General features: G+C 35.6%; 1 long non-coding RNA gene across 2 annotated transcripts; it reads left to right on the top strand.

Annotated features, from left to right (window-relative positions):
- The first annotated feature begins 14,007 nt into the window (after positions 1-14,007).
- Positions 14,008-52,006, top strand: LOC129532065 (uncharacterized). Of its 2 annotated transcripts, none has more exons than XR_008677665.1 (6): positions 14,008-14,217; positions 15,272-15,325; positions 17,616-17,678; positions 43,813-43,917; positions 46,666-46,826; positions 51,447-52,006. It is a non-coding gene; the product is annotated as an uncharacterized lncRNA (long non-coding RNA). The 2 variants fall into 2 exon arrangements; XR_008677664.1 differs by having other exon boundaries at positions 14,008-14,262.
- Positions 52,007-72,089: the final 20,083 nt, after the last annotated feature.

The raw sequence follows: 72,089 nt of genomic DNA, 5'->3' as shown, positions 1-72,089 counted from the left end.
CTCTGTGGAGGACTTTGATACAAATGGATTGATTTTTCAGTCTAGTGATCTCTGTTCAGGTAAACTGGTTGTTTTTACTTAGACCTTGAGGCCATTGTGTCAGAGATAAAAATAATCCTAGATACTTGACATTTTTATGTTTGAGTGATTTTGAGTATTTTTACACTTTATTTTATAAATGATCTATTTAAGAGCTTAATGCCTAGTTGAAAATGATTTAATTAAAACTAACATTGAAACATCTTTTTCAGCACAGAAGCAACACATTTATAATAGAAAGTGAAAAAATAAAAAGTGCATAATACAAAAAAGAAAAAAATCTGCCATTAGCTGTGTCACTAACTTTGAACAGATTACTGAGACTTTTGTCAGGGTGTCAGGGAGATTTATTTATTTTCTTCTCTTTTTTATTTTTTATTTTTTAAAGTGTTTTAGTTAGAGTAAAATGATCCCAAAACCTCTTTAGCCCTTCAGAGAGATATTTAGCTAACTATATACGTCTATGTAATTTTGCATATGAAGTATATTTTAGATGTCTAGCACTGCATATAAAAGATAAATCTGGGCCGCGTGCCGTGGTTCATGCCTGTAATCTAAGCACTTTGGGAGGCCGAGACGGGTGGATCATTTGAGGTCAGGAGTTCAAGGCCAGCCTGACCAACGTGACGAAACCCCATCTCTACTAAATACAAAAAAAATTAGCCGGGTGTGGTGGCACATGCCTGTAATCCCAGCTACTTGGGAGGCTGAGGGAGGACAATTGCTTGAACCTGGGAGGCAGAGGTTGCAGTGAGTCAAGATTGTACCACTGCACTCCAGCCTGGGCAACAGAGTGAAACTCCATCTCAAAAAAAAAAAAAAAGAAAAAAAAAAGAAAGAAAAGGTAAATCTATATCACCATTTTAAATTAATAAATTAAATGATTTTAAGATAAAATAATTCATTTGAAGTGAATAAATTATATAGCATTTTATGAATTTAGCATAATATTTAATTAAACAAAAATTTGTTTCCAATTTTCTATAGAACAGTAATTAGATGATGTCCAATCAGTTCCAAGCTGTTGAATTTATAGATTAAAATAAATTTTGATATTGATTACCTCATTTCTCTTCAGAAATGTTGCATCAATTTTCCTTCCTACTGACTGTGTATAAGAAGCTTTTTTTTAGCACTGTTGAGTAGCATCATTGTTTTTACTGCTATCAACAGAAAGATAAAAAAATGGCACTTCACTGGCTTAATGTTTACTACTCTGATAGGAAAATATAGTAAAGTATTTTATTAGCATGACCCATTGCATCTCTTCTAAAATATTTCTTTTAATATTTTTTGTCCATTTACAAAAATTAGGATGTCTGTCTTTATCTTAAAAATCTGTATATTCATGGCAGGGCGCGGTGGCTCACGCCAGCACTTTGGGAGGCCGAGGTGGGCGGATCACGAGGTCAGGAGATCGAGACCATCCTGGCCAACACGGTGAAACCTTGCCTCTACCAAAAATACAAAAATTAGCTGAGCGTGGTAGCGTGTGCCTATAGTCCCAGCTACTTGGGAGGCTGAGGCAGGAGAATTCGCTTGATCCCGGGAGGCAGAGGTTGCAGTGAGCCAAGACTGTGCCACTGCACTCCAGCCTGGCAACAGAGTGACACTCTGTCAAAAAACAAAACAAAATAAAAATCTGTATATTCTAATTGTATATAATTATTTTAAAATCATATCTATTAAAAGTTTGCAGTTTGTCTCTTTTTAAAAAACAACCATTTTAATAATGTTTTCTAGTCTATAGAAATTTTATTATGTAGTCAAATCTTGTACTCTTATTCTTTATGATTCCTGAATTTGGCATCATTCTTAGATATGCTTCCTCAATCCACAAGGTTTAATATATTTGTGCATACACATGTATGTGCATATGCACTTTACATATCTTTGCTTTATTTATATCTTTACATTTCACCTGATATCTCAGCTGCATTTCATTCTGGTGCTCCATTATAAGGTAGACATAAAAATATATTTTTCCCCTGAATGTATGACTTTTTTTTTTAGAGACCTTTAAATCATATATTTATATGTGCAGCACTATAGAATATTTCCCCTCTTTCAAGGTTCACTATAAGCATGGAAAAAGCACAGTGAAAAAGTCAGAGAAGGTGTCTAATCTAATGATGACTAGATTCTAAACAGGAATAAGAGAAAATAAATAGATTATACAATTAAATTTTAAAAGATACTGATGTGAAAACTATTTTAAGTTAAGAATTTAACAGTGATTTTACTTCTGCAAAGCGAAAGAAACTATCAACAGAGTAAATAGAACAGACAACCTGCAGAATAGGAGAATATATTTGCAAACTATGTATCTGACAAAGTCTCCTATCCAGAATCTATAAGGAATTCAATCAAACAAATCAACAAGCAAAAAACAAACAATCCCATTAAAAAATGAGCAAACAACATGAACAGACACTTCTCAAAAGAAGACTTACATGAGACCAACAAACATATAAAACCGTGCTCAATATCACTAATCATTAGGGAAATGCAAATCAAAACCACAATGAGATATCATCTCTCATCAGTCAGAATGGCTATTATTACAAAGTCAAAAGCTAACAGATGCTGGCGAGGTTGCAGAGAAAAAGGAATGTCTATACACTGCTGATGGAAATACACATTAGTTCAGCCATAGTGAAGAGCAGTCTGGAGGTTTCTCAAAGAACTTAAAACAGAACTACCAGTCAACCCATCAATACCATCCTTGGGCATACCCAAAAGAATATAAACCATTCTACCACAAAGACACATGCATGCATATGTAACTCTCAGCACTATTCACAATAACAAAGACATGGAACTAAACTAGATGCCCATCAATGCTGGATTGGATAAAGAAAATGTGGTACATATACCGTATGGAACACTACACAACTATACAAAATGAGATAATGGCCTTGCAGCAACACAAATTGAGCTGGAGGCCATTTTCCTAAGCGAATTAATGCAGAAACAGAAAACCAAGTACCACATGTTCTCCCTTATAAGTAGGAGCTAAACATTAAGTACACAAGGACAAAGAAAAGAACAATAGACAATGGGGCCTATTTGAGGACGGAAGACGGGAGGAAGGTGAGGATGGAAAAACTACCCATTGAGTACTATGATTATTACCTGGGTGACAAAATAATCTGTACATTAAACCCCTGTGACATGTAATTTAACTATGTAACAACTGCACATTTATTCCTCAACCTAAAATAAAAGTCAGAAAGAAAACATAAATAAATACCTAAAATAGATAGGGCTTAAAATGAAATTCTAAGATGACCCCCAAAACTCCCACCCTATGGCACACAGGCCTGTATAATTGCAAAGCTTTGAGTGTGGGCAAAGTTTTAAGTGTGAATATGATTGGATACTTGCTTCCTTGGTTACATTTGGTTTTATAAGCCTCCGTCTTAGCCAACTGGAGAGAGAGGCTCCTAATGCCTTTGAAGAAGGACTCTTTCATGTTGTACAAGAGGCACATGGCTAGCATCAGAGGGCAATCTTTGGTTGCTGAGAGAACCTTCCAGCCATAGTCTTTCAGCAAAAAGGAACCTCAGTCCTATAACAGCAACTCAGAAGATGACCTTGGCTGGGCGCGGTGGGTCATGCCTTTAATCACAGCACTTTGGGAGGCCGAGGTGGACGAATCACTTGAAGTCAGGAGTTTGAGACCAACCTGGCCAACATGGTGAAACCCCGTCTCTACTAAAAATACAAAAATTAGCCAGGTGTGATGGCGTGTGCCTGTAATCTCAGCTACTCGGGAGGCTGAGGCAGGAGAATTGCTAGAACCCAGGTGGCAGAGGCTGCAGTAAGCCAAGATCACGCCATTGCACTCCAGACTGGGCAACAAGAGTGAGACTCCATCTCAAAAGAAAAAAAAAAAAAAAGATGACCTGGAAGTACTATAACTCCTATAAGTTATTGATTTAAGCTAATACATTTTGTTCCCAAAGTAGGAAATACTTTGGGCTTGGCAACAAGGTACATTAATATTTAGTCTGTTCTTTTTTTCTGAAGTTATTGATTGAAGCTAATACATTTTTTTCAAGTATTGCTTTAGTTATATTACCTGAGATTTGATATGCAATTCCTAAATAAAACTGTATGTCTATTATGAGTTTTCCTTTGTCTGTCCTGAGTTGAGTTGTGTTTTAAAACCCATAAAGCTTTCACATTTTTTAGTGTTCTTTTTGCTCTTGATTTCTAGCAGTCACAATGTAGTCAGGGAATTTGTCTTGCATGAGAGAAAATTATTTGAAATGTGTTGGAGCTGGCTTTCTAGCTTTGTGTCTGGGAATAGAATAAATGCTTCATACTATTCTTTCATTGAGTGAACTATTAGATAAATGGCATTTAAATTAAACTTGCTAGTGTCTTAATCAAATCTTACAGATGCTTACAGACGTCTTTGCCTGTCAGATGTCTCAATTACTAAATAGATGTGTTAATAATCTCTAACCATGGTAACGAACTTATTAGTTTCTACTTTAACTCTGTCAATATTTGCTTTATGTATTTTAAGTTTATTTCTGGGAACATAAATTGAGAAACATTATTTTATTGCTGAACTAAACTTTTAACCTTATTTCTGGTAAGTCTTTTTATATTTAGACTATTATATTTGATATAGCAAGATGAGCTTTCTGTTGGTAAATATTTACCTAGTATATGTTGTTCTAGAATTTTATTGCAAAAGCTTTTGTGTCCCCTTATTTTGTATTTTATGACTTTTGCAAATTGTACATAGATAGAATTGTTTTTAATTGATTCCGGTAATTATTGCTTTTTGAATTGGAGAGATTACTCTTTTTATATTAGTTGTGATTACTGATATATTTGGTGTTTTTTATTATAATAATTCCAAACTGTACAATGATAGGTTAGTAAAATGAACTTACCTACTGGGATCCAATTCTTCATGAGTCTTTTGCGTTTCTGCCAATTGTCCAAGCAAAGGCACTAAACAAAGAGGTCTTTTAAAAGTTGTTTCTATAGTAAACAGCTTTGGAAGCTAGAGATAGTGTCTCCCTCTGGAGCAAAGAGAAAATGTATTTAGTGTTTAGTATAATGAAGATATTTCCCTCTCAGGCAAAGGTAAGGTAAGCAAACAGTTGATCATGAAAGGTTCAGTTCCCTAAGCTCAAGATTCTTCTTCTGTAACACAATCTATTTTTTTGGTGTAACCTGGCCCTTTTCATGTTGCGTTGTGGAAATTGTGGCTCAGGGAACTAGCACTGATACCCTGTTGCAATTACAGTGAATTATAAAGTATTGTCTCTAATCATGAAATTTTGTGGTCTTTTGTCAGCATTCATGAAACTATGGCAAGCTAAATTGTTAGCTTGGAAGTAGGATAAAATCTGAGAAACTTTGTGTTCTTGGCCTCCCCTATCCCTGTAACAAGGCTTCAACAGTGGTCACCTTATGACACAGCGTTTCCTATATACATCTATATCCATCTACCCCTCATCCCAAGATCATAACATATATCATTTTACACATAAGCATTTCGGTATGAGTCTTTAACAACTAAGCACCCCTTAAAGATTAAATATCATGATTTCATCTAAAGCAATTTGTTTTTATTACCAAATATCCAGTCAGAGTCTACATTTCACAAATTGGTTAATATTTGTTATTTCTTATATTTGACGTTTGAAACAGGATCTGATGGAAGTCTACACACTGCAACACTGTTCGGTAGTTCTCTTGAGTCTCTTTTAATCTATACATCATTGTTACCCTACCCTCCTACTTTGCTGCCCTTTGAAATCACCTAAGAATCTTCAAAAAATACAAATGCCTGGTTTTCATCCCCATAAATTTAAATTCATTTGGTATGGGCTGCGATCTGAGTGTCAATCTTTTTAATAGAAAACCACTGCTATTGATAATGCTTCTCTCTTCCATGCACCCACCTCTGCATCGCCCCCCCAACTACTACCCTCTCTTTGTCCCTCTTTATTTCTGTCTTGTCTGGCAATTTAGTTTTTGTCTGTAGAACTTTATCATTTTTTAGATTTTGCTGATTGCATCCCTAATCGTCATATAGTATGTTTCCCCAACATCTGAATTTAATGTAAATTGGTAGTTAAATCTAGGGGTTTTATTAGAGTTAGATTTGACTGTTTGGTAAAGCATTTTAAACATGCCATTCTGTATTATTATTATTATTATTAGGATTTCTGTACTATTTGATTATCTCTATTTATGTGATACTAGTAGCCATTGGTGAATATTGCCTACATCTTATTTTATCGTTCTTTCTTCATTTATTATCTGAAAGGCATGTATAAAGAAGTTGAATTTTTTCTCTATATACCAGTTTTCAAAATACTAAGTTCCCTAGCATCCTCCAAAAATTTTAGATAGATTCTAAAGACATAGATACACACACATAAACACACCTAAATACATTTCATTTTTAAGTAGTGTTAACTCATGGATATAACAAAGTTTTGTCTTCCAGGAAACTATCCAAGTTGGCTTAGGTAACTATTTTATATGATCCTTGTTGTCGGTGGTAGCTTTTCTGCTTTATATATTACAAGTTGATGCAGACTTGCCTTGTGCATTTCCTACCCTAAATTTGGAATCAGCCATTTCACTAGAAGCCTTGGTTCCTTTTTAAAGCCTTTTAAAGAAAATGGTAAGGTATTAGAGAGCACAGCATGGTGTCCCATTTGCTTGACTCTGGACTTTTTCAGTGGCTATGAGAGGCTACTTCTAATTTTGTTTTTAGGGCTAAAGCATATCTTCTCCTTTCTTCTATATTAAAAATATTGGCCTTTAACATTACCAATACAATTTTGTATTTGTTCTATCCTAAAATACATATATAAAGTAGTCACAAACAGCAATACCAAGACTCCTTCAAAAGTATGGTTATAAAAACATGGCTGGGCGGGGTGGCTCAAGCCTGTAATCCCAGCACTTTGGGAGGCTGAGGCGTGTGGATCTCCTGAGGCCAGGAGTTTGAGAACAGCCTGGCCGACAAACAGAAACCGCATCTCTACTAAAAATACAAAAATTAGCCAAGTGTGGTGGCACATGCCTGTAATCCCAGCTACTCTGGTGGCTGAGGCAGGAGAGCAGCTTGAACCCAGGAGGGAGAGGTTGCAGTCACCTGAGATCGGGCCACTGCATTCTAGCTTGGGTGACAGAGCAAGACTCTGTCTCAAAAAAACAAACCAACCAACCAGCCAAACAAACAAACAAAAAATGGAAAAAAACAAAAACATGCAGCTTAAGCTTTGTTTTTTTCAGTTCCTTTTACCCTTAGACTATATCCCACTAAACATATACAAATTGAGCATTTTGATGTAACTTAAAGTAGTTCCTCCTGTGTAGTTATATCTAATAACTGGATAGACATTTATTCATTGGTTTATTTGTCTCATTTTGAATCAAATTTTCTGAGGGTTGCAACTGAGTTAATTTTGTTTTATAATTATGCAAAATAATTTCATGGTTTCAAAATTATGTGTTAAGCAGGTATCTTCGGAAAATCAGCTTCTGTCTTTCTCATTTTCAATTTGTTTTCATCCTCACTTATACATAACTGTCTTAGGCCACGTTCCATACAAGTAGCTCCTAAGATGGAAATTTATGTGCTTGTAATTTAAGGGATTATTTTACGAGAAAGTGAGTGTGACATACAGAACACGGGAAAGGAAGGCAAAAATATGGTTTCACCTAGAATATAATATAGATGTTATCTTGATGGTGTAGGGAGCTCTCGAGAGAGAAATGTGTCGTAATTAGCAACACCTTGAAACAAGGGTGGTAGCTCTTATGCTCCAGAATCATTTATGGTGAGGTGCTTACTAAGGGGACAAAATTTCCCAGGCAGGAGGCTCCCATTTCACTCGGGCCTACTCTGTGGAAAAGAGAACTATAAACTCAGCAGCCACAATTACAGCATCTGGATACACCAGCCTTATAAATGGAATCTGGTGCATCATGACAGAATTCACTGCAGTAATTTATTAAAGTGTATCATTCGATTGTAAAGGCAAACCTCCTTTTATTCACTTTACTTTATTTTTCTTTTTTACAAATTGAAGACTTGTGGTAACCCCGAGTCTGACAAGTCTATTGGGGCCATTTCTGCAAAAACACATGCTTACTTCATCTCTGTGTGACATTTTGGCAATTCATACAATATTTCAAACTTTTTCATTATTACAATATCTGTTATGGTGTGGTCTTTTATGTTGTTATTGTAATTGTTTGGGGGGCACCATGAACCACACCCATATATGAACTGGCTACTCCCTGTCTCTCTCTTTTTGCTGGGCCACTCTATTTGTTGAGGCATAACAATATTAAAATTAGGCCAATTAAGTGTTCTAGACAAAAATAGGGTCACACTTTGCCATTTTAAGTCAAAAGCTAGAAATGATAAAGCTTAATGAGGAAGGCATAGTGAAAGCTGAGATAGGTCAAAAGGTAGAGCTCTTGAACTAAACAGTTTGCCAAGCTGTGAAGGCAAAGGAAAAGTTCTTGAAGAAAATTAAAAGTGCTACTCCAGTGAACACATGAATGATAACAAAGTGAAACAGCCTTCTTGCCAATATAGAGAAAGTTGGACTGGTATAGATGGAAAATCAAACCAGCCACAATATTCTTTTAAGCCAAAGCCTAATGCAGACTAAGGAACTAATTCTCTTCAATTCTATGAAAGCTGAGAAGGGTAAGAAAGCTGCAGTAGAAATGTTAATAGCTAGCAGAGGTTGTTCATAAGGTTTAAGAAAAGAAGTCATCCCCATAATATAAAAATGCAGGGTGAAACAGTAAATGCTGATGGAGAAGCTGTAGCGAGTTATCCAGGGGGTCTAGCTGAGACAACTGCAGAAAGTGGCTACACTAAACAAGAGCTTTTCAATGTAGACAAAACAGCCTTATCTCGGAAGAGCATAACAGGTAGAACTTTCATAGCTAGATTGTTGAAATGACAATAAAAGATTTAGAATATTCCATAAACTTAATTGATCAAGCAGTGGCAGGGCTTGAGGGTATTGACTCCGATTTTAAAGAGTTCTGTGAGTCAAATGCTATCAAGTAGCATAGCATGGTACAGGAAAATCTTTTGTGGAAGAATCAACTGATGCAGCAAACTTGACCCTTGTTTTATTATAAGAAATTGCGACAGCCACCCAACTTCAGTCGTCACCACTCTGATCAGTCACATCAAGATGAAGGTAAGACCCTCTACCACCAAAAAGAGTATGATTTGTTAAAGGCTCAGATGATTGTTAACATTTTTTAGCAATAAAATATTTTAACTAATGTAAGTATATTTTTAGACAAAATGCTATTGCATACTTAATACACTACAGCCTTGTGTAAGTGAAATGGGATAGTTGCCTTGACCCCTTTGCAGGACTCATGAAAGGGTGACTTACTCATGCCATAGCTCTTACTCATCCCATAGCTCTCAACCCCTTGCTGGAGGGAGAGCACACAGATGAGCGGGTGCAGAGGCCAGGATGTGTGCTTCTAGGAAACTGGCAGGAACAGAACTCTACGGGCCTGCAGCAGCATCTACGGGTTGCCAGTTACTCCCAGAGTCCCAGAGGGCGTGTGTTACAGTGCACTCTTTTAGCTTTGCCATCCGTGAATGGCTTAAGAATTAAACAGCTCAGCAGAGGGTCAGTGTGACAGTCTTTTGCACCTGAAACTGGGTCCTTGTCGGCACCCAGGAGGAGTGAGGGTGCATGGACAAATAGGAGGGTGGTGAATGCAGAAGATTTTATTGCCTATAGAAGTTGTTTCCAGCAGGAAGGAGGCACTGGGAAGCGGATGGAGCGGGAAGGTAATCTTCGCCTGAGTTTCGACCATCCCCAACCGAACTCCTCTCCGATCATTGTCTCCGATGTCCAGCTGCTGCTTCTCTGGACTTTCAGGTGCTTCTTCTCTTCTCTCCTTCTCTGCTGCTCCACTGCTCTGCCGCTTTGCTGCCTGTGGAACCTGGGGTTTCCATGGGTACAGGTTGGGGGACTTGGCAGCCCAGGGTGGTTTTGGAAAAGGCAACATTCTGTGGGAAAACAGGAATTCATGCTTTCACTTTGGGCTGGGGGTCCAGGCTTGAGTGTGAGGCTTCACCAGGGACCCCTCTTTTTTTCTGCCTAGTTATTTCCCTGCCTCCTATACAAATTATTTGCATAACTTTTAAATGTACTAGGAAACAAAAATTTGTGTGTGAATTTCTACTGCAATATTCATTTCATTGCAGTAGTCTGTGACTGAACCAGCAGTATCTTCAAGGTATTCCTGTAGCTTTCAAAGTAAATGTTTTATAGTCACTCTGTAGAGGATGGGAAGGACACATTCCCAATGGAATAGTTTGGATGTCATGAAGACTGATGACACCACATCCACTAACAGCATAGGGAAATATTTGTTACTCATGCCATAGGGTTTTCTAGAGTGAGCAGAGTAGGTGCAGGCTGGTCCAGGTGGCAAGAGTAAATAAAGCAAGACTGGAAATAAGAATGTGGTTGGAAGGTGGGCCAGGGTGCACATTTCCACTTGAGGGATGGGGTTTGCATAGTTAAAACTTCCCACTGACCTTAAGGTAAGGTCATGCATGTTTATTTTATTTTAAATCAGATTCCCAAATGTGATGAAAAAGAGGGAGAGGTATTAGTTTGAAAGCTATCTTTACTCAAACATTGAAACTGAAGTCTTCCTCTTTATTGCAAGGATTTGTGGCCAATACAGGTGATTTTAAATTAGTCTTGTGAAAGTTGTCAAAATTAAAATGGAGTCACTTGAGTTAAAAACCCTGACAAATCAAGCCTAGGAATGCCATGAAGAGAAGGGTCTCATGCACAAATTCTCGATAACAAGAACTATCGCAAAAGACTGAAAAACCACAGCCTTGCACAAAGACCATCACAACCTTACACAAAAGAATACTTCTGCAAAGACATCTGCTCAGCAACTGTCTGTCCAGCTTCAGACTGGCATCACCCTTGTTATTGATCCTTGTAGCCAAGGATAGTTATCTCAAAACAATTATGTAATCCTCTCTATGTTTCCTCTAAAAACCTTTGTCTTCCTTTACCTTCTTGAATATGCACATAGTTTATTACGGCACACATATTTCCCTTGCAATACCTCTTCCCTAATAAATGTTATTTTCTTTTAGAGAGTCTTCCTCTCTGTTGTTTAGGCTGAAAGCCTGTAAACCTACTTGAAGACAGGCTTATAATTATAAATTCCGAGGATAGACATTTTTGCTCTTCATTCAGTACCAAAGTTGAAAGAAGTGAGTTTCTTTGGTGTCCCCTCTACATGATATATTTCTTTCTTTCTGCCTTACACAGAAGGTATGACCCTTTGGGATTCCATCTTTATGCATACATCTTTTATAACACTGGTTTCCTAATGTGGGCCCTAAACTTTAACGCTGATGGCCCATTTGTACTCTGGGAAGCCAACAAAATATAAGCTCCAAGCCATCACTGGTATATAGATACCTTCACTTCTACCCCAGGATTCCTACTTTCAGTTTATTTTGGCCTCTAAAGGTTCTGTATTTCCTTGTAGCTCTACTATGGATATGTGATGTGTATGTCTGTGTGCTTGTGTGTTTGTGTGAGTTTGAACACTTTAAAGGTTTTCATTTTGTTTGTTTTGTTTTTAGCAAAAGGACCATTCAGGGTGTCTTGATGGTCATTCTCAAACAACAAAGCTTTGTCATCTTTTTGTACACTCTAAACTAATTTAAATGAAATGAAAATACATAAGTTCCTGATAAAATGAAAGTAGAAGTCACCAATTAAACCATGTGAACAATGTGGTTTTTGGTAATAGGTCCCAACTTAGTTCAATTTCTCCTTGCTCCAATTTGGTAGTTAGCATTTTCCAAGACATTTTTTATTTAATTGTTGTTTTCCAGTTTTTAAAATAATATATATATAGTATTAAAATGTTAATATTCTGTATTTCTATTTAATTTATTTTAATTCCTGAAACTATGTGTACCTGTATATTTTTATCCTGATTATATTTGCAAAAGCATTTTTTTATTATTTTTATTTCATTACATTCTCCTTATACATAATTATACATTTCTCATATTTTAATGTAAAATGAAAAATCCCTATGAAGTAACCTTGTTAGTTTTCTTAATATCTAGCACTAGATTTCTGTTGCTTTTATACCCAAAGTATATTTTGACAGGATATAGAAGATTTAAGACACAATCTTCACAATCACTCTCAAAACTGTAAAATTCTCAACCTTTTTTTTTTTTTCAGCATTTTGTATATTTGAGGAAGAAGACATTTTGGAGACATTCTATCCTAAAAGGATAAAGAAGTAATTGACCTGTTCTAGTTGGTTAATTTCTTTTTTACTCAACATAAACTAGGTGGAATGTGTTATCATAACAATAGACATATAGATTGAAAAGAAAGAAAAAGGTCAGCAAACTTCCCAGCAGGCATTGAGTAAACTGCCTAAGGTAACACTGCAATTTCTATTGCCTTCTAAACTACTGGATCACCCACTATTTTTCAAACATAATACTATATTTGGTAAAGATCAAAATGAGATATGATATTTGCCCTTAATCAACTTGTATTTCAATTGCAATGCCAATTCATGTGAATATGAAGACATAAGTGAGTAAGAATGTAAAATAAACCACCAAATGATTTGCTAATGAATGTGAGAAGATGTCAATTCATGGCTGAAAATATTCATGTTTAGGATAAATCACTATTTCTCCTTGACAGAAAGGTTACTAACACCTAGTAAAGTTGATTCTAATCTCATTCAGGGCTATGTTCATTTTTCTGCTCTGTTCCTCTTTTGAGGTCCGCATCTCTTGTCCATATGTGACTCTTAGAAAATGCATTTATAAAATATTTCCAGGCCCACTTGGAAAGCCAAGAGAGCTTTGCCTTTTTTATAAATATGTGATTAAATTTACTTCATATTAATAAAATGCCATTTTCAGAGCTGAGATGTTCCCTGAGCTTCACAGAGTCAATGGATATACTTATAAGAGAAGATATCATCTTTATGAATTAAATTAAGTGATGAAAGACAGTTGCCTGTCCTGTTTTATTTTTAAATTCTTTTCCTACTATTCAATTTCTTTTTTTGAATTATTTTTATACTATTAGCCTGGAAAACCATCATCCACTCACTGCATACATTTCTGTGTAATTGTTATTATTAAAGATCATGTATTTACTTTTTGATTCACTTTTCTTCCACAAAATGTATTAAAAGCCGAATGAAAAGAAACCGTTAACAAGTAAGATAAATGAATTGAAAGGCTTTTGACTAAATTGAATAGAAAATCTTTTTTCTGTCATTCTTGCCAAGAGAATTCTTATATGCTGCTGTTGAAACCAAAGACTGAGGTGTGACTTTTGTTTTCAGAGAATATTTTATCAATGCCAAGTTATGATTACATTTAAAAGATTATTGCACATTGCATAGTACCTTCCTTGTCAGAGGAAATTCAGTCTGTTGAAATCTAATGACATAAAAACTAAGATGATTAATTTCTACCAACTCATCTTACTCAATTGGTAGAAGAATTAAAAAACTCAAGTTTTACCCTCTACCCAATCTGATCAAATACTTTGCCATTTATAAGTCTTCTGTTAAATCCAGCAAACTATCAAAGATGAACATCATCATTCAGTACTTTTTCAATCGTCTTTTTTTTTCACTAGTACATGTAGATTACTATCTTTCTGTTTTGAAATAAGAAATTGATCTGATGAAAATTTCATTTGTAAGTACTGGCTGTTCTTTGAAGAGGTTTGGACCATATTTATATAAGTGTGTAAAACATTACTTGATGAGGAGTGAAATAACAGATTTTATTGTGCAAGTAGAACTCAATGACAAAGAAGGATAATAAAATGTCTCTGGGAATAGAATTCTGCTATATGTTCTATTCTGTGCTTACTGTATTTCTCCAGTCATTACTATAGGTGAAATAGATCAACCTGGGGAAGTTCTCAGCTTGTCAAATGATCTCGGAGACTACAGCAAGGTTAAACTGAAGATCTGCTTAACTGATTCCCTGGCTTAGTTCCAGCATGTGCAATGATGCAGTTCTGAAGTGCAAAGTGCTTAATCATTAAGCTTGCTCTGGGACGAAAACATTTTACAAGTTCCACTACACAAGTATGTTGTTGAATTCTCTTTGAATGCAAGGCTTTTCAAGTTAAGGTGAATTTCCACTCTGTATTACTTTCTGGATGCTGCCTTTTGTAATTTTGCTGCCCATGTTATTAAACGTCCTTGAGGGATTTTGATGCACTTCTGAGCACCCACTATATGCACTAAGAAACATACAGATAAGTAAGAGATTTCCAAAAGTCAAGGAGGAATGAGAGAATGTCAAAATCACATAAACAGCATATGAAAAATTCCATGTAAATTGTACAAAGAAAAAAAACACACAAAAAGTTTTAACAGAGAAATTTTATTATCAAGAGGCACCAGAAATTCCTTTATAGATGATATGAAATTTAAGATAATGATAGAAAATGGGGATAAGGAAGCAAAAAAGGTAAAAAGTAGGATATGTTCCTTGGAGAGATAAGACTAAGGAAAAATCAGGCAGGCAGAAAGCTTTAGAGCACATGTGACAAACTACAAGTAGTCCAATATGGTTAGATCATAGAGGACTTGTGGAATTAAATTAAAAAATATTTATAAGTAATTCATAAGTGATGTTGGATGTTAGAGTTTTGGTCGATATGTGATAGCCATTAAAGCTTTTCGAACAGGGAGTATCACAGCCAGAATGTGGGTAAGCATTTACTTAGCTGAGTAGTTAGGATGAACTGAGTTGGGAAGAGTTAGAAACCAGATTTATTTGTGGTTTCTAGCAATAGTAGTAACCCAAATTTGTCTAATAGTGAAAAATGAATTAAAATTTTTGGCTTTCTAAGACAATGCAGAAATTGAAATGGCACAAATATGGGAGAGGGACCAACAAAGAAGAGAAGATGATTTGTAGGATGCTGTGGTTTGAATGTTTGTTCTCTCAAAAACTCATGTTGAAATTTAATCATCATTGTAGCAATATTAAGAGGTGTGACATTTAAGGGGTAATTAGGCCATGAGGACTCCAGCCTCATGGGTGCATTCAATGCCTTAATAAGAGAGTTTTTAGTCATGGGCTCTCTTTCTTTTTTCCCTCTTTTCTTCTGTCATGTTACGACATAACAAGAAGGCCCTTGCAAGACACCAGCACCTTGATATTTGACTTCCAGTCTCCAGAACTGTGAGTTAATAAGTTTCTTTTTAATATAAACTATCCAGTTTGTAGTATTCTATTATAGCAGTAACAAAAGGACTAAAATATATGGGAAGGGGATAAGATTTTTGAACATGTTAAATTTTAGATAAAAGCAGGTGAAGATACCCAGGAAATAAGAGAGAGACAAAGTTTAGTTCATAAGGAAGTTGTCAGAGCAAGTAATAAATATTGAGGAGCCATTGACTGAGGACTAGCCATTGAAGCCTACAAGAGATTTTGCATCAAAATGTGTTCTGCCCCTCCCATGACCTAAAGTAGATCCCCTTCTTAGTTTTTTTTTTTTTTAGTTATTTTCTTTTCTGTTTTATTTTTTAAAATGTATGATTACGTTTATTTTGGTGTCTATTTGTTTGACATCGGTCTCCACAAGGAGACTATGTACCAGTTAAAAAACATGAACCTGCCAGGTGCAGTGGCTCATGTCTTTAATTCCAGCACTTTAGGAGGCTGAGGCAGGCAGATCACTTGTGGTCAGGAATTCAAGACCAGACTGGCCAACATAGTGCAACCCTATCTCTACTAAAAATACAAAACAAAACAAAAAATAGCCTGGCATGGTGCCAGGCACCTGTAATCCCAGCTACTCAGGAGGCTGAGGGAGGAGAAGGTTGAACCTGGGAGGCAGTAGTTTCAATGAGCTGAGTTTGTGACACTGCACGCCAGCCTGGGTAACAGAGACTCCGTCTCAAACAAACAAAAAACATGAACCACAGTTGATGCCTCAAATGAAAAAGATTTAATACAATAATTTGTATTTGGGGGTGGGGTAAGCAATAATGAAGTGGCAACTTTATTCTAGCTGTCTTGTTCCCTCTCATAACACCAGGAGACCACTGTCTCAGCTTCATTTTTTTTTTTTTTTGAGATGCTCAATGAACACTCCATAGACTTTTTCAGTGTCTTCAAAAAACTTGCCGGCTTTGTCTTATTTTCTCACTCTCTCCTCATCTCTCACATCCCAATGCCCTTCAACTAAACTTGACTCTCCAGAGTGCCCAACACATGCCCTTCCTCACTGTCAGTTACCTTTCCCTAATGAAGTAATTTAATTAGTCTCCATCATCTTTTTCCAGTGAATTGCAAATTTAACATAAAGGACTAATGAAAGGGGTGTGTGTTGGCATCTGGAGCATATTGGTGTGTAGAGGTGAATGGCTAGATAGTGGACATGGCTTACATCATCTTTTGAGCTTGGGGAATAAGATCCATTAATCAAGCCTCAGTTTTTATAAAAGCAACAAAGTATTAGAAAAAGTTCCAAGAGAAGAAGTGTTCCCAGGCTGGTGGGACTGAGAAGTAAGGCAGTTTTTCCTTGCCCAGCCATGCCTCTTGCTTTCCATGTGGGAGAGATGGGCTCCAGCTCCTTTTCTGCTGCTCCTGACTCCAGCAATCTCTGTGGCTATCCATGAATGATCCAGGGAAAAAAGATGAGCCTTTCTGCTCTGGGTGCTCTCCCTCTTTGAGTATTTAAATCTGTAATATTGTATTATATTTATGCTGAAATTTATTAGAGATATTACCATACATAAAAATGGTGACTATGGGCTGAGCACAGTGACTCATGCCTGTAATTCCAGCACTTTGGGAGGCTAAAGTGGGACGATAGCGTAAGGCCAGGAGTTCAAGACCAGCCTGGGCAACAAAATGAGATCCATCTCTACAAAGAATAAATTTAAAAATTAGCCAGGTGTGGTGGCATGTGCCTGTAGTCTTAGTTACTTGGGAGCCTGAGGCTGGAGGAGCTCTTGAGCTTAGGAGTTTGAGATGGCGTCAAGCTATGATTACATCACCCCACTCCAGCCTGGGCAACAGAGAAACTCTGCCTCTAAAACAAAAATGGTAACTATGGAAAGTGATGGATCTGTTAATTTGTTTGACTGTAGTAATTATTTGCACTATGTATATGTCTACTGAAATAGCATTTTGTACACCTTAAATACAGACAGTTAAAAAATCTGAATCAGATTTTTTTACTCTTTAAAGACTAATTTTATTTATGGAAAATCTGCCCCCCTCATCTTTTGACCTAAATGAGAAGCTCATATTTCTCTTTAAAAAATTAGTTCTATCTTGGTTTTGTATATACCAATCTCTTACCTTAACATGCTAAGAGAGCAGCATTTCCTTTACCCTACCCACATGGACTTATATTATAAATCATTTTATTTTGATTCTGCAAGCTCAAGTTGCTGTCAAAATATAAGAGTGGTCCAAAGCCTCAGTATTTTTTCTTTCATTTTTTTTTTTCCACAAGTGGAACCTGAACAGTCTGCTGAAGCACCTGATGTTTCGCCTTCCTGAATGTCATGTAATACGTGTAAGTATATTTCTTTTTTTTTTTTTTGGAGACAGAGTTTTGCTCGTTACCCAGGCTGGAGTGCAATGGTGCAATCTTGGTTCATTGCAACCTCTGCCTCCCAGGTTCAAGCAATTTTCCTGCCTCAACCTCACAAGTAGCTGGGATTACAAGCATGTGCCACCATGCCCAGCTATGTTTTTGGATTTAACAGAGATGGGGTTTTACCATGTTGGTCAGGCTGGTCTCAAACTCCTGACCTCAGGTGATCCATCCGCCTCGGCCTCCCAAAGTGCTGGGATTACAGGCGTGAGCACAGTGTCTGGCCCTTGTAAGTGTATTTCTAAACAATAGTTACATTAGAGAAAAACACACTTGCAAAGTCTATGTGATATAAAATGATCTTAATTTTTGTAATTTGATGCAATATTTGAATAGGATTACTGCAGGTTAAGGAATACGGGTAAAGAAAAAAAAAACAGGGAGAATGAAGTGTGAAGTGAATAAATATGTAAGGAAAAAATTAGAAGAAAGAAGGGAGGTTTCAAAGGGAAGGCAACCAACACGTCAGGGGAGAAGAGTAAAGCAAAAAAAAAAAAAAGAGTAAAATAAATTTTATTCAAAACCTATATGAGCTCAGGCTTTTGTCAGGCTTTTGGGGCTCATTTACAAATTCTAACTGTAGGCAAAACTTGCCTGATTCTCATGCCCTTCAAAACTCTGAATGCCATTTCTCAAGATTGTATCAATACTCAAAGCCAAACAGAGTAGGCGAGGGGGTAAATACAAGAAACTAGCACATAACATGTCTCCCAGGAGGTACAAGGCAGAATGGTGAGCCTGATTGAAAAGAAAATTGGCATCACATAAAAAAGAAAATAAAAAGTAGCAGCATCTCAGTGTGTACAAATAATCCATGCAAAGCTGTGTGTGTCTGTGTAAATCAAAGCTGTATATTTTTGTCATAAATTAAATCATACTATGCCTACTATTTGTCACTAATTTTTATACTTAAAAATATGTTATGAGTAAAAAAATGAATAAAAAAGAAATATATATATATATATACTGATAGATAGATAGATAGACAGATAGATAAATACAGATATATAATGAGTACCTTTCCATGCCAATAGATGTAGGATAGCATTAATTCATTAGTACCTTGTCTGATTTAGGAAAATTTCAATAGATATTTGTTGAATACATTAATTTTAATAACCACTAAGAATTCCTTAAACAATATTATTTAATAAATTAATCGTTGTTAGAAATTTCAGTTTAATTTTTATTACTCATATCCCCTCTTATCTTCTTCCCCACCCTCCTTCCTTCTCTCCCTGTTTTTCTCTTTCTTTCTTTTTCTCTTTCACTTTTTCTTTCTTTCTTTCTCTCTCTCTCTTTCCTTCCTTTCTCTTTCTCTTTTTCTTTCTTTCCTTCCAGTTTTTAAATAATTCCATTTTAATTCTATACTAGAAATAATATCGTTGAATAAGATAGTATGCACATTTAAATTTACTTAGATTGGACTTAAAAAGTTTTTAGTATTTTATATTCCATGTACAATTTAAGAGAGCACCCATTTGTTGCCCTGGGAAGTATTTTTAATATTTTCTATATGTTACAATTTCAAGTATCAAAAATATTGTGTTGAAATTCTTTATTTCTTTGAGCCAAGTACTGGAACATTTTTTGTTACTTTATTGGCTCCTTGCATTTATTCCTTCATGAAATGTTTGTGTCCTTGGCAGAAAACTTGTAACTTTTGGTTGCCTGGCATTAATTTCTGTTTCCGGTCATCTTCCTGATTAACCTCTGGCGATTAGTCCTTTTTCTTACCAGGTAATAGTTTAATCAGCTGCTGAGCCCATTCCTATTCAAGGCTTAGACAAGTGAGCCAATCATAAACTCCTCGACTAAAATGTGAATCTGGAGCACACTAAAAAAGAGACTAACAAAATCATTGCAATTCATTCATTCTAGTTATGTCCTGCCCTCACTCTTTCTCTACCTCTTTCTCTTATTTCCACATCTCTGGAGCTCCCAGGTATCTCCATTTCAAACCTAGGTTCCTGGCATTCCCTTAGATTACATGACCACTCACAGTTTCTAGTGGTTGCCATCAGAGATTAATGGTTCAAAATTCTATCTTTTTTTTTTTTTTCTTTTTTGACGGTGTCTTGCTCTGTTGCCCAGGCTGGAGTGCAGTGGGGCGATCTCGGGTCACTGCAAGCTCCACCTCCCGGTTTCACGCCATTCTCCTGCCTCAGCCTCCCGAGTAGCTGGGACTACAGGCACCCGCCACCATGCCCGGCTAATTTTTTTTTGTATTTTTAGTAGAGATGGGATTTCACCATGTTGGCCAGGCTGGTCTCGAACTCCTGACCTAGTGATCCGCCCACCTCGGCCTCCCAAAGTGCTGGGATTACAGGCGTGAGCCACCGCACCCAGCCAAAATTCTCTCTTTTATCCTATTGGGCTGTAGACCTTTTAAAATTATTAACTTATAAAGTCAATAATTTTATATTTCAACTTTTAAAGGTCTGGCACACATTATGAATATTGTTTTGCAATTTTTAATTTGTCCTTTATATTTTTAACTTTTCTGTCAAAAGAAAGTTATACAGCTTATATGTTTAAATATGTTAATCTTTTAAAATAGGAAGCATTCGCTCCCAAAGATTATAAAATATGTTAAAATAAATCTTTAAAGTCTATTTTCGTGATTGCTGTAGAGTACTTATTGTTAGATATCCAAAGTAAAAAGACTGAAGTAATCTCTTGAAATACGGGTGATCCTGTGGGGCTTAGAATGTAAATTTTTAGGGACATTGATCGATGCTATTATGCTGTTTTCTTTAGTGTGTAAACATAGGAATGGAATTACTAATATTTTCTGAAATCCGTTATAATAATCCCTCTGAGTGATTTTTTTATGTAGTCCAAATTGGGCTTGAAATAAGCCTTCTCTGCTGGATGTTATCTTATTTTTCATACTTGAAAGTCAGTTTTTAAAATCTCTTCTAAAATATACATGTAGAGTAGAATATTCCAAATGGAAGAAAAGAATCATCTGAATTTCTTATTAAATATAAAGACTAGCCTCCCTCTTTTCTGAATATTATAATAATGTAATTCTTAGTTGTCCTGGGATCAGCATATTTTTAAAAACTCTTTAGGAAAGTATTGGTTTCATTATTCATCTGTCATCACTACCACAGCCCCTGTGGTAGGAGTCAGGTAGTTTGGTGGAGAGGAGGAATGTGGCTTTCAAGATATTTTTTAACTTTCCAGAGTAAGACCCAGTATTGGCCCTTTTTCTAGCATTTTTAGGTTGAAAGCTGCAAATCACGGTCTCCAGTTTTTTGTTTTTGTTTTTATTTTTTAGTAGCTTTGAGGATATTCACAAACACAGTCTTAAAGGGCAACAAGGGGGAAAGTTTTCTACTGGCCAAGTGTGAAGCAAGATATTAAAATATTACCTGCTGGAATTTTTCTCTTTACTCTGCAATGGACCCTCCTTCCTGCCAGTGGCAACTCTGAAAGACATTATTCTTTGCCAAAGAGAAAGACTTAGAAGAACATAATAACATCCTTGACTTTTGTTTTTCTTGACCTTAAAACCTGGGGTTACACGTTGATGGAGAACAGGCTGTAATCTCTCAGACATGGAGCTTCTTCTCCCACTACCGTAACTAGTTGAAATTAGCATAGCCTGGGGGAAGATAAAGAGTATTAATAGAACCCAGAGTATTACATATTGGTTGATGACTCTGAAAATAAACGATGTGCTCTCCTCCCCACTAACATTCTGCTGGAAAGTGGTAGAAAACAGATTTCCTCAATGTGTCTTACTTTTCTAAGCAATAGAAAGATTAGCTCCTCATCATATGTGTGAAGGCCCTAGAAACCACTGAATGGGAAAGGTGGCAATGATGGCCGGTGGGCTTGGCATAGCCTCAGAATTCCAGTGTAGTTATATGCTTCCTGTGGCATACAAACAGCAATGAGGAGCTAAAAGACACTGAAATCTGGTGTTGTATATATATATATTTTGGTCAGGACAAATAATACACTGTAATTACCTACATGGAACCACAATGATCGGATGGATGAAACTGAGTCTGTCCTAATGTGCACATCTTTGAGGATGATCATGAATGAAACCAGGAACTTCCTCCCTCCAAAACCCACCAGATCAATACTTAAACCAATACATCCCAGGAAATGTAGTCACATCCTTGAGCAGAAAGAAGAGCCTTTAAATGAATGAAATTTCCCTGAATAGTCTCAAGTGAATTTTGCCCAATGGGTGGAATAAGAGACTTAAATAGAATTTTTTTTCAATTATAGAGACATCCGAGAAAGTTATATTTCACCGAACTGCTAAAACTATAGTTAATTATAATATTAAATTTTCTTGGGTGGAAAACAGATGTCCTTATATGCTAAAGAAATTTGAAAGGAGAGTGAAGGAGAGGATAGCATATTAGAATAAATATGTTATGTTTTGAATCTGGCCAAGATTTTCTGTAGAGTTTGCCACTCCACATTTTAAAACTCAAAAAGCAAAAGTTTTGGTGTAATGTGGCATCCAGGTAATTCTGGGCTTCTAGAATATCTTCCTTAAGTAGCCATTCTGCCAACTCCTGGAGCTAAAGCAGTACTTAAATAAGCATCAAAGAATAAATAAATGTAGGGTGTTATATGCACTACATTCTGCTGGATGCATATTAGTTATTTTGTTTTACTTATTTACACAATGTGACTAAGAACTTACCAAACACTATGCAGTCAACCAATATAGAATCCTGCCAGCATAAGAGAGTCTGATGCAAGTTTAGCTTCCCCTAATGCTGCTTGTGCCCTTGCCCCTGGATGATGGGTTAAGGATGAAAAGGGTCTTTACAATGAAAATATGGTCTCAGAAAGGGAATCTTCTTGTGCTATAATTAGTTCAAGTTGAACTGATTCTAGATAATTACAAGGTAATTTTCTAGAAATGCCTTACATTGCTTGTTTACATTAGAAAAAAAGGCAACTTTTTAGAGCACTTGATATTTTCAGGTGGAACAAATCCAGGTTAAATAACGTGGTGAAAGATTCTGCCAAGTTGGCAAATTCCCCTGGGATTCCTTGGCGGGTGGGGAGGGGGAGAGGAAGACTGGAATACACAGTGTGATCCAGACAGAAGGAGGGTATGAGTCAGCAAAGGTCGAGAAGTAAAGACAACAAGAAGAGGTTCAATCTGGCTAAAATAGAAATGAATGCTTTACATGTCTATCAAAATTATATCTGTATGAATTTGCGAATATTCTTGTAGCATAATATGTTTTCAGTTTGATGCTCTCCTATCTGTCTACATATCTATCTACGTACATTTTAATTTGTTTGCAGTTGTCATTGTTTATAGTTATTCTATTTCTATTTCTATTTACATCTTTACTGACTTTATCCCTATCTTAAGGGGTGTTTATGGTCAATTAATATATGTATGTATGTGCATGTGTGTGTGTTTACATACATAACCTCATACCTCAGAAATATTGCAGGTTTGTTTCTAGAGCGTGCAATAAAGTAAGTATCTCTATAAAGTAGTCACTCAAATTTTTATTTTATAGTATATATTAATGTTGTATTTATACTATATCGTAGTATATTTAGTGTACAATAGCATTGTGTCTAAAAACACTGTACATATCTTAATTAAAAAGAATTTATTGCTAAGAGATGCTAACAATCTGAGCCTTCAGATAGTTGTAATCTTCTTGTTTGTGGAGGGTCTTGCTTCCATGCTGATGGCTGCTGACAGATCAGGGTGGTACCTGCTGAAGTTAATGGTACCTGTAATAATTTCTTAAAATACAACAACAGTGGAGTTTTGTTATGTTGATTGATTCTTCCTTTCACAGAAAATTTTTCTGTAGCATGCGATGCTGTTTGTTTTCATGCTTGCATTTATCCCATTGTAGAACTTCTTTCTAAATTGAAGACAACCCTTTCACACCATGCAGCTGCTTAACTACATTTATAGAATATTCTAAATACTTTGCTGTCATTTCAACCATGTTTACGGCATCTTCACTTGGAGTAGATTCCATCTCAGAAGCCACTTTTTTTGTTGTTGTTGTTTGTTTTTTGAGATAAAGTCTCACTCTATCGCCCAGGCTGGAGTGCAGTGGCACGATCTCGGCTCACTGTAACCTCTGCCTCTCATGTTCAAGCAATTCTCCTGCCTCAGCCTCTTGAGTGGCTGGGATTACAGGTGTGTGCCACCATGCCCACCTAGGTTTTGTATTTTTAGTAGACATGGAGTTTCACCATGTTGGCCAGGCTGCTCTCGAACTTCTGGCCTCAAGTGATCTGCCCACCTCGGCCTCCCAAAGTGCTGGGATTACAGGCTTGAGCCACCGCGCCTGGCCGTGAAGCCACTTTCCATGCCCATACATAAGAAGCAACTCCTTATCTCTTCAAATTTTATCATGAAATTGCAAAAAATCAGTCCCATATTCAGATTCCACTTGTAATTCTAGTTCTCTTGCTATTTCTACCACATCCACAGTTATTTCCTCCACTGAGGTTTTGTACCCCTTATGAGGGTTGGAATCAACCTCTTCCAAATTCCTGTTAATGTTGGTATTTTGACTTCCTCCCATGAGTCATGAATGTTCCTAATGGCATCTAGAATGGTATCCTTTCCAGAAGGTTTTCAACTTACTTAGCCAAGGTCTATCAGAGGTTTCACTCTTTATGGCAGCTCTAGCCTTACAAAATGTATTTCTTAAATAATGAGACTTCAAAGTTAAAATAACTCCTTGATCTATGGGCTGCAGAATGAATGTTGTGTTAGCAGGCAGAAAACATTAATCTCTTTGTACATCTTCATCAGAGCTCTTGGGTGACTAGATGCATTATCAGTGACCAGTAATACTTTGAAAGACATAATTGTTCTGAGAAGTAGTTCCCAAGAGTGGGCTTAAAATACTCAATAGGTTTACTGCAAACTGATGTGCCATTATCCAGGATTTATTATTCCATTTATACAACACAGGCAGCATAAATTTAACATAATTCTTAAGGGCTCTAGAGTCTTTGGAATGGTACAGGAGCACTGGCTTCAACTTCAGGTCACCAGATGCATTAGCCTCTAGCAAAAGAGTCAGCCTGTTTTTTGTTTGTTTGTTTGTTTTGTTTTTCCTTGAAGACAGGTATTGACTTTTCCTCTCTTGCTATGAAAGTTCTACATGATATCATCTTCCAATATAAGGCTGTTTGTTTGTCTGTATTGAAAATCTGTTGTTCAGTGTAGCCACTTTCCTCAATTATCTTAGCTAGATCTTCTGGATGACTTGCTGCAGCTTCTACATCAGCACTTGCTGCTTCACCTTACACCTTTATGTTACGGAAATGACTTCTTTCCTTAAAACTCATGAACCAAACTCTGCAAGCTATCAATTTTTCTTCTGAAGCTTTCTTACCTTTCTCAGAGTTCACAGCATTGAAAAGTTAATGCCTTGGTCTGGATTAGGTTTTGACTCAAGAAACCGTTATAGCTGGTTTTATCTTCCATTCAGGTGACTCAAACTTTCTCCATATCAGCAAGAAGACTGTTTTTTTTATTATTATTATTATTCTGTGTGCACTGGAGTAGCACTTTTAATTTCCTTCAAGAACTTTGCCTTTGCATTCACATTTTGGCTCCCTATTTAATGCAAGAGGCCTATCATGACTTGACATAACTTCCTCACTAAGCTCAGTCATTTCTAGCTTTTGATTTAAAACAAGAGACATGTGAGTCTTTCTTTCACTTGAACATTCAGAGGCCATTTTAAGGTTATTACTTGGCCTAATTTCGATATTGTTGTAACTCAGAGAACACAGAGGCCATAGGAGAGGGAGGTTAAGTGGGAGAACAGCCAGCTAATGCATTGGCACAGTTCATGGAACCCAAAAACAATTACAATAGTAACACCGAAGATCACTGATGACACATCACCATAACAGATATAATATTGTGAGAATTACCAAAATGTGACAGAGACCTGAAGGGAGCACATACTGTTGGAAAAATTATGTCGATAGATTTGCTTCATGCAGTGTGGCCAGAAACCTTCAATTTGTAAAAAATGTGTTGCTTCTCAGCCTTTTGGCTAAGATAAAGTGTAAAAAAATGCAATATCTGCAAAGCACAATGAAGAAGATGCAAGAAAATGAGATACGCTTTTATCTACATATGTGCATTACATATATATGTATGTGTGTGTAGGGGAGTTTTTATATATAGCTTTCCACTTTCCATATTGAAGGCTATTTGCAGTTTGTACTTTTTAGCTATAAAAATTGTTTTACATACATTCTTGTGTACAAGTGAGAATATTTATTTAAGCTAAATTCCTAACACAAGAAAGATTTCCAAGGGAAAATACAGTTTGTTTGCTTATAGATATGCCAGATTATGGCCATAAACAATTTATACTCTTACCAAAACTTCATGCCGCATGAAGCTACAAATTGGCATGAGATTCCAGAAAACAAGCAGGATGAGAAGGACTTCCACAAAGTTTAGGGGCTTAAAACAAGGTATCAGAGCTTGATCAAAGAGATGATGGTGTCTACCCCAGAAAAAGGATAGCAGGGCAGATGCACATTCATTACGTACAAAGAAGTTAAAATTAATAAAGTAAATATTAAATTTCCATAAAAAAGAGTTACTTAAAATAAATAAGGTAAATATTAAAGATATGTTTCTCACTGCCAAAGTTGGTAGTTATAAATATGGAAAGGAAGAAAATTAGAATAAACCTTTAGTGTTGGATTGAGATTTGAAGTATTGGTGTTGATGCATGGTTGTTAATGTAGAGAGAGGGATGGTTGGATAGATGGACAGATAGATGAATGGACACATAGAAATATGGATAGAAGGATGATAGAGAGATAGATAGATAGATAATAAACTAATATATATGTAAATAAATACATGTATTCTTATGTTCTATTCACTGGTGGTCTTTGGAAACAATTGCTTACCCAACAGCAATGAACCCACCCAGTATTTAGATATTATTTCTAAATACTCTTTTTTCATTAAGAAATGATCAAAAAGAATTGTAGAAATGGCTGGTTTCAAGGCTTGTGAAGGTAAAGCATAAAATGAATCTAGAATTCTTGTGACATTAGGCAAGAAAGTGCTCAAAGGAAGTATACAAAAGAATACAAAAGCCAGTTTAAATGAGCCTCCACTGGCCAAATCTGACATACCTTGAGAATTAGATAAATAATGATAGTAACACATTATAATCCAATAAATAAAATAGGAAACCATAGTATAATAGAGATTAAAAATTAATTTAAAATTTTGACGAAGAATAAGATATTTACAGCATTCTGAAATACCTTCTCACAAAATATCCATAATTAAATGGGGGAAAGAATTACCTTATAATAGAGAAGACTAGGATACATCATTTTAAACAAGTGATAAACATCATCAATAATGAGAGAATTGGAAAGAGTATGTCATTGGATAGGATGTAATGAGAGGAATACAGCATCAATTTTGTGATGTTTCTGACAAAGATGCAGCTCTGAAACTAATCATAAGGCAACATCAGACAAATATTCTAAAAAAAAACTATCCTGTAGTCTGAAAAAGTGTCAAACTCATGAAATTTAAGGAACTGTTCCAGATTAAAAGAGATTGGAGACATTACAACTAAATGTAACAGGAAATTCTGAATTGGATTAGACATTATTGGGGCAACAGGAAACACCCAAATAGACTGGGCTAATTAGATAATGGTAACATAGCAAAGATAATATTCTGATATTGACAGTTGTCTTGTTTGTGTAGGAGAATAGCCTTACCCATAGAAAATACTCAGTAAAATATCTGGGAACGATGGACCAGCTAGTGCCAAAAAGTATTATTTGCTCTGTATTTCCAACGAGAGAGAGAGAGATAAACTACTTCTTATGTATTTTGTAATTAAACATACTTGTTAAAAGAATACCAACAAAAATATACTATGCAATAGAAGAAATAAACAAAAAATTCATGATGTTTGATAGTTTCACATTATTTCTATACATTTCTGCAGTATTCAATATTCACTGCAAATTATTTTTCTGTTCTCACCTTAATCCAGAAAAGGCATGATGATATCATGGTTATCTTCTCACAGCTTTCTGAAATCTTGTTCTCATCTTCTTTCCCAGATTCATTTTTTCCAGCTGAAAATAAATAGAATTGGAAAAAAAAAGAAATTATGTAACATGAGAGGAAAAAGCCTTTGAAGTGATCTCTTCTGGAAGTTTTATGTTCATTGCTATCCTTTAGCTTTCCCAAAATGCCCATAAGCCAAAGATTTCATGTGTTATTTCTGTAATTTGGTAGTTCTCATTTAAATTACGCATTAAAAATGAATATCCATTCTAAAACAATTGGAATGATTAATTATCTACTAAATTTTTCATCTCACAGAAGGCAGTGTTTTATGCCAACACTTACATGGTTAAGAGGCTTTTAAGTTTCTTAGTTTTTAAAGTTCCTTACTTTTAAGTCAGAAAGACACATTTATGTTGTCAGGAATCAAGCTAAATTCCTTTAGTCCACGTTTCTAGTTTAGATTTTCTACTTCTTTCTAGATTTTATTTTAAAACCTGCATTTCATTCACAACTATATTTTCAAGAAATTAATTATAGAAAACTAATACTATTTACAATGAGAAATGTATGTGGAAAAATTAATGGCATAAAAAATCAAGACTTGCTTTGGTTAACAGGTACAAAATTATAGTTAGATAGAAGAAATAAGTTCTAGCATTTGATAGTACCGTAGAGAAATTATAGTTAACAATGATTTTTTGTATATTTTTAAATGCCTACAGGAGAAGAATTCTAGTATTCCCAATACTAAGAAAAAAATGAATGTGTGAGGTAATGACCATCCCACTTATTCTGATTTGATATTATACATTGTATACAGGTATCAAAGTATCACATGTAACCTGAAATATGTACAACTATTATATATCAATTTTAAAAGCAATACATAAATAAAGAGAATTAATGGCACCAAAAATTAAGACCTGCTTATTAAATCTAAATGCATATTTTAAAGTACAAACTGCTTTACTATTTTTAAGAAATTTTAAAACAACTGTTAAAATCTTATGAACTGAAATTTATGATGACTATATTACTGCAGCTTTTTATTATAGAAGCCAATTTCAAAAATATTTTATAGAAAAATAATGAATAAATACAATAATAATGCAGATTTTTCTATCATAAAAGGCAATATTTTTATTTTAGATTATTCAAATGTGTATATATTTATATATAATTATAGAAATAATACACATATATACACACATACATTAATCTCTCTACGTGTATAAGTTATCATTAGATGGTCTATTTGTTTTCTGGAGTCACTGTAACAAAATACCACCAATTAAATGGCTTAAAACAACAGAAATGTATTCTCTGAAAGTTCTGCAGCCTGGAAGTCTGAAATCCAGGTGGTGGCAGGACCATGCTGTCTCTGAAATCTCTAGCGGGCATCCTCCCTGGCCTCTTTCTATCTTCTGGTGGGTGCCAACAATTGTTGGTGTTCTTTGTCTTGCAGATACATCACTCCAATTTCTGCTTCTGCTGTCACATGTCATCTCCCATGTATATCTGTCTTCCCTCTGTGCCTGTCCCTGTGTTCAAGCTTTCCTCCTTTTATAAAGACATCAGTCATTGGATTAGGTTCCATTCTAATGCAGACCTCATGTTAACCTAATTATGTCTTTCCAAATAAGGTCTGATTTACAAATAACATCATGTTTTGAGGGTCCAGTTTCCTGACATGAGACAGGAATTTTGGGAAACACTATTTAACCCAATACTGATGATAACCATTTCTTCCACAGTTTAGTTATGATTATTGTGTAATGAAAATTTTATATGGGAGGGATATATATACATAATGAAAACAATTATAAAATTATGTTTTAAGGTCCTATTTTCTGAATCCCTCTGTAAGAGTGGAATAGAATTTGTGATGAGGCTATAGGCTTTGTGATTAGACCTAAAGTCTCCAAATTCTTAGCTCTGAGATCTCAGGAAAGTAACTAAACATCTCCCACTGTTTGAATATCTGTTTATATGGTATACAAAGCAACTGGACAAAATAATAAATAAACTTCTGGGCCTGTAATCCCGGCACTTTGGGAGGCTGATGCAGGAGGATCCCTTAAGCCCAGGAATTCAAGACTGCAGTGAGCAGTGATTAGGCCACTGCACTCCAGCCTGGGCAACAGAGTGAGACCCTGTCTCAACAAAATTAAACAATAACAGAAGCAAATGAGTAAACCTAAGTAGGCCATCAATTTTTTAATTGTCAGTTCCGGTTTAATTTTTTTTTTTTTTGAGACTGAATCTCACTTTATCACTCTGTCACCCAGGCTGGAGTGCAGTGGCACGATCTCGGCTTACTGCAACCTCTGCCCCCTGGGTTCAAGCGATTCTCCTGCCTCAGCCTCCTGAGTAGCTGGGACTACATGCACCTGTACCAGGCCCAGCTAATTTTTGTATGTTTAGTCGAGACGAGGTTTCACTATGTTGACCAGGCTGGTCTAGAACTCCTGACCTCAGGTCATCCATCCACCTGGGCCTCCCAAAGTGCTGGAATTACAGGCATGAGCCACTGTACCTGGTGGAGTTTCTATTTGTTACCAATTTTGTGAATTAGATACACAATATATACTTCTCATGTGTTTGTTACTGCTTTCCCCCTACCTCCCTCTCCCTATAAAAATATGAGTATATTTATTTCACATACTAATTGATGACTGTGCTCATTATAAAAACTACAATTTTACAAATGACCCTACTAGTCTGCCACAATATAAAAAACATTTGAATTTAGGACTAATTTAGAAACAACAACCACAAATTTAATATAGAGTTCAGATATAATATGCTCTGAAGAGCATTAGGAATTGAGTAAGCTTTGCTAGTCTTATGATATTAACAAGTCATTTCCCCTATATAAGCCCTAGTTTCTTCCTGTATAAATGATAATAACTGTCTTTCAGGCTTGTGAGATGCCAGGAATTAAAGACAGGCGCGTAAGGTAGACAGAACAACTTCCAGTGTAACAAACATGGGGAATTGTTGCTCAGTGTCATTAGGGACTCTTTAAAGTGTGTCTTCCTGTACAGAAAAGGTAAAAATAATAACATCACTTACATTTGTTATATACAATGTTTTATAAGATAATAACATCTCAGACTTCCGTGCAGCTAGAGTTCCATTTGTTTTTTAAATTCAGTCAACCAGGAACATTTATTTGTAATTTGAAAGATACATTTGAGGTGAATATCATACTTTTACGATTTCTTCTGACAAGTGTGATATTAACATCGTGTGTGTTTGTGTGGTTGAATTATTAGGATCACTACCTTTGTTGTTTGAGTGCTGTGTTAGTCTGTTTTCTGTTGCTTGTAACAGAATTTCTGAAGCTGGGAAATTTATAAGAAAATGAATTTATTTCTTAAGTTCTAGAAGCTGAGAAGGTTGAGAAGCCATATCTGTTGAGTGTCTTCTTGCTGGTGGAGACTCTCTGAAGAGCTCTGAAATGGCACAGCACATCACATAGCGAGGGGGCTGAGCATCCTAGCTTGGATATCTCTTCCTCTTCTTATAAAGCTACCTGCCCCACTCCCATGATAATCCATTGATCCATTAGCCCGTGAATCCCTTAATCCCTCAATGGATGAATCCAGGCTCTGTCCTCGTGACCTGATCACCTCTTAAAGGTGATTAATAGCACCTCTCAATACCAGCACATTGGGGATTACATTGGGAATCAACATGAATTTTGGAGGGGACAAATATTCAAACCATAGCAAGTTCTTATTGTGAGCTATTTCCCTGGCTTTAGTGCTAGGTGTTAGACGTTGGTTCATATCTCCTGTATACTGGCAAGTAACTTAAAACTTAGGGTGACAACTGATGAGACAGAGAAGTATACAGTTTTTTGTGAGCACAGAGGAAAAATAGCACATTTTTAAAATTCCAATAAAAATAGAGAAAAAACCGTATCCTTAAAATCAAATAAAGCAATTTTGGGACAATAACAAAAATAAAGTAACATGAAGGTGTTATAGTTTTAAACTAAACTAAACAGACTAAACAATTAAAAATTAATTCTAAAACCTTATGAAGCCAATAAAATCATGGTCTGATTCATTTCCATGACTTCCAGATCCTGTAATTAAGGTTTTCTCTGATTTATTCTGGCGATATCAGTCATTTTGGGGTAGTTCGACTTATTGTCACATACTCAGTCAAAAATCTAATTCTCCCTTGTCTCATATATTTGTGGTAAGATACTTAAATCTTACTCAGTTCAGAATTTTAGTCATATTAATTTTGTTCCCAAATTATAATAATAGTTTTCTGAAATTATTTAAATATGTGAGTCTCAAAATGAACTATAAAATTTATTTTCAAAGCATGATCTGCTGAGGCCCATCAGCAGGCACAAGCTATAAAGGTTATCCTCAGCAAAGAGTTTAAAAAGGCAAATCCTTTCTTCATCTCTCAAGGGTTAATGCCACACAATCTTTTTTATGCCTGTGTTAATTTCTAGTAATCTACCAAGTGAAATTTTTTTGTTTCTATACTGTGGTGTTTGTAAATTGCTTTTTAAAACTCTGTAGCCTATAGAAAAGGCTGATTGCTGTACAGTATTTAGCAACTTTGTAAACATTTAACATAACACAAAGGATCAGTTTGTCCAGTCAGTCACATGAGAGATCTTAGTCATTTTAAACTTTCACTAACAATTTCAAAGTTTGGGGTAATTTTGAGGAATAAATAAGAGCAATGGAGCCATTCTGGAATTCCAACCTACCTCATCAGCTCTTCTGCTTCTTTCATGACTTGTTCTGGCCCCCCAGTTAAGAGATAAAGTTTACAAATGAGAAGTGTAGCCTTATCGCATAGATGAAATGAGCTACTTACATCATGAACACCTTCATTTTATCCTCTAATGGCGGCTTGGAGTATGGGGCATTTTCCAGAGAACCATACCTCATAAATTCAGAGATTTAGATTGTTTTAACACAAGCAATCCTAAACAACCCAGATATGTTATGCTAGAAACATTCCATAGATAAATTTCCACTTGATACTGTTGGGTTTTTTTTTGTTTTGTTTTGTTTTTTTTAGTTTTTTAATTCTAGAAGGTCTATCACTAGCATATTACAAGGAGATTAGACTGAGCCTCTTACCTTCTTTTTTTCCTGGGAGAATATTTTACCTGCATTTGGGTTAACTTTTCAATGTTTAGAGATGTATATGTTTAAAGTTTTGGCCAATAATTGCTCAGTAACTGAATTTTAACATATGTGCATCACGTATGCCACTCTTTAAATATAAATGATTTATATCACTCTTGCTAAAACAGATATAAACTTGATTTCCCAAAATTAACTTACAGATCCTTTCTTATGGGGCGTACATTAAAAAAAAAAGTATTTAAATTGCTTTGTATGTTCTATCAAAATTGGTAAAATTAAAATATCTGTTGTGTTTTTTAGTCATAAGTCATGTAATTTCTTATGAAATGATCAGTAAATGTTTTATGTCTGGTCCTTCCCAATTCTTTGTTATTACATCTTATTTTTTCCACTTGGTCATAAGAGAAGGTGAATAAACCTTATTTAAAAATATTTAAAAATCATTGGACTAAAGTCTCATTTGCATTGTAACTTACATTAGCCAAAGCTAATTTTAACAATGTCATCTTTTGGTAGGTCACAGAAAAATAAAAAATTAGAAATAAAGCATTCTAGTTCAGCTTTCTTGAGGGTATGGTTTTTCTATAAAAATCTGCTGAAAGATGCTGTTTTAGCAGGAAAGCAGTGCTCAAGTATTACTTTCAAAGAAATAAATCTAGGACTTATTAATGCTATTTCCTCAAGCAATAATTGACTGCTGGCAAAGATAACCTGAGTCTCTCATTGAGTTTAATTTGTTTTATTTATTTATTTATTATTTAAAAATGCATTTTTTAATGAGGTCAGTGTGAATTCGTACCAAATGAACTCCTTTAACTCTCGACTTCAAAAAAGTTGCCTAAATTCCTTTTGGCTAGATCTGATGGTGTATTAGTAAATAAAAAATTCCAAGTCATTTGGACAACTGTCCACTTCTAATCTGCTTTTTAAAAATAAAAATAAACAAATAAACACATACATAGATACAGCTAAATGATAGGTGGACCTTTAATGTGTTTTGCGTTCTTTTTGTTTTCAGTTGCAAATGGTTGACCAGTAGCATTTCATTTGAGAGTTAAGTTTTTTCCTAGTTTTGTTCTGTATGTTGTTTTCAAAAATGGGTAAGCGCTTCATCTATTTGACTGTCTTCATTTTTAAACACTGCAGAAGAAAAATCAATCACAGGGAAGTTTATTCAGGCCTTAGAGGTCACTTACGTGTCTTGCAGGCTTCACCTTTTACACTATGGGTTTCCTTTGGTTTTTAAAACATTGTAACTAACAAGCTTCTTACCAAGACTAATTAGATGACTTAGAAACCTCAAATTGTAAGCAATTTCACTCAGTTAATTTAAGTGAGTCTCTAAATATTCACAAGTATTCATGCCTTTCTTAATTGTGCTAACATTTTTATAAAGCATTGAACAAATCCTTAATAAACTGCTTACAATCCTGGCTCTAGCCATACCAGATTTGTGACCTTGCATTCTTCATATCCCTAAAGATAATCTATTATTTTCCTCCTTTGATCCTTTCATTTGAAATATTATATTAATTTGTACCCTAATTTTAAATATATATTCACTATTATAATATCTTTTCTCATGCTTATTTTCTTATTAACTTGATAGATAGCTAAATTTGATTTGCATTTTCTTTTTTTATTTCTTTGGTATGTGAGAATGAACTGTACTTTTCTTCTGAAATATCTAAATCATGCTTCAATTTATGGCTATACTAGTTTTATAAAAGTAACTGGAAAGATTTCATTTGGTTTTATATTTTAGTTTTCCTCATATAATTTATGCTATGAACAATCAGGTCACCCAGGTGGAATGTCTTAAGTAATGGACTAATAATATCTGAATATTTACTATTTTTTTTACAGAATTTTTAAATCAAAACTAAGATATTCGAAAATAATTTTCGGTTTGGTATTGTATTTTCAGTGATACAAAATGAGAGCTAATTTGGGTATATACATTACCAAATATCAGAATACAGTTCACATCTAATATATGATAACCCGAGTGACATTTTTCAAAGAAAACAGTAATCCTGAAGAATTTTGCTGATATAATTACCACTTTAACTTCACTACTTTAAAAAATTATTTCATAAGATGCCTTTCTATATGGGTGAAAATGTCACATAAATGTCATTTTAGGCAGCTGCCTGAGCAGTAATGAAATCTTTTTATTTTGAACTCTAGCTAAACTAAAAAGAGTCTCTCTTTCTTCCTGATTATAAAAAGTTAAATCAGCCTTACCAGGAAGTTTAAGCATTACATTCATTATTTTTAGTGAGAATGTTGAATATGTTCTTTCCAGCAATGACTCCAAGCAATTATATCATGACTCTTTAATTGTGTTCCTGACTTAACACCTAACATATGTAGTTGTAAAAGGAGTATTTTGTGTTCATAGTGACTATTCATATCAGCCAAGCTACCAACATTCTGTCTCTCTGCTTTGCAATGTAAGTCCTTGGATTTAAGTAGAAATTACTATGAATATTATTTGAATATGAATTTTATCATGATATTAATTATAAATGGTTATATTTGAGAGTGAATATTAATGCTCTTACTTAAGCTTTACAGACAAAATCAGATCACAATAGTATGGATGTAGTCAGCTTCTTTAAAAAGTCAGTAGGTTTTATATTAACATTTTTCTGAGAACCCATAGTCTGGAGGATGGAGAGTTTTGTTCAAAATGCACTAAGCATTCTTTTCTTGAGCGATATATTGGGAAATATATTTTAATTGGGAAATAAGAACAATTAGAAGTGTAAATACTATTCAAGGTATATCTCACTTGAAACAAACTATCATCTTAATTAATAAAAATGAATTCAAACTAATTTAAAGAAACAAAAAGCATAGGAACTTGGGGCCATTTAGTGAAGGAATACACACACACAATTGTTTTATAGAAAACGTACATTGATATTTAAGGTGCAGTTATTGGAAAGCTTAAAAGACAGTCACAGGAAGCTGCATAAGAAGGAAGGAAAACACACAAACTTGTTAAGACATATTTTTTCCCCAAATATGCAAAAAATTGCCCGGCAAATACAGTGTAATACCTTAAACATGTGGAAAATATGAATACACAGTAAAGAGCACATTCATTTATTAAATGTTTATCAAATGCTTGGACATCAGTGTAAAGCACTTTCTTGTATATTTTTCCTGTTTTATTCTCAAATGAAATGATCTGTTATCTTAATCTCCTTTAATATATAAAGAACCTGAGACTCACAGAGATAAATAACTTCCTCAAGGACATCTGACAGTAAGCAACAAATCAGGGCTTTTTGAGTCTTATGGTTACTTTGCTTTCTGGAGAGTTCTGAGCTGCTGAGCTTTTCCTATAAAAGCAAATCTCAGATTGTGTTCCTTATTATATCAGATTTGCTTTCCTCTCATGCTTAATCCCTTGATTTTGGTTTCATATTCTATTTATCGTGTTGTATCTACTTTTCACTATGTAAAAACTTCCTTCCAATGAGAAAGAAATTCAGAGTTTTGGCCTTACAATTAGCATCCCAAAGCTTTCTAGAGATCAGAGTTGCATGACATTATAAGTTGCTGCCATTTTGAATCATCATGGACCATGGATATTTAGCAAGAATAAAGGTGCTAATCTCATTTTGTCACTTACATGTTAGATTTTTCAGTGGTTAAAGACCAGTGGTTGAAACAGTGTCAAAATTAATCGTATGCTAATTGTTTTATTTATCAGCTTAGTGATTAGATTTAAACTATTTGTGTGTGAGTGAGTATGCAACCTTCCCTGTGAATTCTTAATAACAAAATGCTCTTTTTGGACACATCATTGTTAATGACTGCTCTACTTTCCTATCTTCTAAAGACTCTTCTACCTCACTCATTCCTACCCCCATTATGATCTCAATTAGAACGCTACACTTATGCTCACGTCAACCTCAAACTATTGACTTTAAAACTTCCCCTTGTTTATATTTGGATGCTTGCTATTTCCACTTACTCTTTCTTGATCCAAAGCACTTCTTTCAATTCTCAGATTTTCTTTAATCATAAGCTGTATTTTGGCATAGCTCTGACCTGGGGTACCTTCCTACTGCATTACTGAATTACAAAACCTGATTTCCTAAAAGCTCACTTACGAAGAGGAGAAGACATTTCTTCATTTTTATGATAATTATTTCCAATTATAAAACCACTTAGTTCATATCATTGCCTCTAGGAAAACTCTCCTCACAAACCTGGGATCATAAGAATTTACCCATTTTCTTGGATCCTAATTGAATTATTAGTCTCTTTTTCATATTGTTTAATAGGTAAAAATTTAGTTTCCCCAGAAAATCAACATCTTCAGGTCCCAATTATTCCTTTATGCTTTACTTTTATTGCATTTCCTGTTATTTTATATTTGTTCAAAATAATTAGTGAATTATAATTGAGCCAGCTGAGTTTACTCGTATTAAGAATTAACATAGATTTTTCATTCTGTTTTTCTTTCCCTCGGGTATTAAGTAGCATTAGCTGCATGCACTCAGAGAAAAGCCACATACGTAGATAAAGCAAGAGGTACTCTGCTATAATGGTGCAGATTATCTCTTCTGCTGCATTAGCCTCTGAGAGTCCAATTGAGGGGTTAGAAAACAGACCTTTCACCTCTTTGTATCTCTTATAAGCACTTTTAATCATGGCACAACGAGAAATCTCAATAATTTTTGTTGGATGAATAAGAGTCTGTGCTCCTTAGTTTATCTGAAATAGAGTAGCAATGAAGTAAATATCTCTAGAAAAGTACAAAATGGAATAATTACTGCAAAAGTCAATATGTTGTACTAAAAATGGAAAGTATCAGGCATTCTAATCCCTGCAATTAAAAGAATATTATCTTGTGGTCTACTGAGAAAAATGAAGGAAGTTTTAAATTGCTTTCCTAAAACTAATTTGCAACGAAAGGCATTTAAGGATTGATAATTATTAGTTTGTTGTATTATGGTAAAATATAGCAGCCTGAAAGAACGGAAAAAAGAGCAAATTCCTTTTTCCTTTAAACTTAATACTTAAAGTAAATTACGCAAACTGAATAGCAGTCTACTGAGGAAAAGCCTATTGTTTTATTACCCAGCTAAGCTAATAATTGAAATAATAGTGATTGCAACCAAATGCTCTGTAAAGAGCTATCACATTTTTGAATTGGGAAAAGTATATGAATCAATATATTGTTAACCTGCATAGCAATTGTCCATTTTCTTGTCAGAGAATTTAGCATTGTATTTAGTCTAAAATTATATCTAGTGGACCTAGATTTTTAGAAAGAGAAAAGGCTGCTTCAAAAAATTTCATTGTCAAGGTTGTATTTGTTATCCTTTTTCCTCTGAGGTAATTGCATGATGAAATTGTGTGTGAAAAGAGAATTTTCAGCTACTACCTTGAATAAAGGTTAGGGAAAGGTTATGTTTAGCATAACTCCATTACCAACACATTGTTGCCCTATAGGCAGAATAATCTAATTTCATTTCTTTTCTGAGTCCAATGGAGTACTGTATCCTCTGTCTTTTTTTGTGTGTATATATATATATACACTATATATATATATATATATATTTTTACTTTTCCCTTATCCATATTTGCATTCCTTCCACTGATTGTGTGGACAAATAGGATGATATGAATGCAATGTTTTGGAAATCACTCAGTATTTTTTAGAATCCCTTTATTTTCCCATATTTCCATTTCTATTACCATGAGATACCTCCGAATCATAGTTTTTCTCTTTAAAATCCTAAATTAGTCTCTTTCTAAGATGTTGCTCAATTTGACTGGGAAAGAAAAAAAACAAATATTTCAGTTTTATTTTTGTTACACTGGAATAACATAGTGTCAATATGGGTATTGACCATCCAGACCAAAGAAATACTTTATGCTTATTATGAATATATTAGTTCCTTCAAATAAATGAAATATCTAGTTTTTCATTCATTCTTGTGCTACTAATTACTTGCCATGTGCCAAGCATTATTTTACAAAGAAAGCCTATATAGGATTATTTTTAAAACATAGGCGTATGAGTTGAGAATTGTTCCACAAAATGACTGAGCAGTACTCCTCAAAACTAACAAGGTCATCAAAAACAATGAAAGTTTGAGAAACTCACAGCCAAGAAGAGTCTAAGGAGACATGACAACCAAGGCAATGTGGTGGTATCTTGGATGGGATCTGGGAGCACGCAAAGATATTAGGCATACAGTTAGAAAATCTGAATAAAGTACAGACTTCAGCTAATCATAATGTATCAGTATTGGTTCATTAATTGTGACAAATGTGCCATCTCAATGTAAGACGTTAATTATAGGGGAAATGGGTGTGAGATATTTAAGATTTGTCTGTACTATCTTGACAATTTTTCTGTAAGTTGAAACTATATTAAAATAAAAACTTTATTTTAAAAAAGCTGGGGAGAATCTTAGCTATAATAGATTTAGCCCTAAACTCCTCATTTTATAGAGGAAAAAACTAATGGTCATAAAGTTTGTATAGCTTTTCTAGAGTAGTATACAGCTTATGAATTACGGAACTGAAACCAGACAATAGCACCTAACTGAAATGAATTTATTCTTTAGCATAACTAAAAACAAAAACTGTAATATTTTATTACACCATGAAAATAAATGTATCAATCTTCACAGAAAAAAATACCCTTAGTACATATTTTTTGTTCACTAACCTCATTGGTGCATTATATTAATGAGATCCAATAGCCTCTTTAACCAATAGTATCTTGCAGTGGCTTAAAATGTGTGTGTGTGTGTGTGTGTGTGTGTGTGTGTGTGTGTGTGTTTTCTGTGCCCTCTAAGTACGTTCTGGATGTTCTTTCTCATCTTGTCACTGATCAATGATCCATTCATACACTTTCTTTGTCTCTACACAATTGATATCTGTTACATTTAATCTCCTTTATTTCTATTTATTTTGAAAAATCTTAATTTCTTGTTTTACGAATAACTGCAGGACAGAGATTTTATTACAAAGTCAGAAAGAATGATCTTTTACACTATATTGAGCTATGTTTGAGCTCTGCTGAAATAAAGCCAAGAGACTGATTAACAAAGCTAAATGTAAAACATATATATATGTATGTGTATATATGTGTGTGTGTATATATATACATTTATATACACAAATTATTTGATCCATATGCCCAGTTACCAAGAAGGTTTAAAAAACATAAAAGGATAATCCCTTCATACTCACTTTCTGATGTCCAACTACAGTTGACCCTTGAACAATGCAGGGGTTAGAGGCGCCAACCTTGTGCGTAGTCAAAAATCTGTGTATAAATTTTGACTCCCTAAAAGCTTTACTACTAATAACCTGCTATTGACCAGAAACCTTACTGACAACATAAACAGTTGTAAAACATGTGTTTTTGTGTTATATCCATCATATATTGTATTCTTACAATTAAGTAAGCTAGAAAAAACAAATTGTTATTAAGAAAACCGTAAGGAAGAGAAAATATATTTACTATTCTTTAAGTGGAGGTGGGATCTTCATATAGATCTTCATCCTCATCACCTCACATTAAGTAGGGTGAGGAGGAGGAATAAGAGGGGTTGGTTTTGCTATCTCAGGGCTGGCAGAGGTGAAGAAGGTAGAAGGAGAAGCAGCAGAGACAGGCGTACTCAACATAACTTTTATCATGCATAAGTGGACCTGTGCTGTTCAAACCCATGTTGTTGTTCAAGGGTCAGTTGTAGTTTATGTTGATCTATAGAAATACCATCTGGCACCTATCAGAGATGTGGATCCTACCAGCTATATTGAGACTATTGTTCATAGGTGATTATGATACTTGTGGGGGGCTCCCTGACTTCCCACTTTATATCATTTATTTTAACACAAAGAAATATTTGACGTGCTTGAGTAAATGCAACAAAACTAGAGCTGAGTGTGAATAAAAAAGATGAGATAACCATAGCCTGATAAAGTAAAATCTCTAAGTTAGTATTAAAAGACACTAGAGTAAATGGGGGGAATGAGGTATACTTGCAGAATTTACTGTTTTGGCACAGATAATAAAGTTTCTCGAGTCTGTCAGTTCAAGATGTACCATAAAATAGTAGAAATTATACTATAACTGGATATAATCAAATCTTATTTTATTGAACAGAACAAGATCCCAACATAGTTGAAAACCAAGGCATAGGAAAAATAAACATTTTTTTTTTTTTTTTTTTTTTTTTTTTTTTTTTTTTGAGACGGAGTCTCGCTCTGTCACCCAGGCTGGAGTGCAGTGGCGCGATCTCGGCTCACTGCAAGCTCCGCCTCCCAGGTTCACGCCATTCTCCTGCCTCAGCCTCCCGAGTAGCTGGGACTGCAGGCGCCCGCCACCACGCCCGACTAGTTTTTTGTATTTTTAGTAGAGATGGGGTTTCACCATGTTAGCCAGGATGGTCTCGATCTCCTGACCTTGTGATCTGCCTGCCTCGGCCTCCCAAAGTGCTGGGATTACAAGCGTGAGCCACCACGCCTGGCCAAAATAAACAATTTCAAACAGGTGAAGAAGAGTAATACAGAGAGAGTAACAGTACAGTATCAGGCAGAGTTACTCATGTGTCTGTGGAGACACACTGCATGTTAAGTCTATACCTATATTAAGTGTTTTTGTATGTTAGAAAAAAGTGTGGATAGGTTGCATTGCACATAGTGACCAGATGAGGATTACAGCTTTTGATATTTTGCAGGGAGCATAATTAGAAAAATATTACCATATGTTATTAGCACCACGGACAGATAATGAGAACTGTGAAAGAGTCTGTGCCGAAGTCTCAGTAATGTGATTAAATTAACAAACGAAGACAGAATAAAATTTGAAATGAGCAGAAAGGAAATGCTACATGTCATCCCAACAGCTGTTTTTACCAGACCTAAGAAAGTGGTTGAGGGTAAGAGGGTTGCTGACAAGCTACTGTCTTGAGGAAAATGAGGCAGAGAGAATTGGTAACTGCACAAAAGATATGTGCACTTACTTTTTCACCCACCCTGGATTTTCAGTACTTCTCACTTGACAAGCAAAAAAGCAATAAGGATGTGGGTAAAGCTTTTTATCCCACTGAAAATTATTGGACAGAACTTTTCAGGGACATCTGGTCTCACTTTTAGAGCAGAATGACAGAAATGTTCAACATTCATAAGCACCTTGGAAAATGGGATATATGACAATTTCTGCCGTGTTTCTCCTCTTTATGTATGGATAGCTTAGAATTTGTTGATTGGGCATAGGTAAGTTCAACAGGTTTAAAGCTAAAACACTTTTAGATTCAAGCCTGTCTATAAAATTTCCTTGATAATGAGAGAAAAAAATTTAAAAAGAAAAGGTGTGGTAATTAAATAGATTAGTAGACTACTCCATTCCATGTACGCGATTTGGGGACTGTTATGAAGTTACCACTTCATAGTGGTTATTCCTTATCACTTAAATCATTGTGAAAATTTGCTCCTTCAAAAATGGGCATACAATTCTCTAGTAATGACAACTTTAGCACTCAGGAGACAAAAAAAAGAAAAAAAAAAAAGAAGGAAGATAGCAGGGATTTTCCATACTGAGCTTTGCTCCAATTTTAGAGCCAATAAGCTAATTTCTCTCCTTCATGCTAATAGATTTTCAAGTCACTTATGTATTTAAAATACTACTTTTAGATTACAGAACTGGAAGAGATAATAGATTTGACATTTTTCAAACTACCTTTTCTAGATGTGTCCCCAAACTCATCCTGCCAAATGCAGGTTGAAATAAAAATCTGAAGCACTTTTTCAGAAGAATCGCTGATGCTAGTACTGCTTGGGTATAGTTGGAAGGATAAATTTGCAATAGATTCTTATCAAACTCCTTATTCTAATCAACGAGAGGGGAAAGTATGTAGGGGCAAGAAAGAGATACTTTATAGTATTCAACACTCCCCTGGCAGCCTAATTCTGCAGTAAGTCAGGTGAACCAAGAGCCTCACCTCACCTGCCCTAACTACTCCTTAACTTCTCAATATTGGCAGGCTGGACCTACCCCAGCCTGTCCTGGAAGAACCCTATCCTTTCCCTCATATTCACTCTCTTCCCCAGTGAAATCATATGGTTACATTTTTTAAATCTGCTGCTACATTTTTAGTGCATGCAGTCCCAGGGGGCAAGAGTGAGGACGGAATGGAGCAGGGAGGAAAGGAAAGCACATGACAGAACACAATATTCAAAGGCCACCATTTGGTACAGAGTGTGACTGATTGCTCAAGCTCATAGGGTCAGCATCTGAGATGCTTCAGAAAAGGCTGCTTATGAACGCCATCTCAAGGCCATAGTGCTACTTAAGTAGCAAGTACCACCAGCTTTCAAAACAAAAGCCCAGGAATTTAAAACATCTGTTGTTCTATATTGCTGACACAGTACTAGCAATTTTACAACTGCCTGTTCTCCTGGAAATTAATTTCTCCCAGTTCTCATTTCACAATTTTAAAAATTTTGGCTTTATTTTCTCAACCCATTTTCTGTTTTCCTACATGAATTACCACTAGTTCATATGTCCACTTTCCTTTCTATTTTGATTCATACAGATTGACTTTGTAATTCATTTTTCATGCTCCTCAACCACCCCAGGTTTGTGCACAGGTTCTTATGACCAGAATGCATGAGTTTCGATGTTGTCGAATTTGCTGGCCGTAGGCAAGGGATATTCTCCCAGTTCCTGTTGTGTTCCAAGATAGAATCTTAAAGATCTCTCTAGATAAGTGACATACTCATACAATATTTTTTACCTACTTGAATTGCATATATATATATATATGTCACTTAGCATTTTATAAATTACTTTCATATATTTTCTTTTTAGACTTCACCATCAATTCATACAGCAGATATCATCATACATAGTCCAGGTGTGAAGATCTGGGCTCAGGGAGACTAAGTAAGTGAATTGCCTGAAGACACATTGTTGGTGAGTAACAAAATATGGGGACCTGGAGCAATACTAATTTCACAACCCTATTTACTATCTTCTGGAAAGTAAGAAAAAAAATGGTATGGCTTTGGAAAACATTGATGAAGTTCCCAGGTGTCAGATTAAAGCACAATATTGGAGAAGGGGAAACTGTTCATCACCCAGTGAAGTGGGTTTGGGGATTAGATCTTTCTCTGTTAGTTATAGCACATTATTCAGGGCAGATACATGTGCCAGACCATGTTGATCAGATAAAGCAGATGACCATTAAAGTTGCCTATCACAGTATGAAATATGACTATATGTTCTGCTATTCCTATTTAATGGAGAAATGTAAGAAAGCTGTTCGTTCTTGGAAATAAACTCACAAAATAAACAAATAACATTGTATCTATTAACACTAGCAAATGAGAACAGAAAATAGATGACTGAAAATCATACTTTTTAACATAACATATGAATGATGCAAATTCCTTGGGGGTAAAAAAAATTAGCAATCTGTTCATATTGGTTGCCAGAAATTTCTTGAATTTTAAATACGAATACTTCTATTGTGACTGTGAAGGCTGACAGAGCTGTATGTCTGAAATTTAATCCAACCAGTGAGGTTAGGATATAAGAGCAGATATTCTGGACTCAAAGTGGGTACTCATCAACACAAATACCATACTGAGGTGTAATAAATATCTCCTTGCCAACTTTTTTCTATGATGTCACTGTGAGCTTTATGCAAGAATATTTGTTACTTTATATTTTAAAAACCTTTAAAATAAATGATACATGGAATAAAAGATTAGCAGTAGTAAATAAATCATCACCATTTGATCATTTATATTTGGCGATGATAGAGTGATAGCCTTAATGTCATTCCATGCATGTGAAGCACATTTAAATTATTAGCAACATATCAAGAATTCTGAATGAAACAATACACTTAAATCTGAAGTCTTCTCTCTACTCTCCTTATCAGTTAATGCTATGTATATCTGGGCTGTCTAATTACAAACACATCTAGTTAGATGAGAAACTGTTATTTCCAGATGATGCTGTGCAAAATTCTTGGTTAGATTTGGGTTTAAGGTCTAAATGAATGCTATTAGTATATTATGGAGAGTGTCTGATTTGGAATAAAGTATTGATGTACTTTCTAGAAACAGAATTAGTAGGAGCAAAACTTTTCTGTAAGAGATCTGGAATCACTGAGCAGTGAGAAATGTCAAGGTCACATGTCCAGTCAGAATGTGAAGGAGAGCAGGACCATAGAAACAGAAAGCCTGATTCTTTCCTCTGCGCGAACTTGTCCAAGCTACTTCCTAACAACAAGAAAATGGTAGAACCTGAAAAAAAGAAAGTTTGTAAGTCTGAATAGCAGGAATGGAATCAAATTAAACATCAAAATGCAGGCTTCACAAAATTATTTTAAATATATATATATTTTTAAGCGAGCAACATTTGTCTGCACTGTTGTGTGTGTATGTTTATGTGTGTGTTTTGCAGTAAGCTGGTAATAAGAAAGAATAAAATCACTTGCTTGACTAAAAGAGTCTGTTAATAAGTAGGGGAGAGAGACATGTTCACTACATGGATAAACATAATATGAAGAAAAAAGACCATGTGCAAAAGGAAGGATTAGAAGGGTATCTGTGAGAAAGAATGACAGCCTGATACTAATAAAAAGCATTTATTAAAGAGAGCAATGTCTTTTTTTCAACTTGAGCTGCTGAGTTTAATATTTGCTCTTTCTGACTGTGCTGAAATCAGAATACTAAACTTTTCCCTAACCAGATAGTTATTAGAGAAACACTGAACTCTACTGGTGAATCTACAATCACCACTTGATGATGGCAAATGGGATTTATAATTAGACTATGAAATAGATAAGAGGATCTTTAACTATCTTTGAGGAGTACATGGTTGTGCAGACAGGTAAGGCTGTGGTCCTTACCTGTCTTAGACAGGGATCCTGCCTGAGGAAGACTGAGTTACAGCCGGGACGCCTGTCTAGAACAGCTGCTTAGAAGGAAGAGGTTGGAGTAGTGGACAGGGGTGTTGTGTGAGGTTACAATAAGAAAAATGTTTGTTTGTTTGTGATACTCACTGGCCAACCAGAGCAGGCCTTTTCAGTGTTGTTCTGAGTTGTTTTTTATTTCATTTTTAAAGCTTAAAATCCTGTAAGGGACTGCCTAACCTTCCTGATTCATATGTACATGAATAAGTAAGCTCTTGTTAACATGTGTGATACATAGTATTTGACAGTGTTTCCAGGAATTTAGGACACTACTCAGAAGCTTATTAGATATGCTATACTTCATGAAAACACCCAAATTATTTATCATTTACTCTCATGTAACTGGAGAGGAATATTACTGAAAGAAATTGGATTTTCCAGGGTTAGCTGAAATTAATTTATTTGATTTTGAAATATCTTTCTTTTTATTTCCTTTTCTTCCTTTCTTTCATTTTCTTTTCTTTTAATTATCCTTTGAGCAAATATTTTTTCTATAAAAAATGTCTCTAAACAGTAACCTTTGGCTACCTCTTCTCAGTACCAGATGATTTACGCACAGTAAATATATTCAGCCAATGATGTGACCAATTATTTTTTTGAAATGTGATTTTTAGAAGGGAAGGCGTTCTCCAGACTGACTGACTGATGGAGATGGACTACCCCTGGTTCAAAATAAGCCACCGGCATCTTCTGCCAGCCCATGGTACAACTTCCTGTTTTCTTTCTTTCTTTTGTAGAGCTCTGTGTCTTCTTGACTAACACATGAGGCCACCTCCCGGGGTTGTTTGAACTGTTTCTGCTGATAGGGGAGGGCATTTCTCCAGCCCTGCTTCTAGACTCCCTCTTAATCTTCAGATGGCCTCTCACCCAGTTGCATGTTGAGTTATCCTTTCAAAAGGTAATTTCACAAAAATGTACAAATATGATCTTTTGTAAGTTATTTGCAATGAATAGGTGAGCCAAAAGCTAAGGTGAAAGACACAGGCTTTGAATGCTAAATCGTATTGAGTTTTAAGGATATATTTTTATAGTGTACGGATTTTTGCTAAGCAGAGATGGTCTCATAGCAAAAGATTAATGTTCCATACATGGAGGTTGCTGAACCCAAACTATCTCAGGAAGTAACTATTTTTCACACGTAGCTATCCAGGTTGCCAATTTAGAATGCATTTTTATCTAAACAGAGTATATGTGTGGATATATTTCCTGTAACTTCTGCAACCACAGATATAAATATTTTCTGATTAGTATTTCTGTGGCCAACTTGGTTTCTGACCCTACCTTATCAAGGAATAAGGTTTATGTCTCAGTCTGTGACCTACTTTTTTGCCAGGATGGTCACCTGTGGTCTCAATTCTGCTCTCAACCTGCTGTGAACATAATTCTGGCCGGAGGTCAGAGATCATAGGCCAGTTTACAAATATTGCATTTATTGTTCTAATTTTTAAACAGTGTATATAGTTATCTGTGGCTAGGCAGAGAAAGAAGAGTAGATGTGACAAGCCAGCTGGGGCAGACAAACTCACCTTGTCAATTACTTGGCAATTTCATGCAGAATAGCTCTTACATCTGATTTTACCTGTATCTTATTTGGAAAACTTTTAACCCAAATTACTGAAAACACTCTCCCTTATTGTAATCAAAATGTAATCTATATGTGTCAAATTGCAAACATTAATATATACGGCTTACCAAATAGAAATAGAACAAGAAATATCAGCAACATTTATTTTTTATTCTTATCAGCACAAAAATTTTTAGTAACTTTCATATTTGCATATTTCTTTATAAATTATATATAGAAACTTGGGTGTAATATTCATCACAAAACCTTCTTAAAAACAGAAATTAAAAATGTGAGAAGCTAGCAAATGAAAGAGAAGCTACAATATTTTTTTCTTATACTGATATAGTTTGGATATTTGTTCCTACCCAAATCACATGTTGAATTTAATCCCCAATGCTGGAGGTGGGGTCTGGTGGGAAATGTGTGGGTCATGGGGGCAGATCCCTCATGGCTTCATGCTGCCTTCCTGATAGTGAGTTCTCTTGTGAGATCTGGTCATTTAAAAGTGTGTGGCAACTCCCCCATTCCCCCAACTCTCTCTCATTCCTGTTCTCACCATATGAGATACCTATTCTTCTGCTTTGCCTCCAGCAGTGATTGTAAGCTTCCTCAGGCCCTTCAGAAACAGATGCTGCTATGCTTCCTGTATAGCCTGCAGAACCATGAGCCAATTAAACCTATTTTCTTTGTAAGTTACACAGTCTCAAATATTTCTTTGTAGCAATGCAAGAACAACCTAATCCATAAAACACAAAAGATTCTGTCCTGGGAAGCAGGTTCCTTCCCTTTGGAGTTGCTTGTATGGATCATCATGCACAGTTGCTTCTTTCTGACTTACTGATCTCAAGTTGAGGACACTCGTTGTCTTCTTGGTTTCTCTCTATTAACTCGCTTCATTATATCTTATTGATTTCTGAAGTCTGGGATGTAGATATTCAGAACTGATATGCTCTTCATACATTTTTACTTCTCCCATAGATTAGAAGACAGTTGTGTAGATCTGGAATGTTCTGTTTAAAGTCTCAGACTTAGTTCAGCTCTGGGAGCCAACTTCTCCTAGTCTGCCTTGTCCAGTGGGTGCCAACAAATGGACATGGTATGTATAACTAAATATTTACAAATTGTTATGTAACAAGTGAAAATCTCAGGTCCTCTATCTCAATATAAGCTATTACATTATGTAGTGTGGATCCTTTTGGCACTAACTTATCATTATCCTTTTCATTTAAGTGATGTCAAGTTTTATAAGTATCTGTTGAAGAGAAACAAATATGGTTTATATCTGCATCCAATCCTGACATGGAAATATAGTCTTTTGAAATATAAAGTTACAGTTTCTGCTGGTCTTTTAAAATATAAAATTACGTGTCTGCTGTTTGATACTATTTGTCCTATTCATTTGTCATGATATGCTGAGAATTTTTCTCTCTGTGATGACTGACTCTGAGGTTGGCCAATCTTCTGCTGTGCTGTCTTAGTATCACTCCATTATGCTTTGTGATCTAGAGATAAGAACCACTGCTTTGTCTTCATGTCTTACAGATAATTGCCCCATTGCATGTGTATATGTGTGGGTATTTGTGTGTGTGTTTAACATTAATACTTCTAGATTTTTTATTTTGAAATAATTTTAAGCTTGGAAAGTTGCATAGATAATACTTAGAATTATCATGCAAACTTCACCCAGCTTTCCCAAATGTTGACATTTTACATAACCGTAACCAATGATCAAACCCAGAAATTATCATTGACACAATACTACTAACTAAATGAATTACCTTATTTAAGTTATATTAATTATCTCAGTATAGCCTTTGTAAAATGTAACATCACTTTAATCTTTTTTCATCTGGAACACTTCCTCAAATCTTTCTTTATCTTTCATGACTCCTTGTCAATTGCTTTGTAAGATATCCTTCAAATTGGGTTTGACATGTTTTCTCATGATTAAATTCAGTTTAGAAATTTCTGGCAGAAATAACACATAAATGACGGGAATTTTTTCCTTCCTCAGTGTATTACATCAGAAGTTACATGATACAGTTATTTTTTACCTCTGGCGATATGAGCTATGATCACCTATTTAGGGTGGTGTTTAGGTGTTTCCTAGAAAGTTATTTTTCCCTTTACTTTTATTTTCAGAGACAGCTTTCTCTCTTCCCATGTTTATTTCTTTGTTTAATTGTTTACTTATTAGTATGGACTCATGGATATATGCTTGATTTTAGGTTATAATTAATTAATCAATCAGTCAGAGTATAGGTTATCATGCATTACTATGATCATCTATTTTCTTGATCTGATTGTCCTAAAATTGGACATGGGAGCCTCCTCATGTTGACTTTTCCTTGACATCTCCACCACTTTTTAAGACTTCCTTACTTTCCGAGACCACAAAATGTTCCAGTCTTACCTTGTCCATTCAATGTACCAGTCCAGTAATAAAGCTTGCTCTAAAAAGCATTATTTCTTTTTGTTGGAGAGTGTTATTTAGAAACCAAGATCTGGATAACAGGCATTCTCCTTGCACTGGTATGTCATTGTTTCTAGGTCTTCTCAATAAAAAGAGCTAGTAAACATATGTAAAGAAACACATAAACACATACATCTCTCTATTTTATATTTATCTATTTAAAAAACTATTACTTTATGCTAATACCTTTAGTTCTAATCCTATACCACATGTTTCATTCTAGATTATTTAAAACCCTTTCATTTAATAGTAAGAAATCTGGCTCTCATTATTCACATTATAGTCACATATTTACTCAATTCTGGAATACACATAGTCTCAACATTAGTTGCTTATATTTATGTAAAAAGCAATTTATTAACTAGAGTATAACAGTTGTGTAGTTGTGTACAGTTTTTTTGTTTGTTTGTTTTTGAGATGGAGTCTCGCTCTGTCTCCCAGGCTGGAGTGCAGTGGTATGATCTTGGCTCACTGCAACCTCCACCTCCCGGGTTAAAGCGATTCTCCCGCCTCAGCCTCCCGAGTAGCTGGGACTACAGGCACGTGCCACCCTACCCTGTTAATTTTTTTTTTTTTTTTTTAGTAGAGACGGGGTTTCACCATGTTAGCCAGGATGGTCTCAATCTCCTGACCTTGTGATCCGCCCACCTTGGCCTCCCAAAGTGCTGGGATTACAGGCGTGAGCCACCACGCCCGGCCAGTTGTGTACAGTTTTAATTCATTTAGAGTACATAGTCAAAATACTGTTGTCTAAAATTAATTAGGTTAGTTCTTTTCTTCTACATCTCCTTCAATGTGTTTATGATATTTATTTGAAATATAGGAACATCTATTTTTTGGCCTCATTTTTGATTCCTTCATATGACCTGTTGATTTAAATTAGTTCTTTTAATTTTTTGAGAATATGAAATATTAGCATAGTTCTAAGAATCATACCACAAAAGGCATATTTATAGAAGTACCACTCTCTCATTGTCCCTTCTACTGTGTTCCCATTTCTTGTTCTTTCCCTCCCATTCTCACTCATCATCCATAGGCAAACAAATTCATTCATTCCTGTTAGTTTTTTCTATTGTTCTTTTTTTTTCCACAAAAGGGATATATATATATATATATGGAAAATATATATATGTGGATAAAAGATAGATAGATAGATATAATCTTTTTGCCTTACATGACAGATAACTTACTGCAAAGTCTCTCTCTCTTTTTTGTTTTTATTTTTTTCACTTAATGGTTATGCCCTGGAAATTACTCCATATCAGTTCATAGAGTTCTTCCTCATTCACCTTACAGCTACATTTGCATTGTGTATATTGTTTACTAAACCATTCTCCAATGTATGGGAATTAAGATTGTTTCTAAGATTTTGCACTGACAAATGATGTGGGCATAAATAATCTTTAACTGTTGGATACATATCTTCATAGTTTTCCATTTTCAATGGGTCATGTAGTGATTCTTCTGTATCTTTCTAGTGTACATGCTTTCTCTGTGGAAGCTGTGGCAAATTTCCAGACTTGGCATCAGGTGGCTTTTGATGATTCTCAAAGATAATATTCATCTAACATGAATACATTTTACTGCTCCTGGAGACACCTATAAGAATGCCCCACTGTGGCCGGGCACAGTGTCACGCCTATAATTCCAGCACTTTGAGAGGCCAAGGGGGGCAGATCACCTGAAGTCGGAAGTGTGAGACCAGCCTGACCAGCGTGGAGAAACCCCATCTCTACTAAAAACACAAAATCAGCCGGGCATGGTGGCGCATGCCTGTAATCACAGCTACTCAGGAGGCTGAGGCAGGAGAATTGCTTGAACCTGGGAGGCGGAGGTTGTGGTAAGCTGAGATTGCAACATTGCACTTCAGCCTGGGCAAGAAGAGCAAAACTCCGTCTCGAAACAACAACAACAACAACAACAGCAACAACAACAAAATGCTCCACTGCCTAAAAATATATCCTAAACACGAAGTTCAAAAATGTTTTAATCAATGAAAGCAAAAATAAAATGTGTGTGGAGCTTCCCAAAGGTAAAACATTGCTTAGCAAGTATTAATTTTCTCATTAAGACAAATTTTAAGTGATTACTATTTATTTTCTTTGTTATATACCATTTCGTAAAAGTATCTTTTTGTAATTTTTTTAAAAAGTATGCAAATCCCCCCACACATATAAAGCTCAATATATTTTCACAAAGTTACATATATATTCAGAAACTGGGGCAGGGTAATAAATATACTGCTCACATTTGACATCTATCACTTCAGTTCACTTACCAAAAAACTACACAAAATCATTTTGTGTCTCCTTTTACACTTTGCCAACTGAATTTACAGTCCTGTCCGTGTTTTGGTAAACAGAGCCAGACTGTCTCAGCTTTATTCCCAATTCATGTTCACTGAACTACAGCAAAGCTCTACATCAAAACAGACCATAAACACGTTTCTTCAAATGTAAAACAGAAGTAATTATATTCTGTACAGTAAGAAAAGATTAATGAGATAGTGCCCATAAAGTATTCATTTAAAAAGCTCTAGAAAAAAAATAAATTCAAAAATACATTTTCCTGACCCCTTAAAAATAAAATTAGGGAGCTCTCCAATGAAGTTGAATTTTGTATTTGTTTGTTCTTAACTATATATTTACTGAATGAAATTTCTTTTTCTTTTTTTTTTTCTTTTGAGACAAAGTCTCACTTTGTTACCCAGGCTGGAGTAAGTGGAGTAAGTGGTGTGATCTTGTCTCCTTTGCAGCCTCAACCTCCCGGGTTCAAACCATCCTCCTGCCTCAGCCCCTCATTAGCTGGAACTACAGGAGTGTACCACCACACCCAGCTAATTTTTGTATTTTTTTGTACAGACTGGGTTTCACCATGTTGCCCAGGCAGGCCTCGAACTCCTAAGCCCAAGCCAACCATGGGCCTTGGCCTCCCGAAGTGCTGGGATTACAGGCATGAGCCACTGCACCCAGCTGTGAATGGTATCTTACTATTATCTTTCTTTCACATTTAGTGTCTTATTTTCATTACCTCCCTAGGGTTTGTTTTTTTTTCCATATCTTTTCTACTAAATTTTCTGTTCAGTGCCTTTCCTCAAACTTTCTTGTCTTTGTCTTGTTTTCTTTCTCATGACCTCTCTCTGCTCCAACAAGCAAGACAAAACATTTCCCGATTCCCATTAGTGAGCAATTTATTTATGTTTAATTTGAATTTGATATTTTATGGAGCAAAGGACCTTGCTTTGTATTTCATGCTTTTAAATATTCTATCTCTGATTGTAATGTATAACAATACGTAAGAATTTTTGAGGTACATGAATGTTCAGTATTCATTTATTTTAAATTATCCAACCAAATAACAGAACTAAAACCTGCATATTTTTATAAATATTTACTATCAGATGCATGTAATCTACTTATTATTGTGAAAAAACATCTTTGGTCATTGTCAGAAGGACAGCATTTTTGATATGATAATCAAAGAGCACTCGCTTGCATAAAATTATGTCACAAATCACATTATTTTATTCTGGAAACATCTATATTCTGCTGATGATTCCCCAGAAAATCTTAAAACACATTCAAAAATGCTATTTTAGGTGTTTTATAAACAGAAGTTGTGTGTGTGTGTGTATCAATTAAAATGCTGCAAAATGACAGTTTGTATAGTACTTTCAAGATCTTTCTTCCCCAAGGGTTAATCAGTTCTAAGAAACTGAATCCTATTTTTGTTTCCAATTTAATAAAAACAGGCATACCTGTTGCCCAGGGCACTATTATTCCTTCAGACAGCCACAGTGAGGGAAAAGATTTCTTTTCTTTTCTTACCTAATTAAAATGAAACAAATGAGCTATAATAGAAATCATAAAGTCACCATAGGATATTTCCTTGGGCTATCAGCTTTCCCAGATGGTCATTAATACCCAGATTATAACACATAACAATTCTCATTATTTTTTTGCTATGCACTACATCTTGAAAACAGGCTTATTAAATATTTGGAAAGTATCTAATATTATTGGAAAAAATAATCATATCCAGTGATGACTCTTAATTGGTTTAAAGATTTATTATTTAGAATTGAGGAATGTTTGGGACTAAAAATTCAACATACAAACAAAAATACAGGGAACTATTATTATATGAGACAACAGGCAAAATGTTGCAGTGTTTTGGAAGGAATATGAGTAGAGTTAGTCAACTGAGTATGAATTGACTGCTTCCAGTATACCCTTTACTTGCTTTGTGCTTTTTGAGATATAAGGAAAAGAGGACCACAAATTTTCTGTGTTTAAAATCTGAGAAGAGATTAATGTTGTGTACCCGTGTACAATCAAGAGTTAAGTAGGGTATTGAGGAAACTCAATTGTGTAGCTAACATTCTCTCTAGAAGCTTTTGTTCACTCTCTACCTCCAAACAAATGAAGAACCAAAAGTCAAAAAACAGTATGTCAACATTTGATTATAAAAATAGTGAAAGTTTTGCAAATTCACCTGCATGGATAGTACAATTGATTGTTCAGAAATTGGTTATAATGCTAGAAAACACAATTTAATTTAAAAGTTAATCAAAGGTCTGTATATAGAAATTGCTACCATAAAAATAGAGGAGGAAGGTGTCTTCAAATCTAGGAATCTTTATTTACATTTTTAGAGGTATATATGTCTATCTGAAGAATTCAGTAGCATTCATCATACTTAAATTGCTTGACATTAGCTATTAGCACTTGGAAACCATTCCCCACTATTGTGGTTCTTAAATGCCTTCAATATTTCACACACTGAATTCAGAAATGCAATTAGCAAGCTGAATAGCATATCAACATTTGATAATTGCACCTAAAATATACAGCAGATATGCAGCTTTACTCTGAAAAGGCTATTCCTTTATTCACTCCTAGAAACTGTCCATTCTTTTTGGCATGTTTTATTTTCCTTCTTTATGCAAAAGAGATGGTGCTGAATGCTAATGAATTGATTCTTGGTCAAATCTCAAGCAGTTATGTTCAAGTAATTAGTTCAGGCTCTTGCGTTTCTGACATTCTGCAAACATTTTGTTTGAATTCCTAATTTATCTTTCCTTAATAAATCAACAGTTGACCTTTAGTAGATGCTTGTACTACGGAATATAGAGAACAGGACAAATGTATCTTTTTTGAATGGGCTAGTAGTAAGTTCTGCCAGGTTTTTAGTCTTGAATATTTTCTGTGGATACCCTTGAAAGTTAGCCATTTGGCCAAACAACATGACTGCTGGCTGTAATAGACATGGCTCACATTTCCACATTTACCCACCGAATACTGCTCTTTCTGGTGGGTAAAGTGGTTGGGAAATTTACCAAGAGTCCAGGTGTCTTAGTCCGTGAAACTCTTTTTGTTTCTCCTGGATATGTTTGAACTAATTGTGCCCCAGTGCTGTGACAACTTCTGTTTTTTGGGTCCCCCTGGCTGCTGCCCACACAATTCTTTCCATAGCTATTGCTCAAAGCCAGACCTATAGGACTTCTTACAGGAACCTGTGGTAGTCTTTTGCCTGTTGAGATTCTGAAGATTGACTTCAGAAAAATCACAGATAATCCTTGAAAGCAGCAGAAAGAATATTCCTTTACTGGTATTTTAGTAACTTCAAAACTCATGAACAATAGACACCTTTGGGAAAACATACTATTTCAGATGTTTTCTTCAAAGTCGAGGGAACAAGATGGATATCTAAGGTTAGTGAGAGTCATTAGCCTCAGAAGAACTGCTATTTTTACCCATCTCCCAGAGACCTAAAAACAAGATTTTCTATTATTATTAAACAGGCATATTTAAACCTGCCATATTTCTCATTTTTAAAGTTTCTCTTATTTGACCATCAACACTGCAGGGTGCCTTCATTCCTCACTAATTCATTCAACAAATTATTCTAAAGACTTATTAATATGCCAGACACTATATTATGCATTGGAGTACAGATATCAAGAAGATATGGTTTTTGCCAAAATTTTACTAAACTCATGATCTGATTGACACACAAACAGTTAAAGCAGCCATTACAGGACACTGGTGTCTGGAAGGATGAACAGCAGCAGGGGGCATGGCAAGATCACAAAGAAGAAACGTGAAATTAGGCAACAGGGGAAAAGGGAGATAGGTGATAAAGAAGATACCTTTCTTTTAGAGGAGGTGGGTTCATGCATTTAATTTTAAATGATAAGGAAAAGAAAATCAGAGAAAGAATATTCTACCCAGAGGTGAAAACATCTGACACCAAGATATGGAGGCACTATGCATCATGGAGATGTTTGCAGTATAGTAAAATAATTGAAAACATGAACTCCAAATTAAAGGTCTCTGGGTAAGATTAAAATCATGGGAAAAGGACCTGAGCAGACGTTTCTCCAAAGATGATATAAAAATGCCCAAAAGATAAATAAAACAGTGCTCAACATCAGTCCTCATTAGGGAAATGCAAATTAAAACTACTTTGAGATATGATGTCACATTGTTAAGATGACTATTATCAAAAAGACAAGTGGTAAGACATGCTGGCAAGGATGTGAAGAAAAGGGAACTCTAATACACTATTGATAGGAATGTAGATTGGTACAGCCATTATGGAACACAGTATGGAAATTTGTAAATAAATTAAAAATAGAATTGCCATATGACCCAGTGATCCCTCTTCTGGGTATATAGCCAAAAAAGATGAAATTGTGTCCGGAATTGGTGGGTTCTTGGTCTCACTGACTTCAAGAATGAAGCCGCAGACCCTCGTGGTGAGTGTTACAGCTCTTAAGGTGGCGCTTCTGGAGTTTGTTCCTTCTGATGTTGGGGTGTGTTCGGAGTTTCTTCCTTCTGGTGGGTTCGTGGTCTCACTGGCTCAGGAGTGAAGCTGCAGACCTTTGTGGTGAGTGTTACAGCTCATAAAAGCAGTGTGGACCCAAAGAGTAAGCAGTAGCAAGATTTATTGCAAAGAGCGAAAGAGCAAAGCTTCCACAGTGTGGAAGGAGACCCCAGCGGGTTGCCACTGCTGGCTCTGGCAGCCTGCTTTTGTTCTCTTATCTGGCCCCACCCACATCCTGCTGATTGGTAGAGCCGGGTGGTCTGTTTTGACAGGGTGCTGACTGGTGCGTTTACAATCCCTGAGCTAAGACACAAAGGTTCTCCACGTCCCCACCAGATTAGCTAGATACAGAGTGTGGACACAAAGGTTCTCCAAGGCCCCACCAGAGTAGCTAGATACAGAGTGTCCATTGGTGCATTCACAAACCCTGAGCTAGACACAGGGTGCTGATTGGTGTGTTTACAAACCTTGAGCTAGATACAGAGTGCCGATTGGTGTATTTACAATCCCTGAGCTAGACACAGGGTGCTGATTGGTGTGTTTACAAACCTTGAGCTAGATACAGAGTGCCGATTGGTGTATTTACAATCCCTGAGCTAGACATAAAGGTTCTCCAAGGCCCCACCAGACTCAGCAGCCCAGCTGGCTTCACCCAGTGGATCCCTTACCCGGGCTGCAGGGGGAGCTGCCTGCCAGTCCCGCACCGTGCACCCACACTCCTCAGCCCTTAGGTGGTCCATGGGACTGAGTGCCCTGGAGCAGGGGGCGGTGCTCATGGGGGAGGCTCGGGCCGCACAGGAGCCCATGGAGCGGGTGGGAGGCTCAGGCATCAAGGGCTGCAGGTCCCGAGCCCTGCCCTGCAGGAAGGCAGCTGAGGGCCGGAGTGCAGCGCCGGTGGGCTGGCACTGCTGGGGGACCCAGTACATCCTCCGCAGCCGCTGGCCCAGGTGCTAAGTCCCTCATTGCCGGGGGCCGGCAGGGCCTGCCGGCTGCTCCGAGTGCGGGGCCCGCCAAGCCACGCCCACCCGGAACTCCAGCTGGCCCGCAAGCGCCGAGCGCAGCCCTGGTTCGCGCCTCTCCCTCCACACCTTCCTGCAAGCTGAGGGAGCCGGCTCCGGCCTTGGCCAACCCAGAAAGGGGCTCCCACAGTGCAGCGGTGGGCTGAAGGGCTCCTCAGGTGCCGCCAAAGTGGGAGCCCAGGCAGAGGAGGCGCCGAGAGCGAGCGAGGGCTGTGAGGACTGCCAGCACGCTGTCACCTCTCAAAATCACCACCTTGTAAAGGTTATTTACACTTCCATGTTCACTGCATCACGATTCACAATAACCAAAATATAGAAACAAATGAAGTGTCCATTGATGGATGAGTAGATAAAGATGGGCCTGAAGAACATTATGCTAAGTAAAATAAGCCAGACACAAAAGAAAAATATTTCATGATCACACTTATATGCACAATATTTTTTTTAAAAGGTCAAATATGTGGAGATAGAGAATAAACCAGTGGTTACCAGTTTGGGGGAGTGGGAGAAAGAAACAGGAGTGATGTAGGTCAAAGGATACAAAGTAGCAGATATGTGGTATGAACAAGTTTAGATATCTAATGTACGACATGGGGGTCATAGTTAATAAAATTATACGATACTAGGGATTCTTGTTAAATAAGTAGATTTTAGCTGCTCACGTCACAAAAAACTGTAACTGTGTGAGATGATAGATAGGTTAATCTGCTTCACTGTAGTAACCATTTTACTATGTATATCTCATAACATCATCTTGCAAACTTCAAATATAAACAATAAAATTTGTTTAAAAAATAAAAATTAGAAGAGAAAATAAATATAGGCCAAAAACAATACACAGCAAGAACAACAACAGAAATGTCTCTGGATGAGATTTTTTCTTACCATATGTTGTACAATTGTAAACAGATTACTTCTTTTTCATATTTGTGTTTCCCCACTGGCAAAAAATAGTAGTCATACCTTCCTCAGATATTTGTTGTAAGAATCAAATGAAATAATGAAATAAAGTGCTTAGAACAATGCTTGGCAAAATAAATGCTACCACGACCTCCAACTCCAACTGGTCAGGTTTCTGTGAAAGTCTCTACATAACCATAAATCCCAGAGTGAAGTTTTCAACTTGGGAGAATAAAAGGGATAAAGACAAATTGGTCATGTATAAATGTATCAAAGTCATCATCCAGAGATAAAATACAGGATGTAAGTGAGCATAGCTCAATTTTTTCTTCCATTCTTGATACTAAAATTCCTATAGGCTTTGAAGAAAAATTGCAGTCATATTATATCCTAGAGTGTTTAGCAAGTGCAGAGAAATATGGAGAACTCAGAATAGAATCCCCTCCTTGAGGACTTCTACTTTGGGGAATTTGAAAAAAGGAAAAATCAGTGCTTCAATGAAACTATGTGGCTCTTATAGTCCAAATGCCTGTTGAAAGCTTTGAGGGACACAGTGGCAGCCCATTGGTAACCCCCAGTTTCTAAAAGGCATGTCATATGGCCGTTCCCATAGGTTCTGAATGAGGCATTGTATTTAAGAAGGAAAACGGGAGGCAGATAGGAGAGAGAGGGGCAGACAGAAACAGGAAGATGGAGAAGATACAGGACACATTTGCCAGAGTGCTGACTTGGAATATTAATGTAGCAACACAGAGGTCACTCATCAGAAGGCTTTCATGTAGACAATTACCTCTGGAAACTGGAGGCGTGCAGGACTGTCCTCTCCATAGACCACCATCACTGAAAAGTTAATACAGCTACATCAGCATACCTGGACTGTCCAAGTCGCCTAAAATAGATGAGCTCACCTCCAGTGGAGATTCAGAGAGCACATCCAGAATTAGAAGGCCAATATGAACCTGCAGCAGATGGAGCACAAGAAGTTGAAGCCCTTTTTCCTAACGTGTTGTCTTGGCAATTGCATAAGGCCCTTCTGTCATCCTCCCTTGTTCTCCCATAGATTAGACTCAACTCCTATAGGAGAAGCAGTGCAAAAAAATGAGAATATGAGGGTTATAGTCCTTGATGTGACTGAAATATAAATCTTAATTGACTGATAAATCACTAAGTTGGACTGAGTTTACATTAAAGTGATTAAATTGATTCTGAGTCAGATAGATGTAGTTTGGAATCTGAAAATCAAATCGAGTTATAAGAAAATAAAGTTAAAAACTTGTACAATGGCATTTGTGACTGTGAATGTCTGTACCCCCTACATAATAAGAGTTTAAACACCTTCCTAAGGGCAATTAGATGCCATTGAAAGCTACTAAGCTGAGAGGTGGCATGATCAGATTTTTATTTTAGTAAAAAATCACTTAGGGAGAAAATTAATTGGATTCAGTGGGAGGAAAAGCAGCAGGGCGTAGATAAGGAGCCAGTTAGAAGAATATTGCTGAAATTCATACAAGAAGATTTAAGTTGCCTAAATAATGCAGTGGAGTGGATGAACCTGAGGGATATTAAGTACAAAGAATTTATAGGACATAATGGCTGCATATGCTTGAAGTGATGTGGGAGGACATGGAGGACACATTCATTCATTTAATATTTTATCAGCATCTGTTGTGGGCCAGGCACGGTGTTAGATGCAGGGAACACAGGTGTGAGCAAAAAGGACAAATCATGACTTTCAGCAACTTTACAGGCTAAAAAGAGATGCAGCTATTAATCAAACAATCACATGAACAATGTGACTCTGATAACTGTACAATTTAGGGGTTCACATTGTGAGAAATGTTTTAACCAAGAGAGTGAGGTAAAGGAAGGTTTACCCCAAAAGGGAAAGCTGAGCTTTAAAGAAGGGTAGGGAAGGGTCAATTTAATTACTAGTAAAGAAGTATCTGTCTGGAATTTCAAATAATTCTTATCATGACCATTAGTAGGAAATGCATTTTAACTAATGACTTAGTTCTTATACACAGACATAACAGTCTCACACACACATACACAGACACACAGAAACACACAAGCATGCATACACACAGACAGAACAAAAGTTTTGGATATTAAATTTACTCTAACTACTTGAGTGTACTCTGTTGAGCTGTTAAGTATGCTGTTAGTCATGCTGTTTATAAAATAATTCTATTATTTTAATGTTTCGACAGCTCATTCAATTGACTTCATGATTCACTCAGAAGTTGTCATCTGTAATTTACAAAATACTGACTTGCTTACAATATTTATTGAATGCACACCATACTGAATGTTCCTAGCGATTACAACAACCCTACCAGTACATAGTATCATTAGTTCCATTTTACAAATGAGTCAATTGAGGTTACTGGGCTAAAGCTTCACAGTTACGAATGACAGAACTTGAATTATGTATAAAGCTAAACCCACACACTTAATTTTCTTATGGCTTACCTGATGGATGGGAATGTCACTTAATAAAGATAATAAGCCTGGAAGTAGAAGCAAAGAATGTGGTTCCTCTCACAGATTGATTTTACTTTTCCATATCCATAAGAGCAAACCACAGCAAAGAAAAACTGACCAGTATGACATGCCACTGCCCTTATGAATGATGCTGAATGTTTCCAAAGAAATGAAAAAAAAATGGAACAGAAATTATTTGATTTGCCAAATTAGGATTTGGCATAGAAATCTTCCAGGTTTCTAATATCTTCTTTATGCTTACATAAAATTGTGAAAAAAATAGCCTCATAAACATGTGAATTGTGATGTGATGAACATAATGACTTGGCACATATATATACCCACCCAAATTTCTGAAAACAATGTTTATTCTAATTTTGTTTGATGTATTATAGGATTTTCCACATTCTTTTAATTTTTCAAGATTCTAGATCAGAAATCATTGCACTGAGGGTTGCTTCCTTGCATATACATCTTCCTGAGCATCTGCTACCTTTTGGTGTCATTTATTTGAGCCATGGCTGTGTTTTCAGATACTTTCTACCAAAAATTCAATTGCCCTGTGTGAATAGTGACACTTTCATTCATTATTGGTTGTTGACAATTTAATGGGAATTAGAGTATCAGATTCAATTCAATGTAACAAACACTTATTTAAAATCAACTGTAAGATTCTGTCCAAGTTTTAAATCACTAATTATCTTAGGAAGCTGATTGCAAGGGCAGTGAAGAAACTGGACACAGGTAAAGAACTTTTCATTTGTGGAAGGGGAAAAGATGGTTCTGCTCTGCTATCCAATGGCTAGCTTGTTCAGAGCTGCTAGAGTGTGGGGACCTGGGCATTTTGAGGTCCATGAGATCCTAGGGAATTATGAGGAAGTGCAATTGGCAAAAAGGCTGGTATCGGAAGCAATGACACTCCAAGAGCAGTGAGCATACCCAATAGTCAGATCTCACTATCTAAGACTATTCCCCCATAAGCGGAACAAGTTCCTCTTGGAGAAATGGCCAATTATGGGGCTGGGGCAAGATGATTGTTGAGTATCTTGTATTTGCAGAAAGTAAGGAAGTATTTCAAAAATTTCTGAAAACTAAACAACCCACAGTGATGAGGGAATGTAAAAGAGATACAAGAGCCAACTCAATGAACCCCAATGGCCAAAGCTAAAATAATTTAAGCTGTAAAATCAATAGCATAGCATTGGTTTATAACCCAAAGTATAAAATAAATATCTTTAAATCCATATTGGTGTAAATAATTGAATAAATAAGTAAATGGGGGGGGGTTGACAAATATCAAGCATTAAAGAATTCCAAATAATTTGTGTAGACACTCTACCCTCAAGGAGATGGAGCAGAAATTCATACAAGTTAACTGACTTCCTTCCTGAGAATGAAGTATGGAAAAGAAGAAGAAAAGGGAAACTTTACAATGTATAAACCTGACAAACGCTGTTTTAACCAGGGAATCAGGGTTGACATGCTAAGTCTTGTTGATGGCATGCACACTTGATATGATATGATGGTGAGCATAGAATGTTAGCTCTGTAGTCCTCCTCACAAATCCCCAAATTCTCAGTCTCGTCATGAGAAAAAATACTTTAAAATTAAGGAAATTCTATTAAATTCCTGACCAGTACTTCAGCTGGCCAAGGTCATTAAAAACAAGGAAAGTGTAAAAAACTGTCTCAGCCAAAAGGAGTATGAAGAAACATGATCACTAAACATAATGTGTATCCTGGGTCACAGGCTAGAATAAAAAAAGAACATTAGGAAAAATCTAAGGAAATCTGAAAATGTATGGACTGTAGTTAATAGTGATGCATCAATATTAGTTCATTAGTTGCTGCAAATGTATCATACACAATATAAGATGCTAACAGTAGGGGAAACTGTTAGATGTATAGTAACTCTCTGAACTATCTTCATAGCTTTTCCATGAATCTAAAACTTTACTAAAATAGTTTATTCTTTAAAAAGTTTATATTAACAAATGGTAAAAATCTGGTATCACAAATGGTAAAAATCTGGTATAACAAACTCCAACAAAGTACATTCTTTTACCTTACACCTCAGCTTCCAGCTGGCTTTACCTATGTTCAAAAGTAAATTTTCTACGCTTACTTCACAGCTAAGTTGCCAAATTAATTCAAGTTTAAAAAGCTGGCAGCAAAAAAGATTAGCAGTAGAGGTGAGTGACTGAAGTGATACATTTTCAACATCATCAGAGCCCTCTGGCACACAGCACCTTATATAAAACAAATAAAGTGTTATGAGACAGTAAATTGAATATGATATAATGCCAAATGATCAATTCAACATTCCTTGTCAACAGAAAAATAGCAAGTCTCTGTAGAAAATCATTCAAGCAATTGCCATGGTATGACATAGATAGTGTTCTCCTTGGAGCAGCTGCTGATACCTCAGGAGACAACAGTGCAGGTGGTGAGAATGTCACTGCCTCTTTTTAAGTCATTGTTTCATATGTCCTGTAGTTCTGTTTTTTTTCCGCCCCTTCTTTGGTTGTTGTCACTAGTTGGTCTCTGTAGAGAGAGTTGAACAGATTTGTGAAGCTACTCAGCACAGCCAAAGTTGAATAGCTTCCAGATTGTTAATATTCCACAACAGCATTCCTATTGTAATAGGCTACTTTTATTCAGTCTCTTTGCCCAAATTTTTTCCCCTTGTAGAATAAAAACTTACTATTTCTAAGGGCTCCCAATGTGCCTGGAACAATGCCAACGCTTTATGTTGAAATTAACTTGTAGGGCCCTCAAAATGGCCTCATGACTGGGGACTTAGTGACCAGTGAGAATACTGAAGTTTAGAAGTTTAAGTAATTTGCTCACGATTAGAGGTTTGCAAATGTCTGAGCCAGGATTTGAACCTAGATAATGTGACTTCAGAGCCTGCACATTTTTCCAATGTGTCATTCAGCTTGCCCTGTATATGCTGTGCATGAAAGGTAGTCATCTGTGTATGTGCTTGCTTCCTCTGCTAGACTGAAAACGTGTTAAGGAAATAGATTATAATATTCCCAGCTTGTCTCTTTTATGGTCCCTAGGAATAATAAAAACACTTTATAATTATTTGTTACATAAAGTACATACACTTTCTTAGAAAATATTATTTATTCCTATTTTGAAAAGTGTATTATACATTTAAAACTGCATTGACCTGAAAAATGAAGTGAGCTTTCTCTAATGTTTTTGTGCTTTCTTCTTGTTCATTATTGTTCCTGACATAAAAGGACAAAGTAACCAAGAAAACTTTGCAAGCTGAGATGTTAAAAGAAGGAAATAGTCAATGACAAGTGTTCCTTTTTAGTTGCAAAAAATCAGGTCTTAAAATAACATTTCCTTGAGCAAAGGTTTTCGAGAAGGATGTTCTATACTAGATTATTTGCATAGCCAGCAGGGCAGTGTGATTATCTGGAGTAGAAAAATCACTTCCTGAAGTGGCCCAGTGCTTCTATGAGAGGCAAAATATGATTAGCTGTAACACTGAGTACCACGGAAAAATACCCCATCTACCTGGGACTGGTAAGCATCCACATGTTCACATGTCCTGAGACTTGCTAATTGTTTGCAGTGCACTGAAACAACTCCCTTAAGGAAGAATACTGCATGTCTTTGAAGACATAAAGATGCCAGAGGATCAATGAAACAGATGCTTCAGCATCTCCAAATGGAGCAGCAACATTGCTCCAAGACTCTGCCAGCAATTCATGTATTTTGTAACATCATAGACTGAGGGGAGAGTTTCTGAATCTTTCAAGCATTCATTGGCATTCATGGATAAAAGGAGATCTTTATCAAATAATTCAGACAGTGGCTTTTGCAAGGTAACAGCTAAGATTATGTCGGACCTGGGAAATCAATTAAGTTGGAAGACATGGTGACTTAAGTAATTTTTAAAAAAATTCTTGCCACTGGTTAGTGAGTGATGAGAGAAAAGAACAAGGAGTAGAGGAATAAGAAAAGTAGAAAGGAGGAAAAAGGAGAAAGAGAAAAGAGAGTGAGAAAAAAAAAGTATAAAGGTGTATTCATTTTCAAAGACCAAGTAACAAATTACTTAAAACTGAGTGGCTTAAAACAACAGAAATTTATTGTCTCACAATACTGGAGGCTAGAAGGCAGAGATCCAAATGTTAGCAGGCTTATGCTTCCCCTAAAACTTTAGGAGAGAATCCCTCCTTGTCTCTTCTAGGTTTCTGTATTTGAAGTGCTTGGTAATCCTTAGCTTGTAGATGCATCACTCCAATCTCTGCCTCCATCACCACATGACATTCTTCTGCTTGTGTTTCTTCTGTCATCTTCCCTGTGTGCATCTCTGTGTCCAAGTTTTTCCTCTTCTTTTAAGGACACCAATCCTACAGGTTTAGGGGCCCACCCTACTATAGTATGACCTCATCTTAACTAATTACATCTGCATCAGCAACTATTTCCAATTAAGATCACCTTCTGAGGTACTAGGGGGTAGGATTTCAACATATCTTTTGGGTAGGACATAATTCAACTCATAAAAGAGTGTTTTGCTAATTAAAATTAATTTCACAATGTAGTCTGGAAATAATGAAGTTTGTTATTGAAACCCATGGAATCTTCTGGAAAAAAAATGATCTACCATATCTGGGTCTGTTGGATATGTATTTCCCTTTACTGACTTCAGGGAAAGTCTACTCCTTTACCCTGGGAAGGAAACTTTTTGATGGATCAGAAGCATATGGCTGTATAAGGAAAACTGAAGAGACTGGACACTTAATTTTGTATATGCAACATAGTAACCTTGCACATTGGATTTTATATATTCAAGATAAGGGTGAAGAAATGAATAGAGATTACTGATTTGGGGACAATCCCTGAACCATAAAGGTCAAGACTCAGAGTAGGAGTTCCAGAATGGCTGGGAGTCTTGTTTTTGTTGTTGTTCAGCACTGCATCTCTAGTTCCTAGGCCAGTGCCTGGCACGGAGCTATATTTTGCACATTTGCATTGTATGATCAATCGATGAATTGATAGGAGCTAGTGTTGAGTGGTGAAAATATCAGCAGCTGCTAAATCAGAGATGCTGGTTTCAAATTCTAGCTCTGCTATTAATACATCCAAATTGTGGTGCAGCATATCACTTGTCATTCTGAGACACCATATTCTTGTGTGTAAAAACACATCATGAATAAGGTTTTTATGAATATTAAATCAAATGCCAAGCAGTATAAAGCACTCAGTACTTTGCCTGTAACATGATGGTACTCAGTAAAAAGTAAACTTCCTGAATTTGGTCAGTGAATTTTCCAGAGATACTGCTATAAGTTAAGGAAAGCACACTACAGAATTTTTACCTCAAGGTACTTCTGTTCTAGCTAGCCAGGAATACGAAGATGAAGTATTTTAAACAATTAAAATAAAGATTAAATCTTGCAATGCTGATCATAAATAACTGTCCTAGGATGTCAAAAAATAAGATATATGTAGGAAAATCCATCTGCTTACTCTCTCATCTCAGAAGCATACATTTATTTCACAACCATGTATACATCTAAATACAAACTGAATGACTTGATAGAACTGAACATCATTAATTTTAGTATTATTTTAAATTATTTTCCCCAAACATTTCTGTTCTCAGCTGTCAGCACTAACTCTGTCAGCCGCTGATGTCAGTGCTTTCTGATATCACTTGCTTGAAGTCTTTTGATGACAAAACACCAATAATATTCAAGAAACCTCAAATATTGAGTGCTGGTAGGGGCATTGGCAAGATACGTACACCCAAGTAGCCAGAAACATGTCAACCATGCATATTCAGAAAAAAGCACAAGGCAAGGGAGTACGGGTAGCCTGCTTTTAGAAAGAATGGGAATCATAAACCTTCCCCAAGGAGAGTTCCCCTGGGAAGACATTCAGAATCAAAGCTATGAGCGGAATCTTAGGAGCAAAAGATCTCTGATCCTCTTAGTGTTCTGTGTTTAACCTGCACTGCTGCATTATTCCATTTGCCTGTTTTTTTTTTTTTTTTTCTCTCTCTCTCACTCTCAGTGTTACTTCCGGCTATTCAAATACCATCTGCTTTCTCACTCTGTAATCAGTGATTCTTTATCTGTTGCATATCTTATTCTGAATATCCATAGCTTCTCCTTCCTCTTGACTCCAGGTTGTCATGTCTCCTAAGCTTTCCAGCAGAATCTGCAACTGTTTTATTTTCTCATACTTTTAGCCTCCAGTTCCCAAGAAGAGTTTCTAGAGGGGTCTGAGGGTATGACAAGCACTGTGATTGGCTTTTCCAGTCAAGTCCGTTGGTACTCTCCAAAGAAAATTTAGAGTTGAACATCGTCGCATGAGTGAGAGAGCACCAGGAAGCTTCTGGGGGAAGATCATTAGATTGAGCAAGAGGAGACCCATGTCGATATAGTATTATTCCAAGATCTGCTAATACCCACTGGGCCAAGTGACCCATCTTTCATGGACCCAGTTCCCTGTTCTGTAAAATGGGAATAAAAGAACATGTGAGATAATATAGGTCAAAAATTATTGAAAAAGCCTAAGCTCCTGTGTATGGATCAGCTATTTCTACTTCAATTGCTGCCCTATTTAGGAGTCAAAATTATTTAACTCAAGTACTTTTTTTGTCCATCAAATCAAGGAGGTAGAGAAGACTTTCTGTTTGTTAGAATATAATTCCAAATTTTAAAAAAAATCTATAAAATTTTCTCTATGTTCTTTACTGTATATAAAAGTTCTACATTACATGTTAAGTTGAATACAGTATTATAACAGTTGAGTATTAACTGGTCTGTGTTCCAACTAGGGGTGGATAAACCATATATTAATAGTGAAATCAGTATTCCTTAATTCCCTCCGGCAATCAGTTGTCACTTTCCTCAGGGTAACAGGCAAAGGGCCATTTGCAGAGCTGCCAAACCTACATCCCCCATGCTGCAATTTGAGCCTATTTCCTTTTATTTTATCCACCATGGAAAAGAACAACAGCTGGACACATCAATTTGCATAATAACCTCTCCTGCTCAGAGATTGTTGGAAGGTCGGGTCTCTATTGCTAATACATTTCAGGCAGAACCCCTCTCTTTTTCTCTTTTGTTCTTTTCACAGCAAAACTATCTTTTGACTAAAGCTGTACTTCAAAAAATTTTGATTCCCTGACAATATAAGACTCCTTTCACAATTCTTTCACATGTTTCCTTAGTTAGGGAAGGTGTTGAAAGAAAAAAACAAAACAAAAAACACCTATGAATAAATCACTCTGCTAGTATTCTGGAGAGGTTTAGATACATTTTTACTTAGGCACTGCTGACACTTCTGTAGCATATAAAATTCAATTGAGATGAAATCCATGGCTAGAAGGGAAATTTGGGGATTAATTTTGTGCTTATTATATCATGAAAAATTTTAGAATCTCAGTGACAAAATGTACATAAATAGCTTTGTACAACATTTTTACACAGATAAGCCTAATGGAACCAGGGAAATAAATTTATTTTCATGTAATACAAATGATATTCAACACAGGATAGAATCCTTTCTCACTTCTCCTTGAGGACCCTCAAGATTATTGATTTGTAGTTTACTTATGGAGAGATAGAGGAGATAAAATACATTTATTTTATATTAAAGATGTTTAGGATAGAGTACGGAACTCTAGAATTGAAGACATAGGCTTGTAAATCATCTTAAATTAGAAAAATACATAAATTTCCTACTCTGAATTATTTCTATAAGAGTCATTTAAGGAGATAAGAATACATAGCAACAATATGAATTTTCATATATCTTAAAGAAAATTAAAATTGATGGAAGATGGTGAGCCAAGAATTTAAAACAAATTCAATTAAGCAGACTTTCACTTCTGGTCCCAATGAAGTAATAACATAACTGACACTGGACTAGTCTTCTTACAAAAGAAAAAAGCCATAAAACCAAGAGAAAGAATTTAAGGCAGCAATTTTCCGGTGTTAGGCAACAGGTAAAGCAAAACTGTGACCAATTAGAGAAGGAAAATTCGTGAGATGGAACCCATGCTCTCCCTTCCTTTTCTTCTGCATGGAGACAATTTCATGGCTGCAGACAGAGAGCTAGAATAGAATAAAATACGGTGGGTCCGCTGAACTGGGGACCTCAGAGTTCAGAATGGCTGAAGTGGCTGGAATCTAATGGGCAGAGCACTGGAGAGCAGGGAACTACATAGGAAGTGTGTGTGAAACCATAGGAGAAGGATGGCCATGAATTCTTCACCAAAGGTAGAGTTGTGCATGCAAAGAGTGAGATTATGTCAGGTTTACCAGAAAGTGGTTGCTACAGAGCCAGAAACACAAGAGATACTAGAATTTGAGCAACTCGTGGAGATGGTAGAATTCTGATTTAGTCAGAGTGAAGAGAACATTTTAGCACTCTGAGCATGCAACTAAGATGATGGAATATACATGCCTAAGGAGTTAACAACCATGTTCTAGAGGAAGGTCTATTTTAGACCTGCCCTGTGAAAATTTAAAACCATGCCTCAACAAAATCCACAGGAGAAACAGAGTTTAGATTGGAGTCTTGCCAACGTAGAGAGAAACTGGGTAAATCTTGGGTTTGCCGCAGATCTGCTCGATAAAATAGAATATATATTTTATATTATATATATAGAAACCATATATTGTTTGATTCTGGCCATCAAGGATTAAAGGAATTCAATAACAAAAATAATAATGGGAAAATCCTCAAATATTTGCATTTAAACTGTGCTTGTCTAAATAGCACATGGATCAAAGAAGAAATTACAAGCAAACACAGTATTTTCAATTAAATGACAGTGCAAACACAACATATGAAACTTTATGGTATAAATCTAGAAGAGTCCTTGGAGGAAAAAAAGTCAATGACATAAGTTTATACTTTAATGCATTAAAGGTAGAAATAAATTATGAACAAGAAAACAAACATTAAAAGAGAAAATTATCCAAGCCAACAATTTACTATTTGAAATTATTGATAAAATTGAGATCTCTTATCAACAAAACTCCTCACTAAGATTTTAGCACAGCAATCTTAAAAAAATAAATAAATAAATAAATAAAATAAAAAAGCGTAATGTATCACTACCAAGAGGAGGAAGGAGGTCCAGGGAGGCAAAAGTGGTTTCAATATTTAAACATCAATCAATGCAATTCACCCCATAAATATAATAAATGAGACAAATCATTTGATCAATTCAGTGAAAACAGGAAAAGTATTTAACAAAACTCAATTTCATCCATGACAAAAACTGTCAGCAAACTAGGAATAGTATGGAATTTCCTCAATTTGATAAAGGATGTATATCAAAAATGTACTGCTGATATTATACTTAATGGTTAATATTAAATGTTTTTCCCATAAAATGGGAAGAGTCAAGGATGTTCATTCTCTACCTCTACTCAAAGTTGTGCTGTTGGTAGTAGGTAGTACAATAAGGTAATAATAAGAATAAACTACATAAAAATGGGAGGAAAAGAATTAAAATTGTTGCTATTTGTAGATGGTACGATTGTTTATTTAGGAAATCCTACATAATCTACAAAGAGGCAACAAGAACTATTAGGTGAATTTAGCAGTTTCATTTACAAAAGTATATAATGTAATAATTTAGGAATAACTGTAAAGAAAATTATTCAAGACTTTCACACTTAAAATGACAAAACATTGCTGAGAAAAATTAAAGACTATATAAATAAATGATGTTATATCATGTTCATAAATTGGAAGATTAATATTATTAAGATATCTAGTCTCTTCAAATTGATCCATATATACTGAACACAATGCCAATCAAAATCATCTAAAGTAATTTTATGGACACTAGAATTAGTTTTTAAATTTATCTGGAAATGCAAACATAGAAGAATAGCCAAAAAGTTTTGAAAAAAATACACAGAACTATGTGATTTCAAGGGTTTTAGAAAGCTGCACTGATCAACACTGTGTGATAATTGTGTAAGAATAAACAAGAGTTCAATGAAATAGAATAAAGCCCATAAATACACTAACATATATATGTTCATTGTTTTTTGTAAAAAGACACCAAAGTAATCCAATGACAATAGATATGTATTTTATAAATGTTGTTAAAGCAGAAGAATTTCTAAAAGGAAAAATAATGAATATTGATCTCTACCTCACACTATAGAGAAAATTCATTTGTATTAGACAATAAAACTAAATACAAAAGCAAAAAATATAAAAACCTTTAGAAGAAAAAGGTATGAGAAAAATCTTCTGACCTTGCAGTTAAAAACTTGCACATGAATAGCAGCTTTGTTCATAAGAGCCAAAAAGTGATAGAACCCAAATGTCCACTGGAGATGAATGAATAAAAAGTTGTTGTACATTATTACAATGGAATGCTACAGAGCAATAAAAAATAATGAAACAAATTGGATGAGTATCAAAAACATGAACAAAATGAGCCATATACAAAAGCTTACATACAGTATAATTTTATGTATGTAAGTGTCAATAAAATATAAAAGTAATTCTAGGGTAAAAAAAAGTCAGATCTGATTTCCTGGAGGGAAGTTAGGATATGGATTGACTGCAGAGTGGCACGAGAATACTTTCTGGGTGACATAAATATTTTATATCTTGATTGGTCCTGGGCTTCCTATGTGTAAACATTTGTTAAAACTCATCAAATTGTTGACTTAACATGTGTGCATTTTATTATATGTAAATTATACTTCATTTATTATATGTAAATTTTAAAAGCTGCCATTGAGGTGTAATTAGTTGTCTATCTTGAGAAAAATATTAACTTTTTCTCCATCTTGAGTTAATTCTTTTAAAATACTTTTTATGGTCAGGCCTGGTGGCTCAGGAACGTAATCCTAGCACTTTGAGAGACCGAGGAGGGCGG

Source organism: Gorilla gorilla, chromosome 11 (genome assembly GCF_029281585.2).
Source record: "Gorilla gorilla gorilla isolate KB3781 chromosome 11, NHGRI_mGorGor1-v2.1_pri, whole genome shotgun sequence".
Classification (NCBI taxonomy): Eukaryota; Metazoa; Chordata; class Mammalia; order Primates; family Hominidae; genus Gorilla; species Gorilla gorilla.
Note: the sequence above shows the minus strand (reverse complement) of the source record. Positions and strands in the feature narration are given on the sequence as shown.